Below are 72089 nucleotides of genomic sequence, written 5' to 3' on the forward strand. Positions count from 1 at the left end.
AGCATTTGCTGAATAACTAGATGGACTTTCGTCCCAGTGCTACTCTAATCTTTAGTTCTATGATCCACCTTCTTTGTCTATAAAACAGAGATGATAATAATATGGAATTTTTGACTAACATAAAGTAACATAACAAAAGTATATTAGGATTTTTTTTTCAAGCAACTACCCACAGATTGGGAGAGGAGATGTTGAAATGGCAGAAAAGACTTGGTGACATGGTCTTCCTTGTCCAGTGACAAAGGATATAAATAGAACTTGATCTGGATTGCTGAAGACCCCCTGAACTCTACTGTGAATGTCCTATAAATGCTGATGTTTTGAAGGGAAATGCCCTCAAACTCTTACAAATATATTGATGTTACACTGCCCTGGTCTGTCCCTTAGGAGCCCAAGGGCAAGATCCCACCCTTATGAGAATGAGTGGGATTTGAGGAAAATGGAGTAGAGGAAGGGTGGAGACTGAAAGGTAATAAACCAGGGATTTTCTATCTGCCATGTACCGGATGTGCAACAGAAGTGGGGTGGAAGTCAGTATTTGGAAACCAGGTGGGAATGAGAAGGAAAAGAGATATTAATCAAGGTAATTTCTAAGTTTCTGTGCATGTTAGTGTTTGAGTATCACACAAATCTCTAGGAATTTAAGTAAGGGCAAAAATAACAATCAAACAACCACCAACACTCATTTGAAAAATCTGAAAAACAGAGAATGAGTGTTCTCTGATTTAGAAAAAACAACCACCTTAATAATCTTTACAGGTTTGTGTAATAGTTCATGCATTTGATAATCATTTATGAAGAACAACTCTGTGTCAAGAACCGCACTGGAGGCGAGGTTTACAGACCCTGATAAAGTAAGACCACTGACATCATGGTGCTCACAGTGGGGAGAGACAACTATATAAATGAATAAATAGAATACCATGTAACATAAGTCTGTGTGTTTAATAAAGGAGTGGGAAGGAAGAGTGTGATTATACCTGGACAGAAGCTAGAAATGTGGTTATATCTGAATTGTATTCTTTCGACCTGAAACTTCAGCTATTCCAGCATCACTAGAAGCTTGTTTTTATTTTACAGGTCAAAAGAGCAAGGACAAGGAAAAGTATATGGCTGAGAGCTCTGAGAAGCCAGCAGCCGTCAATGCTCATTCCATGGCAGATTCTTTATGAATGTCACAGTGGCCCCTGGTTGTAGTTGTTGTTCAGTTGCTCAGTCGTATCCAACTCTGTGACCCCATGGACTGCAGCACACCAGGCTTCCCTATGTTCACTACCTCCTGGAGGTTGCTCAAACTCATGTCCATTGAGTCAGTGATGCCATCCAATCATATCATCCTCTATCATCCCCTTCTGCTCCTGCCCTCAATCTTTCCCAGCATCAGGGTCTTCCCCAATGAGTCTGCTCTTAGAATCAGGTGGCCAAAGTACTGGAGCTCAGCATCAGTCCTTCCAATGAATATTCAGGGTTGTTTTCCTTTAAGATTGACTGGTTTGATCTCCTTGCTGTTCAAGGGACCCTCAAGAGTCTTCTCCAGCACCACCGTTTGAAAGCATCAATTTTTTGGTGCTCAGTCTTCATTATGGTCTAACTCTTACATCTGTACATGACTACTGGAAGAACTATAGCTTTGACTGTACAGACCTTTGTAGGCAAAGTGATATTTCTGCTTTATAATACTCTGTCTAGGTCTGTCATACCTTTTCTTCCAAGGAGCAAGTGTCTTTTAATTTCATGGCTACAGTCACCATCTGCAATGATTTGGGAGCCCAGGAAAATAAAATCTGCCACTGTTTCCATTTTTTCCTCATCTATTTGCCATGAAGTGATGGGGCCAAATGCCATGATCTTAGTTTTCTGAATGTTGAGTTTTAAGGCAGCGTTTTCACTTTCCTCTTTCACTTTCATCAAGAGGTTCTTTAGTTCTTCACTTTCTTCCATTAGGGAGGTGTCATCTGCATCTCTGAGATTATTGATATTTCTCCCAGCGATCTTGATTCCAGCTTGTGATTCATCCAGCCTGGCATTTTGCATGAAGTACTCTGTATACAAGATAAGTAAAAAAAGTGACAATATACAGCTTTGACCTATACCTTTCCCAATTTTGAACCAGTCCTTTGTTCCATGTCCAGTTCTAACTGTTGCTTCTTGACCTGAATACAGGTTTCTCAGGAAGCAGGTAAGGTGGTCTGGTATTCTCATCTTTTTAAGAATTTTCTACAGTTTGTTGTGATCCACACAGTCAAAGGCTTTAGCAGAAATAGATGTTTTTTTCTGGAATTCTCTTGCTTTTTCTGTGATCCAATGTATTTTGGCAATTTGATTTCTGGTTCCTCTGCTATTTCTAAATCCAGCTTCTACATCTGGAAGTTCTCAGTTCACGTACTATTGAGGCCTATCTTGAAGGATTTTGAGAATCACCTTCCTAGCATGTGAAATGAATGCAATTGTAGGGTAATCTGAACATTCTTTGGTGTTACCCTTCTTAGGGATTGGAATGAAAACTGACTTTTTCCAGTCCTGTGGCCACTGCTGAGTTTTCCAAATTTGCTGGCATAGTGATTGCAGCACTTAAGCAGCATCTTCTTTTAGCATTTGAAATAGGTGGTTGCTGGTGGCATTACACAAATAGAACCTGCTAGCTGGTGTAAAAAATTTTTCAATGTCAGATCAATGAAATAATCACCACCATTAACTTGTTGAATCTTATAATGTTGAATAGTTTAATGATTATGTTGTATATTTCAATATTTTCCAAGTCCTTTGACTTTTTAAATCTATTCTTTTCCTTTACCTTAATCAGAAAGCAGCAGATAAATCTCCCAAATTTATTCATATTCAAACAATATTGTGCTAGGTACTGAGGAATGTCAGAAGGTATGTCACAGTAGGAATACAGGTTAGAAGTAAAGTCTAGATAAAGGGTTAAGGGATTACATAAGAACCTGAAAATAATTCTCCCAGAAATGGATCAAATTCAGGGTTTCAAATATATGTAGAAATACACATGGAAGTAGATATGGAGAGGGGATAAGTTCAGCATGTGCAAAGACGTAAAAACGTAGAAGAGAACATCATTATTTCAAAATAGACAACAAATTTTTCAAAATGGCACATAAAATGTTCCATAATCTGGCTTCAGCTCAGTTCAGTCTCTCAGTCATGTCCAACTCTTTGCTACCCCATGAATCACAGCATGCCAGGCCTCCCTGTCAATCACCAACTCCAGAGTTCACTCAAACTCATGTCCATCGAGTTGGTGATGCCATCCAGCCATCTCATTCTCTGTCGTCCCCTTCTCCTCCTGCCCTCAATCCCTCCCAGCATCAGTGAGTCAACTCTTCTCATGAGGTGGCCAAAGTATTGGAGTTTCAGCTTTAGCATCAGTCCTTCCAATGAACACCCAGGACTGATCTCCTTTATGATGGACTGGTTGGATCTCCTTGCAGTCCAAGGGACTCTCAAGAGTCTTCTCCAACACCACAGTTCAAAAGCATCAATTCTTCGGTGCTCAGCTTTCTTCACAGTCCAACTCTTACATCCATACATGATCACTGGAAAAACCATAGCTTTGACTAGATGGACCTTTGTTGGCAAAGTAATATCTCTGCTTTTGAATATGCTATCTAGGTTGGTCATAACTTTCCTTCCAAGGAGTAAGCATCTTTTAATTTCATGGCTGCAGTCACCATCTGCAATGATTTTGGAGCCCAAAAAAATAAAGTCTGACACTGATTCCACTGTTGTCCCATCTATTTCCCATGATGTGATGGGACCAGATGCCATGATCTTTGTTTTCTGAATGATGAGCTTTAAGCCAACTTTTTCACTCTCCTCTTTCACTTTAATCAAGAGGCTTTTTAGTTCCTCTTCACTTTCTGCCATAAGGGTGGTGTCATCTGCATATCTGAGGTTATTGATATTTCTCCCAGCACTCTTGATTCCAGCTTGCTTCTTCCAGCCTGTGCTTCTTCCAGCCCAGTGTTTCTCATGATGTACTCGGCATATAAGTTAAATAAGCAGGGTGACAGTATACAGCCTTGACGTACTCCATCCTACACTAAATCTTGCTACTTCTTGCCTCTTACAATTGTGTTTATCGTCCATGCCCTTGCTTGTGCAATCTATCATTTATAATGCCTTTCACTCTTCCTCTGGTTAATTTCTTTATGCATGTCATCTCTATTCATCTATGGATTCCTTAGGGACAGGCCCACATCTTATCCATGTTTGTATTCCAGAACATAGTAGATTCTTAGAATAAGGTAGGCATTCTGTAACAGCCTATTGAATTCATCTATTCATTTTAAAAGTTGACACTTTTTTTTGTCATTGGTTGGTGCTTGGTTTATAGTAGTGAACAACAAATGACAAGGTAATCTAAGGAAGAAGTTACAGGACTTGAGTCCTAGGAAAGTAGATGGAGAATAAATTACAAAAGGCCAGGCATGCCATCTTAGAGAGGTTAGAATTAATTCTATAGGCAATTTTCACCAAGAGTTTATACAGAGTAAAGAGATGTCATATTTCTGATATAGAAACATATATTTTGTAGGACATTTAGAAAGAGCAGAGACTGGTGGCTAGTAAGTATTGCTGAGGTAGAAATTTAAGTAGGAATTTGAATAATGTAACAGAGAGAGAAAACGCTGGTTACTGAAGGGGCAGATCTTGTGGAAAATATCTAAGAGTGATATCTAGTACGAACTGAGCTGGTAATAAAAGGAAACCAACTGAAAGACGGTCAAGCAGATGTGCGTGGACTTGAAGTAAAAAGTAGTAAGGGACCACTGTGAAGGGGAGAACGATGAAATGAGAACGGTATTTGAGAAAGGGGAGTGAATAATCCACCCCGTAAAGGAAGGGCTGTGGCAAAGCAGAAGAGCAATGAGATGAGTAGTTTTGGCTGGTAACCAGTGTGGAAGTCATAAAAGCCAAGGAGAACAGGAAACACTGAAATAAGAAATACAAAATAAGTACCAAGAGACTGGATTTTATGAGTAGTGCATGAAAATATTTTCTTAAGACCCGATACCAGACATCTTTCTCTGTTTTCTAGGAAAAGCTCATTTGAATGTGGAATTGAAAATCTGAAAGCAAGGTTCAGCAGGAGCAAAACAAAGATCACTGATGTGCTTCATGAAAGGTAAGTGGAAGGGCCTCCTCTAACCTAGTTGACTGAAATTCTCTTCATAAAGTCATAGAACTACTTAAAATATAACTATTGTCATACAAACCATATACTATGCACAGTAACAAAACCCAGAAAATTCAAAATGCCAGAAACAAACTGAAAATGTCAAGAGCAGGCACTGACAGGCAGCCTTCCAACATTTATTTTATACTTGGCTATAGTGCTCAGGGGGCTTCCCATGTGGCTTTCCCTGTGGCTCAGTGGTAAAAAATCATCTTCCTATTCAGGAGACACAAGAGGTGTGGGTTCAATCCCTGGGTTGGGAAGATCCCCTGGAGAAAAGAATGGCAACCCACTCCAGTATTCTTGCCTGGGAAATCCTATGATCAGAGGAGCCTGGTGGGTACAATCTATGGGGTCTCAAAAGTCAGACACAACTGAATGATTAAACAACAGCAATAGGGCTCAGGAGCCAGTGGCTGGGTTCTGAGGTACAAGCAGTAGCCCTTGAGCTTCAGTGAGCCAGAGGAGCTGGAACTAGGCCCTTATATGAAACCTGCAGCCTTAAGATCTGCCAGTCATTGCGATTGGAAAAGCTCCACATACTAGACTCTGGAAGAGGTAAGAAGGTTTGTTTTTTGTTTGGAGCTTTGCATAGGGGGATAAAACAAAAGCTACTTGTGATAAATTAAAACCACAGACCTGCAACAGACATGAATTTATGATATCTGTATAATTCAGGAACCACAAACTGAGAAACAATCATTTACAAATGTTCCCAGATCTTTAAGAGCCAAAGAACCCTGGCAGAAACAAATGTGTAAGTGCTCTGAAGGGACCCGTTCACAACTTGGGAGATAAGAGACTCCCATAAACCAAACAACCCCATCCAAGAACAGCACCACAGGAGGAAACAAATCACTATGAGTAAGAGTCAGCAACTGTTGCAGAGTTAGGAACTCAAAAGCTTGAAATAGTAGAAGTACCTAAAAAAGAAGATAAAGATATTTAACTTGACTAAGAAGGCAAAATAATAGAAATCAGAAGGAAAATACAAGCAGATTTCACAAGGAACCAAACAGAACGCGTAGTACTGAAGACAGTGTGCTCAGCTGAATCTGCCTCTGCGGCCCATGGACCGTAGCACACCAGGCTGCTCTGTCCATGGTATTTTCCAGGTGAGAATACTAGAGTGGGTCACCACCCTCTACTCCAGAGGATCTTCCCAACTCAGGGACTGAACCCGCATTTCTCTTGTCTCCTGCATTGGCAGGTGGATTCTTTACCACTGGCACCACTTGGGAAGCCCAATGAAAACAACATTGTCATTGAAATGAAAATAAATGTGTCTACGTGAAAGAATATAATCACCTCCTTTTTTAGTCTTCATTTTAAATTATGCTCAGCTGGCATTCTTTCCAAGCTTGCACATTGGTTTTATTTGGTGTATTCAAAATGTGCTGCTACTCAATACAACTTTGCAATATGAACTTCAGTTCTTCCCACTGAACCCAAAATTTAATCTCTCAACAAAATGAACCAAACTTTCATTATTTCTGCAATGAAGGTTAAAATTATCCCCGCCCCATTTCTGTCCTAAATTCCAGCAAAAGAGGATTGACTGTTACATAGAATTTTGTAGGACTCCAAAATTAGAAAAGTGAGGCTTTGGGAAGTGGGTCCCTCTCAATGCCCTGGAAGAGAAGATCAAGTCTTTTTCCTAGGTCCTGTTTTATTTATCGCTGGTACTACTGCCTTCTACATAAGGACAAAGACTCCACCTGCCCACCAGTGTTCAAGCTAATTTAGTTTTGGTTGTGCTGGGTCTTCATTGCTGCATGCCAGCCTTCTCTAGTTGCGGTGAGTGCGGGCTACTCTCTAGTTGTGGTGCATAGGCTTCTCATTGTGGTGGCTGCTCCTGTTGCAGGGCACAGGTCTACTGTGCGCAGGCTTCAGTAGTTGTTGCACATGGGCTCAGTAGTTGTGATGCATGGATTAGTCGCCCTATGGCATGAGGAATCTTCCAGGACCAGGGACCAAACCTGTATCCCCTGCATTGACAGGCAGATTCTTAACCACTGGACCATAGGGAAGTATTCAAATGCTTTTGATTCACGGTGATGAAACAAGAACAGTGCCCTATTTATACTGTATCTACCCTATACTCCATGGGCTTGAGTTTGAACAAACTCTGGGTTTGGAAAGACACGGAAGCCTGGCGTGCTGCAGTCCACAGGACTGCAAAGAGTTTGACACTATTTAGCAACTGAACAGGGAGAAGGCAATGGCACCCCACTCCAGTACTCTTGCTGGGAAAATCCCATGGACGGAGGAGCCTGGTAGGCTGCAGTCCATGGGGTTGCTAAGAGTCGGACAAGACTGCGCGCCTTCACTTTCACTTTTCACTTTCATGCATTGGAGGAGGAAATGGCAACCCACTCCAGTGTTCTTGCCTGGAGAATCCCAGGGACGGCGGGGCCTGGTGGGCTGCCATCTATGGGGTCGCACAGAGTCGGACATGGCTGAAGCGACTTAGCAGCAGCAGCAACTGAACAACAACCCTATAGTCTATCTTTACTTCCATTCCTAATCTCTCCACATTAGAGGGGTTTTAGTGGCTTCATGCCTTGGTGTTCACTTCTCTATGGTGATCTCAGGGGTCAGTTTTAACAGCAAGTTCATCTGTACTAACTGCAATTCGTTAGCGCTTTGGATATGCTCTAAGACTAAAACTGCTGTAGACCTCTCCTTCTATAGGCAATTTTCACTATAATAATTACTTTTAGTGGAAGTAGTTAGATATATCTATGTGTATAACTACCCAGAAGTCCTTACACAGCATAAGTGCATTTGTGTGTATTTTTTCATCCACTTGACTTAAAAAATATCAGCTGGTTATTAATTTATTAAAATAGTGCAAAGGGTAACAATGTCTGTCCTAACACTTACATTTTCACCCCAAAGAACTATTTATTTCACAACTTTATAAAATTCACATTTGGGTCTGTTGGCAAATTAAAATTCTTCATTCTCAAAGAGATGAAATGAGGAGGACACAGTTGAAAAGAAATGTATTTAAGACTGAAGAGAATCAATACAATGAAGAGCTGTGACGTACAGGGGATGAAGGAATCACCATAGACAAAGCTAAGTGTTAGTCATTCAGTAGTGTCCCACTCTTTGCAACCCCATGGACTGTAGCCTGCCACGCTCCTCTGTCCATGTGATTTCCCAGGCAAGAATACTGAAGTGGGTAGCCATTCCCTTCTCTAGGAAATCTTTCCAATCCAGGGATCAAACCCTGGTCTCCTGCCTTGCAGGGACATTCTTTACTATCTCAACCACTATGAAATAGCAACAAGGCAAAAATAACTGGGTGACTAAATGTTGTTAGGCCTGTAACGACTGACTAACCTAAGTGGGTGAGATAAGAGTAAATAATTTTTCTTATACAAACAGAAAATCCCCACAAAACTTTTAATTCTCCCAAGTAGAAAAGATTTTCAAATCAATGGTTCATTCTTGGTAGCCTGACTGGTGTCCAATACTGCAAAGTCAATAGAGGCCAAGAAAGCAACTTTAAATATATAACCTAAAATAGCATGCTGGCCGCATCATCTCTTTTACACATCACCTAGGGAAAGCACTATAGAGCACTATGAAGCTATGTCCTTCCTAACTCATTAGTATCAACATGCTTAACTGTGAGTAAACTGCCTGTTTTGTTTTTTTTTTTTAAGAAAAATACACACTGATAACAGCTTCTGTTATTACTAGCACTGGAGTCTGTACACGAAGAGAAGTAAACATACTAGCTCAGGAGCAAGACCGCGTGGAAACAAACCTCAGCTTCCCGGCTCACTACTTGGAATAAGTTGCTTAACCTGTGACTCAGTTTGCTCATTTGTAAAATGAGAACAGTAACACGGATTTCATAGGGTTGCTAAGATTTTAACAAGCGCCTGAAACGCAACCTGGCACCCGAAATCAATAAATATCAGCTGTTATAAGGTGTTTCCCCTAAAATTCTCTGAAATTGTTAGTTCTGCTATTGCTTATCATTCTACAGCTTTTCAGAAAAACGAGGGGAACTCCTATTCGTCCAGCCTCTACTATCAGCCCCACTCAACTTCTCCCGCGGGCGCTGCACAACTCTGGTGACAGCCTTATCGGCCCTTTGGGACAGGAAACCCGAGCCCGCCAGGGTCCTTCGCCGGCGAGGGGCGGAGCCAGAACGCGATCCACAGTCCTCAGAAGTTCGTTCGGCGCCGCCCCAGCCGCAACAAGGTGCAGCTTCCATTTAGAGGACCCTGGCCCAGCCCAGAGGGATTCTGAGGCAGAACGAGGAGACCGACACGAAGCCATCCTGCTTCCGGTACTTGGAGACCACAGAGGCCTGCCCCACTGAATCCCGCCGGGCCTGAGAGGAGGCGGGGCTTCCCGGGCGCGATGACGGCCAGACCCGGCCTGCGGCAGGGCGGGGCCGGCGAGCGCGAGGCCCCCAGGCTGAGGTGCGGGGCTGCCCGAGGTGTGCCGGATACCGAGCTCAACAATTGCCGCCAGCTTCTTTAGTCCTCAGGTCCGACCCGTCGCTTTTCCTGAGCCGCCCTCTTTTCGACCTTCTTTTCTATCTCTTTGTCCCTTTAACTGCTTGATGGAAGAGAAAAATGGAACTTTTAAGTCAGGCATCTCTGAGGCACCAGCCAATGGAATAGGTAGTGGAGGTGGGGTCCTGTGCTCGCGCCGAAATTCAAAGGCAAAAATAGTTCCGCTTCGGTGCCGCGCGCGGGGCAAATGTAGGAGTAGCTTTGGTGGCTTTCGCCTCTTAGCGCCCGAAGCTGGGCAAGACTGGCGCACTCTCTGCCCTAGTGACTAGGAAGAGCTTCGGCTGCGCCTCAAGCCCAGGCGACCTGACGCAGCGGCGAGGCAGGTGCGTGCGCGCGGCCGGTTGGGCCTAGCCGGGCATTCTTGGCGGGAAATGGGCGTCGGGGGCTAGGGAGCAGAGTAGCAAGGAACTTCAGAGTAAATTTAGTCCTAAAGGGATTCGTAGCAGAATGACTAGTTCCTGTCCAGCCTTGGAGTAGGGCGAGCAAGGGTTGACAGAAAGGCCTGGTGGGGTGAGGGAAGAGCCTGACTAAAAGCAAAAACCTTCAGCTGTTTATCTGGGGTATATCTACTGATGCTTAAACACTTACAGACCACCCGCCCATCCCGCGCCTTCGAGTCAGGCAGCATTCCGGCATACAACGGTGAACGTAGAAGAGCTATGGAAGATTACATTATGATAAGTTGGGTAGAGCAATAAATAAGTACTGATTAGTGTCAGCTGTAAGTCCGTGAAGGAAAAAGCAGAGGGAGGGAATGGGTAGAGGGTATTTTTTTATATACGAGAGTATGTGACTTTTGAGTAAAGACGTGAGTGATATAAAGGAGAGTGAGCCATATCAGTGTCCGGGATAAGTGCATTCTCGGCAAAGGGGATGCGATGGTAAATGATCAGTAATCTGTTAGCTGGAGTATGATAACGGTGGAAGATTATAAGCCTGGTGAAGTACGTGGTTGGCTTCCAGGTTCAATTAACTTCTGCGTATGTGCGTGCTGAGTCACTTTAGTCGTGTCTGACTCTTGGCGACCCCATGGACTGTAGCTCACTAGGGTCCTCTGTCCATGGGATTCTCCAGGAAAGAACCCTGGAGTGGGTTGCCCTGCCCTCCTCCAGGGGATCTTCCCGACCTAGGGATGGAACCCACATCTCCCGTGGCTCCTGCATTGCAAGAGATTTCCTTTATCGCTGAGCCACCGGGAAGCCCAGTTAACTTCTAAATAGAGGCTAATTCTTGTATATTTTTAAGTTAAAGAAAGATACCTTTACATCAGAGGAAATAGCTTAGCAAGTGGCTGTTTTATTTCTATTGCGCTGTCATTCTTATGGTCTAGTCTATATATTATGATTCCAGTTTTACATACCACTTATGCGTTGTTTTTCTGTTTTGTACAGAACTGCTTTGTGGCTTGATTTCTAGCAGACCTGTCCAAGTCAGTAGTGAAAATGCACATTAAGTCAGTCATTCTTGAGGGATTCAAGTCCTATGCTCAGAGGACTGAAGTCAATGGCTTTGACCCTCTGTTCAATGCTATCACTGGTTTAAATGGTAGTGGAAAATCCAACATATTGGACTCCATCTGCTTTTTGCTGGGCATCTCCAACCTGTCTCAGGTAAAGTGTAAACTTTCTGATTTATGTGAATTTAAGTTTGAGGAACCTCAAGGGAATTTTTGCACTTGGAGAGTACCAGTATTACCAATATTCTCTTCATTTGCATTTTTATGTGAATTATCTTCTACCTCACTGCAGTCCTTTAAAGGTAGGTATTATTACTCCATATTTTAGGTGAGAACGTAGAAACTTAGAGTTGCTTAAGGTTAATCCTCTAAAGATGTTTGAAGCAACACTGAAACTCACACATTCTCATTCCAGAGTTTGTATACTTTCCACCTGCACCCACCCTCATTATAATGTCTTTTTAGGATCTACTATTGGAATTGAATGGATAGTGAAATTTTTAGACACTGTCTTGCCATAAATTTTTCAAATGAGCTCTGTTAAGAAATGAGTAGAAAACAGTTTAGCTCAGGATTAAAAAAGTCCTATGGAGAGAGAGGCCCATTTCAGGTCGATGTCCATTTTCTTTGCTTTCCTTGTCTATGAATACCACTACCTGTTCTTGACTTATTAATGGATACTACATGGGTGGTTTTCCAACAGCAAGAAAGCTATTTTTAGTGCTATTTTGTGCAGTACTGAGTTTTGTAACTGATAAACTTTTCCTTTATTTTAGGTTCGGGCTTCTAACTTACAAGATTTAGTTTACAAAAACGGGCAAGCTGGTATTACAAAAGCCTTGGTGTCAATCACCTTTGATAATTCTGACAAAAAGCAGAGTCCTTTAGGATTTGAGGTTCATGATGAAATTACAGTAACAAGGCAGGTGAGTGACTACTAAATATTTGGTTACCTAAAAACTTGTCTCGTGCATTTTGGCAATACGATTACTGGAAAATTGATAAGCAAAACTGATGGATCAAATACTGACTAGATTCCTTAAGAATATCTTGTTTTGCTTAAGCAAATTCCACCATTTACCAAGTGGATTGAAAGGGATGTGAAATCCATCCGTACAAACACTCAGCCACACTTATTTAAACCATAAACCATGCACTTGAGTCTCTCTCTGTGCTGGGACACCTGTAGTTCTTGGGATTTCACTGTTTTCTGAGGTAACCCATTTTATGTTTGGAAATTAGAAAGTTAGTCTTATAAATTGAGCCATACCATAGTGTTTTTTTCAAGTTTTACGCATAAATCCTAGTTATCTTGAGAGCACCAAGAGAACATGTAATTTATTCTTTATTTCAGTATATCTGTGTTCTTCTGTAAATCTGTTTTCTAAGCTAAATTCTCTAGGTCTTTCAATTGATATTTAGTTGTTTCTAGGTCTTCCACTTGTCTCATCACATGGAATGCAAATTTGCTCCAGTTTTATTTATACATGCACACATACACACATACATATTTTAATGGTTGGCACTTCAAATTGCATGTACCAGAACTGGTCTGGCTGGGACAGGATTAAGCAGAATTGTCACTTCTTTCATTTTAAGTACTCTACTTCTATTTTTCTCAATATGATGTTGAAGAGTTCATGATATATTATGAACTCATATCCGATTTACTTAAAATCACTCTTAAGTTGTTCATGTTATTACTTAGCCATATACTGCCATTTCTGCATCTAAGCAGGTTCTTGAAATCAGTGGAGGACCTTAACATTTGTCCCTTAAAATCTTTTTATCTTATTATAATCAGACCGTGTTTTCAGTTTGTCAGTTTTATCTTTAAAAATTCTGTTAATTCTCATTTACTCTTCATCTTAGCATTATGTAGCTTATAGATTTCCATCTCTATGTTAATGAAAACTCTGGTTGAAAAAAAAAAAAAAAGATTGACTAGATTGGGACAAAATCCTGTTCTCTGTCTTTAAACATCTATCGAATAATTACCTTTCAGGATTTTAAGAAAATCTGCTGCTAGTCTACTCAAAATTCCTGTCTTCTTGTGGTCCATATGACTGTTTCTTCACCAGAATTTTGTTATAAAAACTTCCTCGAATTTCTTTAGGATATATTAGGATTGTTGTTCAAATATTAAGAACTGATCTACTATCCTAATACTGTCAGGAAAAGAAGTGAATTCATATTTATTTAATATTTATTAAGTGCTTGATGTGTGCTGGGCATTCTCAAATGCATTGGGAAATACAGATAGAAAGAATGAGAAACAAATCTTGTCTTTAAGGACCTCAGCAAATGGATGAGGCAGTCATACCTCCAAAATGACGATGTACATGCTGTGGTAGACAGAACAAGCTGATATCTAGTATAAGTTGTTCTTATTAAACCCATGCTGCAGTTCCATGATTATTCTTTTTCTTTCAAATATTCATAAGGCTTATCTTTTATTAATCATTTTAGAGTCTTAACAAGAATTGTTACTAAAACTGTGTGTCTTTTGTTTTTGGTATTTGACTCCTTTGGAAATCAAAAAGTGGAGGAAGATGGGTCAGCCTCTGAGTATGGAAAGTTGTAGAAGAGGGTGATCAGGGATAGAAGCTACATTCTATACATCCTTGGAAACATAAAGGTGGAAGGCACCTTAAAGACCTAGTCCACTGCATGGGAGGTTAGGAGGCCCTAGATTAGAAGCCAGTCTCACATTGTTTTTGACCATGTTATACTTTCTTCACTATTTATCCTAGATTCGTTTGATTTATCATTAGTTGGAAAAAAACAAAAGATAATGTATTTGGGAATTTATCATCTTGGCTCAAGATATTTGTGTTCATTTATGTCTTTTAAAATTATTTCCTTTGCAGGTAGTTATTGGTGGCAGAAATAAATATTTAATCAATGGAGTAAATGCAAACAATACCAGAGTATACGATCTCTTCTGTTCTGTTGGCCTTAATGTTAACAACCCTCACTTTCTCATCATGCAGGTATTTTGTTTGTGGACTTTATATCTTTCATAATAGTTTTGGCATCTTTTTTTAACTTACAAGAGAAATACATCTCTTTGGATTTTTCATTTTTTAATTTGCTGTTAGGCTGATGTTTGGGCACCTGTTAATAAATGTGGGTTAGTTATTTGTACTTACGTGTTCTGGTATATTGCATACATTTGAATTTTGAAGAATATCTGGAATTAATTTTCTTTGACTTATCTTGGAGGGCCATTGTTCTAAAAAGTCAAGAGATGTTCAGTAATTATGCCAACATTTATGTACATGCTTACCCATTTTAGAGTTGGAGACTTACACGTCATTCCCTGTCTCAGAAATAACAGTCTTGAGTTGTCTTTGTATTATTTATGTACCATATCACTAGTAAGAAAGTAGCAAAACTCTAGAATTATAAGCTACCCTTGTTCTCAAATCTTAAAAAAGAAACATCTTTTCATGTAGGTGGGAGAAATAACTGCCCAAAGATTGGTGTATTAGGATATAACAGCTTTAGTACAGATAAACATGTATGCCTTTAGGTTATTCTTTCTGAATTTATTGTTATTACAGTAAGTTTGTCATTTTATTTTCAGGGCCGAATTACCAAAGTGATGAATATGAAACCTCCAGAGGTAAGAGCACTCTTTAAGCACCGTAAAAATAGTAATTGTAGATATTGCCTTAATGTTTTAGGTAATCAATTTTTAAACATAATTTTTCCATTATTAAAATTTTGGGGAACATTTATTTAAGAATGATTAGTGGAGAAAATAATTTTGTTTTTTAATATTTGACACCATGCCCTAGTTTTTTTAAGTGATATGATGTAAACTTTCAGAGCCTTAGTTTCCTCATCCATAATCTGAAGTCCATAACCTTTACCTCAAAATCTGTTCTGAGAATTAAATCAGAATCTTTAAAAGAAGCAAAAGGAAAGTCCTAGGACCTTGTTAAGCAGTTGTTTTTTTTTTTTTTAATTGAGATATAATTGATAAAGTAGTTTCAGGTGTACACCAAAAAGATTTGATATATATACAATATTCAGTATATGTGTATATCACAAAATGATCACCACAGTTTAGTCAACATTGATCACTGTATCAATGTGATACATTGATGTGATCATCTTTCAGAATTTTTTTTGAAGATGAGAACTTTTAAATTATACTCTCTACAATTTTCAAATATGCAGTTAAGTATTATCAACTGTAGTCACCATGCCATACATCACATCCCCAGGACCTTTTATTTTATAACTGGCACTTTTAACGTTTGCTCACCACCTATCCCCCACCTCTGTCAGATTAGAAAACTAATCTGTTTTCTGTATCTATGAGTTCAGTTTTGGGTTTTTTTTTTTTTTTTAAGATCCTACTTGTAAGTGAAATTATACTGTATTATCTTTCTGTCAGACTTATTTCACTTAGCATAATGCCCGTGTGTTCTATCCATGCTGTTGCAAATGGCAGGATTTCCTTTTTGTATGTGTAAATAACATTCGATTTAATTTATATATATATATATATATATATATTATATTCTTTATCCATTCATCCATCAGCAGACACTTAGGTTGATTCCATGTTTTTACTGTAACAAATGATGTTGCAGTTAACACGGAAGTGCAGAAAGCTTTTCAAATTAGTGTCTTTGGTTCCGTCAGATAAATGTCCTGAAGTGGAATTATTGGATCATATGGTAGTTCTATTTTGAATTTTTTGAGGAACCTCCATGCTATTTCCCATAATGGATACATCAGTTTACAGTCCCACAGACAGCATACAAGTTTTCCCTTTTCTCCACATATTCACCAGTCTGTTATTTTTTATCTTTTTGATAAAAGCCACTCCAACAGGTGATGTCTCATTGTGGCTTTGATTTGTATTTGCCTGATTTGTATTTGTGGATGGTTTCCTTTCCTATGCAGAAGCTTTTTAGTTTGATGTAGTCCTGCTTGTTTATTTTTGGTTTATTTTGCTTTTGGTATCAAATCCAAAAAAAAAATCATCACTAACACAGATGTCGGGAGCTTACCACTTACTTTTTTTCTAGGAGTTTTACGTGCCCATACAGTATTAAAAGAAATTTTGGTTCTAAAGTAGCTTTTCTCAGCTGGTGTTCCATGTCAGAGTTAAACCCTATGGGAAGAGATTTGAGTGAAATTAATTCATTAGATATAATGGATTGCTTAAGACATTAAGACTTTGTTTTGGAGCCCCCTTGAGAAGAGTTGCTATGAAGGAATAAATGTTTTGTATCAGAACAAAGGCTCTTTTGGTATTTTTATCTATGGAGAAGAACTAAAAAGACGACTGATAATTGATGATATTAGTCTGGTTTAACCACAGGTCACACTTACTTTCTTCAGATAACATCTTAAGGGAAACTTCTCATTCAAAATCTGCCCAATATATGGAAATCAAACTGGTTTTCAGAGAAATAATCCTCTTGAGGTAGGGATTGATAGTGATTAGAAGCTTCTGATAAAGGAATGCTAAAAAATTATCCTTATAAAATAGTAATTAGTGTTTGCCTTTTTCAGTGTACTCACGTGAATTACTTCTCAATGACACTGAGATACTTTCAGTCCTCAGCAGATGAACAAAGAGAGGAACAGGGAAAACTAAATTACTTGCCCAAGTTCTCAAAGTATCTGCCACAGTTGGAATGGAAATGTTAGGCCATGCTTCATCCTTGTAGGAACAAAACAGCTAAAGTCTCACTTGGAACAGGTTTAAGTAGAAATTTATAAATTGAAATATTAGTTAGCTTTTACTTTCTTATATTTGGAGGAAAAGAGAAAGAAGGAATGAAAGGTTGTTGCTGAATGAAAAAAGGCGGCTGGGATTCTTGGCCTCCAGAGGAGAATTCAATCCGGGGCGAGAGACGAGGCTTGATCGCTCAGAGCTTTGTGTGATAAAGTTTTATTAAGGTGTAAAGGAGATAGAGAAAGCTTCTGACATAGGCATCAGAAGGGGGCAGAAAGAGTACCCCACTTCTAGTCTTCAGCTGGATGTTATATAGACACTAGCAGTCTGTTAATGAAAGAAAGGAATGTCTTAAAACTCAGAATGGCACCAAGCCCCTCACCCATAAGATGCATTTTGGGATAATCTTGGCACCAAGTGGTTCATCCTGGGCCATAAAATGATTAACTTGAATCTTGCAGAAGGACAGATTGCCATACAAATAGTTACATTTACATAGGTTAGGGAAATAATATCTGAGTATAACATACTGGTTTGTCAAGTAGGTTCTGAGCCAAGAGGCGGAACCGACTTGGGGTAAGTGTATAGTACATTAGCATAGCTTAAGACAAACATTTCCATAAGAAAAATGCATTGGTTATCTCAAGGTTTGAAACTAGTTAACTTCAGGTGAAACCAGGTGTCATTATGACAACACAGTATTTTAAGAGAAACCTTTTAAATTTGTATAGAGAAGGAAAACAATATCGATAGTTTGTTTCCTCTTGCCAATTAAGAGAGATGACACTTGCAGGCTATTTCCTCCCTTGGGAGACCCCTGGCCTTTCTGCCTATTACCCTCTCAGGAATTACTGGCTTCAGTTTTCAAAGATATGTACTCTAGAAACTCAGTGTAGCATAAAGTTTGATTTTAGAATTGGAGTGAAGGCCAGAAATATTTGTTAAGTCTTAGGGTTATAGGTAATACGTACATTTTTTTTATGTACTTAAATGTTATGGTCCTTAACTATTTTGTTGAGTTGCTTCATGACGTTAAGGCCTTAAGTAATATCCTAATGTAAATTCCAATGAGACTCACTGGCTTTGATTCTTAAAACATTAATGCAATCATCTTTCCAGATTTTGTCCATGATAGAAGAAGCAGCTGGAACCAGGATGTATGAATACAAAAAACAAAATGCTCAGAGGACTATAGAAAAAAAGGAGGCTAAGCTGAGAGAAATTAAGACGGTAATTAAATTTATATAAAATATTTTTAGGAAAGAGAGTACTTTTCTTTTATTAGAGTTTCTCTGTTGTAAAAGAGGGAAATTTTACCACACCTATCTTCTCCCCAGCCTTTGTTCAGTTTTCTTTAGTCTTCTCCCTTTTAAATTTCTTTAATGGTACTTCACATACTCAAAAATAGTTTTTCCTTTATTTTCCAGATACTTGAAGAAGAAATTACTCCAACCATTCAAAAATTAAAAGAGGTGTGTATTGTATATTTGAGGACAGCCAGCTAGGATGTCTCTCAAAATTGGCGATGCATCCATGATGATACACATGGGGGCGACAGCTGTACCACTCCTCAGAAATGTTTCTTGGAGATGAGATAAGGAGTTAGAGTTGATAGTCCATGCTCAACCTTCTGCTTATAGACGACAATGCACTTCATACCTGTTAAGTCATAATGGTTTTAGAGATTGACTGTCATAATCTCAGAAAACAACATGCCAGATTTTCATTCTTTGTTGAAGACAAGTATAAATCTAAATTTTCCTGGATAGTTAGAATTGAGTGGAATAAATATTTCTTAAAGGTATGGCATTCTTAGAAACTCTTGGTAGAATGAGTAACTTCTAGGGTAAGAGGGGCTCTCACTAAAATTACTGCTGTCAAGGCAGTTAGTAGACAATAGGTATTGAAACAGATGACTGTTTTCTCTATAATCTTTGTACTTCTGACATCATATCACTGTTTCAGTGAAAGTATTTTAAATCATGTATTTAGAAATTTCTTAAATGTTCATTAAAATTTGATACTTCTCAAGCTCTCTTCTGAATCTATAGAGTAGCATAGATGTAATTGGAAAAACTGAAAAATTGTGAACTTGAAGGTTCTGCTTTTGTATCTATGATTTAATAGAAAAACACTAGATCACGAGTTTAAACCTAAGTGTCATATTTGATTTTGCCAAATTCTGTATTTGATACTATGAAGAGCTCATTTAATCACCCTGAATTTGTTTCTTCATCTGCAGATTAGGAATTTTCATTGTTAACTTTGTCCTAGTAGGTCCCAGTGGGAATCAAGTTTAGTAATATGTGAGCAAATATTTATAAATAGTTATATGAATGAATGTAGAGTGGGCATCTTGGTAATAGTACCACAAACTACATTTAATAGTGTATCATTCATGGTTTTATAATTTTATAGACTTATTCCCACAAGTCTATGAATCTTATGTCCATATTTCTTTGTTAATCCCAACTGTGTGGTTATATTTGAGAAGAAATAGCCACAGAGAATTCATTAAGATGACATTACTATCTAAAAAGCCACAGTTCTAATGTTGTTTGAAGTTTCCTAAAATTAACAGTCCATAATTACTCAAATTTAAGACAAAATCCATTATGTTTATTGTGTAATGGGAAATTTTTTATGTATTGCTGTATTTAAATTCTTTCCAAATTTATTTAAAAATATTAATGTAGAGTTATACTTTATTGGTGATTTCTCTTTTAGGAAAGATCTTCCTACTTGGAGTACCAAAAGCTCTTGAGAGAAATAGAACATCTGAGTCGTTTATATATAGCTTATCAGTTTTTGCTGGCTGAAGATACTAAAGAACGCTCAGCTGAGGCATTAAAAGAAATGCAGGATAAAATTAAGAAGCTTCAAGAAGAAGTGTCTGAGAATGATAAAAAAATAAAAGCACTTAGTCATGAAATAGAAGAGTTGGAAAAAAGAAAAGATAAGGTCAGACGTGTAAGAATAATAATAAACTGAAAAATATTAAATAATGTAACTATTTTGGGTATACTGGGCATTGTGTTCTGAATTGAAAAAAATTTATTTTACTGTATGATAATGATATAGTTTCAATTCAGTTCAGTTGTGTCCGATTCTTTGAGACCCCATGGACTGCAGCACACCAGGCCTCCCTATCCATCACCAACACCTGGAGTTGACTCAGATTCATGTCCATCGAGTTGGTGATGCCATCTAATCATCTCATACTCTGTCGTCCCCTTCTCCTCCCGCCTTCAGTCTTTCCCAGCATCAGGGTCTTTTCAAATGAGTCCGTTCTTCAAATCAGTTGGCCAAAGTATTGGAGTTTCAGCATCAGTCCTTCCAGTGAATATTCAGGACTGAATTACTTTAGGGTGGACTACTTGGATCTCCTTGCAGTCCAAGGGACTCTCAAGAGTTTATTCAAAAGCATCAATTCTTTGGTGCTCAGCTTTCTTTATAGTCCAACACACATCCATAAATGACTCCTGGAAAAACCATTGCTTTGACTAGATGGACCTTTGTTGGCAAAGTAATGTCTCTGCTTTTGAATATGCTATCTAGGTTGGTCATAACTTTTCTTCCAAGGAGCAAGCATCTTTTAGTTTCATGGCTGCAATCACCATCTGCAGTGATTTTGGAGCCCAAAAGAATAAAGTCTGTCACTGTTTGCATTGTTTCCCCATCTGTTTGCCATGAAGTGATGGGACCAGATGCCATGATCTTAGTTTTCTGAATGTTGGGTTTTATTTTTCACTCTCCTCTTTCACTTTCATCAAGAGGCTCTTTAGTTCTTCTTCACTTTCTGCCATAAAGGATTGTGTCACCTGCATATCTGAGGTTATTGATATTTCTCCTGGCAGTCTTGATTCCAGCTTGTGCTTCATCCACCCCGGAATTTCTCATGATGTACTCTGCATAGACGTTAAATAAGCAGGGTGACAATAAACATGCTTGATGTATTCCGTTTCCTATTTGGAACCAGTCTATTGTTCCATGACCTGTTCCAACTGTTGCTTCTTGACCTACATACAGATTTCTCAAGAGGCAGATCAGGTTGTCTGGTATTCCAAACTCTCAGAATTTTCCACAGTTTGTTGTGATCCACATAGTCAAGGACTATGGCATAGTCATAAAAGCAGAAATAGATGTTTTTCTGGAACTCTCTTGCTTTTTTGATGATCCAGTGGATGTTGGCAATTCGATATTTGGTTCCTTTGCCTTTTCTAAATCCAACTTGAACATTGGGAATTTCACAGTTCACGTACTGTTGAAGGCTGTCTTGGAGAATTTTGAGTATTTGCTAGTGTGTGCTGCTGCTGCTGCTGCTGCTAAGTCGCTTCAGTTGTGTCCGACTCTTCGCGACCCCATGGACTGCAGCCTACCAGGCTCCTCCGTCCATGGGATTTTCCAGGCAAGAGTACTGGAGTGGGGTGCCATTGCCTTCTCCAACTAGCATGTGAGATGAGTGCAATTGTGTGGTAGTTTGAGCATTTTTTGGCATTGCCGTTCTTTGGGATTGGAATGAAAATTGACCTTTCCAGTCCTGTGGCCATTGCTGAGTTTTCCAAATTTGTTGGCATATTGAGTGAAGCACTGTCACAGCATCATCTTTTAGGATTTGAAATAGCTCAACTGGAATTCCATCACTTCCGCTAGCTTTGTTAGTAGTGATGCTTCCTAAGGCCCAGTTGACTTCACATTCCAGATGTCTGACTCTAGGTGAGTGATCACACCATCGTGATTATCTGGATCTTGAATATCTTTTTCGTATAGTTCTTCTGTGTATTCTTGCCATCTCTTCTTAATATCTTCTGCTTCTGTTAGGTCCATACCATTTCTGTCCTTTATTGTGCCTATTTTTGTATGAAAAGTTCCCTTGGTATATCTAGTTTTCTTGAAGAGATCTCTAGTCTTTCCCATTCTTTTGTTTTCCTCTATTTCTTTGCATTGATCACTGAGGAAGGCTTTCTTATCTCTTCTTGCTATTTGGAACTCTGTATTCAAATGAGTATATCTTTCATTTCTCCTTTGCTTTTTGCTTCTCGTCTTTTCACAGCTATTTGTAAGGCCTCCTGAGACAACTTTTGTGCCTTTTTGCTTTTCTTTTCCATGAGGATGGTCTTGATCCCTGCCTCCTGTGCAATGTCACAAACCTCTATCCATAGTTCTTCAGGCACTCTGTCCATCAGATTTAATCCTTTGACTCTCTTTCTCACTTCCACTATATAATCATAAGGGATTTGATTTAGGTCATACCTGAATGGTCTAGTGGTTTTCCTTACTTTCTTCAATTTAGGTCTGAGTTTGACAATCAGGAGTTCATGATCTGAGCCACAGTCAGCTCCTGGTCTTGTTTTTGCTGTCTGTATAGAGCTTCTCCATCTTTGGCTGCAAAGAATATGATCAATCTGCTTCGGTATTAACTGTCTGGTGATGTCCATGTGTAGAGTCCATAGTTTATTAAAAATAAATACATATAAATTATACACTAACAAATTTTTAAGTACATGATTGAATTGGGTGCATTTGATTATAGGAAGTTGGAGGTATACTTCGATCTTTAGAAGATGCTCTTACAGAAGCTCAGCGAGTTAATACTAAATCTCAAAGTGCCTTTGATTTCAAGAAGAAAAATCTGGCGAGTGAAGAGAACAAACGCAAAGAACTGGAGAAAAATATGGTAGAGGTAAGCAAATGAGAAGTGTAATTTAATTCTAGTAATATACATTCCTCCATTCTGTTAATATTTATTACGTGCCTGCTGTGGACCCAGGGTAATTGTTTAGGCTAGGATGTAGCAACTGACAAAATGACAATAATGAACAAAATGCCTTGTGTGTCTTCATTCCAGTGAGGAAAATGATGATAAAATAAGTGAAATATGAAGTATGTTATATAGTGGTAACTGATGAGGAGAAAAAAAGCAGTGGATAGGGTTAGTATTGGGCAGGGAGGTACAATTTGGAATTTTCAATTGGGTAAACATTAAAGGTCTCATTGGGAGGCTTCTATTTCATTAGAGACCTGAAGGTGGTCAGAGAAGGGTGTAGATAGATTGGGAGGCTGTGGGGGGAGATGTTCCAGACAAAAGAGCAGCAGCAGCTCCAAGTGCCTAAGGTATTGGAAAAGCAGAGAGAAGTAAAGCTGGTTGCTACTGAGTAGTAGAGATGGGGTGTAGGATCACGTGTGGTTTTGCAAAATATGTGAAGGACTTTGCTGTTTATTCTGAGTGGCATGGGAAGCTGCTGGAGTTGGTTGAGCCCAAGGGTGACATTTTAATATTTTAGTAGTACTATTCTTGCTGTTTTGAGGATAAATTAAAGGGAAGAAGTAGAGAAACCAGGTAGTAATTGGTAGTGCCAGTGATAGTCCTTGGGTAGATGCAATAGAAGGTAGAATATTAGAGAAGTTGTGGGATTTTATGTGTACTTTAAGGGTAGGCCAACAGATATACCCAGCAGATTTTTTTTAAATTATAGTTCATTGGTTTAAAATGTTGTTTTCTGCTGTACAGCAAAGTGACTCAGTTATACATGTATTTTCTTTTTTTTATTTTCTTTTCCATTATGGTTTATCACAGGATATTGAATGTAGTTCCCTTTGTCATACAGTAAGACCTTATTGTTTATCCATCCTATACATAATAATTTGTACCTGCTAATCCCAAACTCCAAGTCCTTCCCTCCCCTTCCCACCCTTCCCCTTGAAAACAAGTCTGTTCTCTGTGTCTGTGAGTCTTTCTATTTTGTAGATAAGTTCATTTGTATCATATTTTCGATTCCACATATAAGTGATATCATGATGTTTGTCTTTCTCTTTCTGACTGACTTCACTCAGTATGATAACCTCTAGGTCCATTCCTTGGTATCCATTGGTCCAATGGCAGTTTTTCATTCTTTTTAATGTCTGAGTAATATTCCAGTGTGTGGGTATAACATCTTTATCGGTTCATCTGTCGATGGACATTTAGGTTGCTTCCATGTCTTTGCTACTATAAATAGTGCCCAGCAGATTGGTGTTTGAATATGAAAGAGGACTGAAGGATAACTCCAGAGTTCTGTTGTTGACAGTTTGAAATATGGTTACCATTTGTTGAATGGTGAATAATAGGCTTGAGGAGCTAGTTAGACATCTAAGTAGAGATATTGATTTGATAGTTGAAAATACGAACTTTGAATCCAGGTTAGAAATGCAAATCAAAATACATATTTTAGCATGCACCAGGGCTAATGGTCAGACTTCTTTATATATACTCATTTCTTTAGTGATCCCATCTATCCGTGTACCCCTCAGTACCATCTACATGTTGATGCCTTTCAAACCTATAATCAACCTTGACTCCTTCTTTGAAAGACTCATTTGTCCAGCTATTTAATTGACATGTTTATATGGATGACTTTAAAAAATCTAAAACTTAACATATCCAAAATAGAACTCCTAAATTTTCCTCACCTACCCAAACCTAACTGAGCTACTGAATTTTCCTCATGTAAGTAATGATGCTGTTCACTCCAGAACCTGTAGTCCTGAATTTTCTTCTTTCTCCCAACCCTGTGGTATCTAATTCTTCGACAGATTTTGTTGATTTTAAAAGTATATCCAGAATATCCAGATATATGTGTATATCCAGAATACAGCCACCTTTCACTCCTCACGTGGTTCATGCCATCACCTCCCAGGAAGGTACTCAGTAGTATCCTCATTAGCTGCCTTTTTTTACTTACTGTGTTCCAGCCACAGTTCCTCTAATACCCAAGCATATTCCTCAGAGCTTGGCAAGTGTACCATGCCCCTAGTATTTGCACGGTCACACCTTTTGTTTCATTTAGGTTTCTGCTCAAAATGTCATCACAAAAAGGCCTTTTCTCATTATTCTTAAAATAGTAGTTCCATCATTTTTTGCTTTATGTGTTTACTATGTTTTCCACCTTAAAAATGTAGGCTCCTGAGGACCCTGTGTCTTTAATATCTAGAATAATGCCTGGTCCATGGTAAATATCTAAGAAATACCCAGTGCATCATGAATTAAGTGAGCCAAATTTCTGATCACTTTCATGTAAATATGACTAGATTTTTTTTTTCTTTTAGTGCTGGTATCTTATATAGCATTAGATATTTGGTTATTAGAATTTAAGTGAGAGTGTTAGTCTTTCAGTTGTTCCATCTCTTTGTGATCCAAGGGACTGTAGCCTGCTAAGGCTCTGTCCATGGAATTCTCCAGGCAAGAAGACTGGAGTGGGTTACCATTTTCTTCTCCAGAGGATCTTCCTGACCCAGGGATCAAACCGGGGTCTCCTGCATTGCAGGCAGATTCTTTACTTACTGTATGAACCACCAGGGAAGCTGTTCCCATAATAATTTAATACTTAAATTTTATGGCCTTTAATAGTTTATAAAAGCAGTTTCATATACATGCTCTTAATCCTAAAATTTCTTTTATTCTTGGGGTAGAGTGGATATTATTTCAATATTATAGTTTTAGAAAGTGATTTTTAGTTGTTTCAAGTGGTTTGTTTAAATTTGCAATAATATTTTAACTCATTCTCTCTCAGATTTGACTATAACATGGAATGAAGGTATTTCTATTAGGATAAGAGGTACATTTATCCTAAAAACTGAGAAATTTCAAAATGGGAATAAAATATTTAAAATTATGGTTAAATTACCATGTTCACTTCAAATTGGTATGAAATTTGATGACATTAAAGGTATGTATATTTCACTGGTTTTCTAAAATATAATAACTTTCCAATTTCAAACTCTTCCTAAAGGATTCTAAAACTTTAGCAGCAAAGGAAAAAGAGGTTAAAAAAATAACAGATGGACTAAGTGCCCTTCAAGAAGCAAGTAATAAAGATGCTGAAGCTTTGGCCGTTGCACAGCAGCACTTTAATGCTGTTTCCGCTGGTCTGTCCAGTAATGAAGATGGAGCAGAAGCAACTCTTGCTGGTCAGATGATGGCCTGTAAAAATGAAATAAGTAAAACTCAGACAGAAGCCAAACAGGTAAGTACAGACAGTAAGAACTATGTGATTGCAGTTTTTATTTCTTTATTATTATTTGATTTTTTGTGAAGCTCCTTCACACTACGCTTTGGCAGTTGTTAAACAAAATGTTGAAAATATTCAGATAACTATCAACTATTACATTCTGCTGCTGCTTAGCACCTAAAACAATGAAATTCAATATACTGATCTCTACCTATTGACAATATCAGTATAAGATGCCATAAAACATAAAATACCTTTATAGATTAATTGAAATTTTAAGTGCAATAAATGCTCTGTTCTGTTTTCAGCATTGTATGGAATACTTGAGGTTAACGTATTTGTTTTCATCTTTTTGGTATTTTATTGACATTATAAAGTTGAAGTTTTAAGTTTTAATAGGAAAACAAAAACATCTTCATTTATATGCCTGCCACAGTTAAAACTATAGCATTTTAGTGTCATACTTATAGCATATACATTTTTCTGTCAGTTTAGCATCCTTTTTCTGTATACTTTTATTCCTCATCAATACAGTTAAGTGCACAGTTGGACAGCATAAATATTATATAAGTGCAAATATGCATACCTAAGTGAAAAAGAAGGAAGTGATTTCTAGCTTTTTATTTTGCTTTTAATTTGATCAGTTCAGTTCAGTAGCTCATTCGTGTCCGACTCTTTACGACCCCATGAACTGCAGCACTCCAGGCCGCCCTGTCCATCACCAACTCCCGGAGTTCACTCAAACTCACGTCTATCAAGTTGGTGATGCCATCCAGCCATCTCATCCTCTGTTATCCCCTTCTCCTCCTGCCCCCAATCCCTCCCAGCATCAGAGTCTTTTCCAGTGAATCACCTCTTCGCATGAGGTGGCCAAAGTATTGGAGTTTCAGCTTCAGCTACACTCCCTCCAAAGAACACCCAGGACTGATCTCCTTTAGAATGGACTGGTTGGATCTCCTTGCAGTCCAAGGGACTCTCAGTCTTCTCCAACACCACAGTTCAAAAGCATCAATTCTTCGGCACTCAGCTTTCTTTATAGTGCAACTCTCACATCCATACATGACCACTGGAAAAACCATAGCCTTGACTAGACGGACCTTTGTTGGCAAAGTAATGTCTCTGCTTTTGAATATGCTATCTAGGTTGGTCATAACTTTCCTTCCAAGGAGTAAGCGTCTTTTAATTTCATGGCTGCAGTCACCATCTGCAGTAATTTTGGAGCCCCCCAAAATAAAGTCTGACACTGCTTCCACAGTTTCCCCATCTATTTCCCATAAAGTGATGGAACCAGATGCCATGATCTTAGTTTTCTGAATGTTGAGCTTTAAGCCAACTTTTTCACTCTCCACTTTCACTTTCATCAATAGGCTTTTTAGTTCCTCTTCACTTTCTGCCATAAGGGTGGTGTCATCAGCTAATGACAGTTCTTTGATATTAATCTTTGAGCTCATTGATGTTAGTTTTATAAATATTAAAAATATAGACTTAAATTATAAGATATTTAATATTTGAGCATATATACATTTATATTCTGAGTAGTATTTTGAGGAGAATACATTGGGAAATGATTCCCTGTTGATATACTGATCCAAGTAGTCAGTTAAATTTTCAAGGCTGATGTCTCTTAAAACAATCTAAATATGTGGCTGTTTTATCACTAGCGCTATCTGCCTCGTATAGCCTGTTATATGTTTTTCTGTTACAGGCTCAGATGAAGTTGAAACATGCCCAACAAGAATTAAAGACTAAACAAACAGAAATTAAGAAGATGGATAGTGGCTATAGGAAGGATCAAGAAGCATTAGAAGCTGTGAAAAAACTTAAAGAAAAACTTGAAACTGAAATGAAAAGGCTAAATTATGAAGGTTTGCCTTTAAAGACATGATGTTAAATCATTAGGAAGTAGTGATTATTAATAGAAACTTAAAGGAAATAGCAAGTAGGAAATTTTTTTCACCTCATTAATGTTAATGTGAATTAGTATAAAAATTATTTATAAATATAATCAGAAAAATACCAGAGTATAAAACAGTCCTTTGAATTGAAAGGATGAAAATGGTTTTATGTGTTGAAAATATGTCTACTTGACACTTAATATAAATTCAAATGTTAAGTATGCTTTTCTTTAATATTATCAGGAGTTTGCATTTTACTTTTAGAAATGCTTTGGAAATAGAGATTACTAATATTTTCCTTAAAACAGTAGAATATTTGAGTTTTTAAAACTTGGTTTCAATTTACTTACGGCTTACTGTTCAGAAAACAAGGAGGAAAGCCTTCTGGAAAGGCGAAGGCAGCTATCTCGTGATATCAGTAGACTGAAAGAAACAGAAGAAGCTCTCTTGGCCAGATTTCCCAATCTTCGATTTGCCTATAGGTAAGAGTTAAATCTTGAAATTGAACATGGTAGTAACTAGGATATATTTTTGTGTAAAAGTTACCGTAAGCTGCTTTTCCTTAATTGTTTTTTCTTTTTTCCTTAAATCTTTATTGAATGTTTCAGAGTTGTAGACAAGGGAAATTCTTGTGAAATTTAAGGTTACTAATGCCACTAATGTCAAAACCAAAATGAGTGGAATTTAATCTTACCCCAAAAAGTTTCTTTAAGGTTATTTTATCATTAATGTTAAATAGCTGTGTTAACATTTTATAATTTGTTTTATTAATGCTATATGGTTTTTTTCTTGGAATACTTAATATATGTATTACAAAGATTAGAACATTAAAGTTATTTTTGTTACCTTGAAAACATTATGTATACTGAAAGATCTTTTGATTTTAAAACAATAGTCTTTTAAGGGTACAATAGAATACTGTATACATACTTTAAAAAACCAGGGTACGTTACTGTATAAAAGCTTTATTACTAAAGACTATTAGCTGACAATGCAAGTTTGCCACAGAACTTCAATTTGTAAAAAACAAAATGACAACGGAAAACATCAATATTTGTGAAACACAATAAAAGATGTGTCTGTAGCTGGACAGTCATGAGACATTTGAAATCTTTTAATTTTGTTAAAACTACTGATTATTGTGCTTTCAATTTAATGTATTGTCAGAAAGACCTCTTGACTAGTAAAATACAACTTTTTCTATTTTCTTGTCTAAGATTAATTTTTGTCCACTTTTCTGTTTTAGGGATCCAGAGAAGAACTGGAATAGAAATTGTGTGAAAGGACTTGTAGCTTCACTGATCAGTGTAAAAGATAGTTCTGCAACCACTGCTTTAGAATTAGTGGCCGGAGACCGACTCTACAATGTTGTAGTAGACACAGAGGTAAACTGATTTTAATTAAAGAAAACAAATAATTGCTGTTAAAACTATAATAGCTGCTAGCTTGAAAAATCATGTGCTCTTAGAAGAATTGGGTACTTTATTGACGTTTTAAACTTCTTCTAAGACTAAATGTTGGGCTTCCCTGATGGCTCAGCTGGTAAAGAATCTGCCTACAATGTGGGAGACCTGGGTTTGATCCCTGGGTTGGGAAGATTCTCTGGAGAAGGGAACGGCTACTCACTCCAGTATCCTGGCCTGGAGAATTCCATGGACTGTATATAGTCCATGGGGTCACAAAGAGTTGGACATGACTGAGCGACTTCACTTAAGGCTAAATGTTTATCTTTACAGGGTAAAATGATAGAGTTAATGATCTTTTATATTACATTTTATTAACATTATTCCACTCCAGAGTCCAGAATGCACATATCTATCTTAGAATTTTGATTGTTCGGGATAGTAGGCACTGAGCGTATTTATAAATTCCTAAACTTGTACTGTTAACCTTTAAATGTTTTTTGTTGTCATTAATATATTTTTCATTTATAATACACGATGTTTTAGGTTACTGGAAAAAAGCTACTAGAAAAGGGGGAATTGAAGCGTCGATACACTATAATTCCACTCAATAAAATTTCATCCAGATGTATTGCTCCAGAAACTCTGAGGATTGCTCAGAATCTTGTAAGTCTTTTTTGTATGCTTTGTCTGCATCTTACTGGTTTTTTTGTTGTTTTTTTTTTAATTATAGGACATTAACTATCCTCTGAAGTAAATTGGGATTTCAATCATATATCAAACCACAAAATTTTATTGTGTTACCATGCTTTAAAAAGTTAAGATACCAAAGAGAATAAAATCAGCTTTTGTGAAATTAGATGGAAAGAGAATAGAAATGTTGGAAGACTAAAATTCCCTTTGATATTTTAAAGTTGTATTAGAATGTCTTCTTTAAAAGATTTTTATTGGACTATAGTTGGATTAAATGTGTTTTAGGTATACTGCTAAATGATTCAATTATATATACATGTGTATATCCATTATTATTCAGATTTTTTTCCCATATAGATTATTACAGAATATTGAGTAGAGTTCCTTGTGCTATACAGTAGGTCCTTCTTAGTTATTTGTTTTATTTTTGTGTGTTATGTGTGTTAAGTCACTTTAATCATGCCTGACTCTTTGTGACCCTATGGACTGTAGCCTTCTAGGCTTCTCTGGCCCTGGGATTCTCCAGGTAAGAATACTGGAGTGGGTTGCCATGGCCTCCTCCAGGATCTTCCTGACCCAGGGATGGAAGCTTGTCTCTTATGCCTTCTGCATTGGCAGGTTGATTCTTTGCCACTAGGGCCACCTGGGCAGTAGAGTTTCCTGTGCTATGCAGTAGGAGGTCCTTGTTGGTTATCTGTTTTATTTATAGTAGTGTATAAATGTTTACCCCAATCTCCTAATTTATTACTTCCCCTACATTTCCCCTTTGGTAGCCATAAATATGATTTTTGAAATCTGTGAGTCTGTTTTATAAATAAGTTCATTTGTATCAACTGAATTCTCTTAGCATTTGCTTGTCTGTAAAGCTTTTGCTTTCTCTGTTGAATCTGAATGAGATCCTTCTGTGTAGAGTAATCTCTTGGTTGTGGGTTTTTCTCTTTCATCACCAGGGCTTGTGGCTCAACTGGTAAAGAATCACCTGCAACGTGGGAGACCTGGGTTCCATCCCTGGGTTGGGAAGATCCCCTGGAGAAGGGAATAGCTACCCATTCCAGTTTTCTGGCCTGGAGAATTCCATGGACTGTATAGTCCATGGAGTTGCAAAGAGTTGGACATGACTGAGCGACTCACTTTCACATTAAATATTAAACTTTTGATTTCTGATTAATGAGAATTATAGAACTTATAGAGGAATATAGGAATTCTGCAGGTTTTTTTCATGCCACGCACACTAAACCAGCTATAGTGATAACCGTTATGGAACGTAATCTGTCAGTCTTGCAGAGATGCTTCTCTACTAGAGTTCTTCTAGATTACCCATCAACCTGTGAACATACAAAGCAGGTAGCCAGGATATGTAGTCAGCTGCTGGGCTAGATCTAAAGTAGTATGGTTTCTAGTGAATAGATGAGTGCAAGGAAATATATTTAAAAGGCTACTGTGGTTGTATAATATTTGGTAAGAACATGAAACCAGTTTTAACTTTCAGTAGTGATATCAGTATTTGAGCAGGTATTCTAAGTTCATGAGTTGAAAAAACAATTCTATGAAACCTGAAACTGCATGTATAATTAAGATAATAAATGGATATTCAGTAAATTTCTGAAATTGAGAAGCCTTCAATGAAAATTATTTACTGTCAGGAGAAGAAAGATGAGTATAAAGTAAATAGGTGGTAATTTTGGTTAGTACTTCTTTTACTTAGAGTCTAGAAGGAAGTTATTCTCGTCTTAGGTCAAGTTCCAGTGTTAGAAGTAAGTTGGGGTTTTAAGTAACAACAAAAGTACTTTTACTCAGATCCCTTAGCCACACGCACTGAATGGTAACTGCTGTGTCAGAGGACATTGCTGAACATATGTTGCAGAGAGCTGCTTTCATTATGATTTCTGCTACTACTACACTCCATGAAGTATATTCAGTTCAGTCGCTCATTCGTGTCCTACTCTTTGCAACCCCATGAATTGCAGCACGCCAGGCCTCCCTGTCCATCACCAACTCCCGGAGTTCACTCAAACTCATGTCCATTGAGTCAGTGAAGCCATATTAGGTTGTTTTAAAAATGTAGGCTGAGGTAGATGTTATAAACAAAGGGTGAGAAAAGACAGTTGGATCAAAATAAAAGATTGAGAGATTTTTTAAATTACTTGTTTACTCTCAATTACTGTTTTCGTTTCTGTAACTGGAAGGTAGTTGCTCTAGCATGTTTTATTTGAATGGAAAAGTATTCACTTTGGGACAACCAAGTTGATAGTTGAAGGAAAACATGTAATTGTGTAACTGTGTTGATCTAGAAATTGTACTTTAAGAAAGTGTGTTCACAAATAATCCACTTTGAATTTAGAAACTTGATAGTGGCTTCTACTTGATTGAAACTCATGACTGGTATTTTTAGCTAAATGTTTTACTTAGATTTTTCAGTGTTTAAACTTGAATTTTTTTTCCTAAAAGTGAGTTTTCTATAGCATTTTAGAAAATTCAAAAGGCGTTGTAGTGCTGGGTATATATATTAAGTTACTGTTAGTATTTATACTAACAGTTGTGGGCATTATTAGTATTTTATAAAATAGTATTTGAAAGGAAAGGAGTAATATGTATTATGACATATGTTTTCCCACAGGTTGGCCCTAATAATGTTCATGTGGCTCTTTCCCTGGTTGAATACAAACCAGAACTTCAGAAAGCAATGGAATTTGTCTTTGGAATGACATTTGTTTGTGACAATATGGATAATGCAAAAAAAGTAGCTTTTGATAAAAGGATAATGACTAGAACTGTAACTCTAGGAGGCGATGTGTTTGATCCTCATGGGACGTTGAGTGGAGGTAGGATTTATATCATTTTGTCCTCCTACTCCCTTGTTCTAAATAGGATGGGGACTTTTTTTTTAATAGGAAATATTGGGGTTGGAATAATTCAGTGTTTTATTCCTAATCAAAGGATTGACTTTTCATTTGTGACAGTTACTTATTATTAATTGAGAAATTATACACTGTCATCATCCAGATGGAGCTCTAGTCTAGTAACCAGTACTATAGCTTTTCTTGCTCATCTTAAGTCTATTCTTGTTCTCTCTTTTTTGCCTTGTTAAGATATTCTAGTCACTGGGAAACGAAGTAGTTTTATTCAGTGCAATTGTAGCTTGACCACCAGTTTTCCTTTAGGAAACATGTTAACTTATGATATGTGTATATGCTACTGCTCCTGTCAAAAGTAAAGCAAAACTTTAAATCTGCCCTTGAGATGGTGCCTTAAGAAAGGAATTCTTAAGTAGTGACCATGTATTTCCTGTCCTAATATTTGTGATACTGTTTCCATATCCATGTCGAGTGACCATGTAATAAATAACAAATACTGAACAGTACTTACTGTGTACTAGGCAGTGTTGTAAGCCTGTACTGTCCAATACAGTAGCTACTAGCCACATGTGACTTACCATTTAAATAAGGTAATTAAAATTAAATAGAATAATTTATTTAATTGCACTAGGCATATTTCAAGGGCTCAGTAACCACAGTATTTAGTGGGTAATTGGATAGTGCACATATGGAACATTTCTATCATTCTATAAAGCCCTCTCCTAAGGACTTTAATTAGTTCATTTAATCTTTATAGCAACCTTGAGGTAGACATTACTATCTTTTCTATATGTTTGTAGAAACTAAAGTATAAAACAGTTAAGAATTTGCTGATAAGTGGCAGAGCCAGGGGTCAGAGTTTAAACAGATAGCCTGATTTCACAGTTTGTGCTTTTAACCAAATCAAGAGACTTGGATGCCTCTTGAGTTAGGAAGTATCTTAATTTCTTTCTAGTCCAAGAAAACAGTAGCCAATGTAATGAGCTTCATGATCAAGTTCCCCAGTGTACATAATGACTAGTATCTACAGTTGGAAGATAGAAACCAAATATTTTAAAATATCTAGATTAGAAGGAACATTTTAGATTTCACTGAATTATATGTTCCTGAAATTCCTCCTTAAGTGATGGCAGATATGTAACCCCATGTCATATAAGCAAAGTGTTCATAATAGCATTATTGATTGACTTCACTTTCTTCCATCAAACCTGGAGTTTTCTTAACAGCTTAACACTTCAGCCTGTTACTGCCAGACAGTTATAAAGCATGTAAGGTAAAACCAGTTTACTATGCTATGTCGAGTTTAGACCACATTACAATATGGTAATAAATAGCTCCCAAATCTTAGTGGCTTACAGATTTATTCTATAATTATGCTACATCATGTTACTTGTCTCTGCTCCATGTTATTCTCATTATGGGACTTAGGCTGACTGAAAAATAAATCTTTTTTTTTGAACATACTTTACACATGGGAAAGGGAAAACAAGTGGTAAATTACGTGCTGCCTCTTAAAGCTTACTTTCAGAAGAGGCAGATTTCCCACTTCATCTGCTAGAGCAAAGCACATGGCTAAGCCTGATTTTAGTAGATCAGAAAATGGTCCTGAGAGGAATCCACCCAGTGAGTAAAGAAAGTGAAGTCGCTCAGTCGTGTCCGACTCTTTGCGACCCCATGGACTGTAGCCTATCAGGCTCCTCCATCCATGGGATTTTCCAGGCAAGAGTGCTGGAGTGGATTGCCATTTCCTTCTCCAGGGGATCTTCCTGACCCAGAAATCGAATCCGGGTCTCCTACATTGCAGGCAGACGCTTTACCGTCTGAGCCACCAGGGAAGCTTACCAGTGAGCAAAGGCAATGATTATTTTGAATAAATAATCCATCACATACAGAGTATTTGTTATCACATATGTATGCCCTAAGATTCAAATGATAAAATGGATTTTGTACCTTCATAAACCACTAAAGATTGGCTGTTGAATTATTTCAAGTGTAAATCTCTTAGAAAACTGTATTGTTTCCTAAATATGTGGCAACTCAGTGTTGAAGGCCTGTTTTAATTTGCCTATGTCAGGTGCTCGATCCCAGGCAGCTTCCATTTTAATGAAGTTTCAAGAACTCAAAGATGTTCAAGATGAGCTCAGAACCAAGGATAATGAGCTACGGGCTCTAGAAGAGGAATTAGCCAATCTTAAAAACACTGCTGAAAAGTAAGACTTTGGTTGGATTAAGCTGTTATTAAAATTTTTTTTTGGTCAAAAATCTGCATTTGCATGGTAGAAGATTAAAAAAACTAATATTTAAAGAAATACTTAACAACTTAAATAATAACCTTAGTATTGAATAAGTTGTGAATTGATAACAGTTTTTTTTTTTTTAAATATAAGTGATGTCTTTGTTTTACGAAATTATGGAAAGTTAATTAAAAGGAAGAAAGAAAAATCAGCCAAATATTCCTATTTTTCTACTGAGATATATACTCTGTTAACATTCTTTGGGGATTAGTGGGGAAACACACAGATACTCTGAAGGTTGATGCCAGAGGACACTTGAGTCCTTGATTTGAAATGATGTCATATGCGGTAGCACTGATTGGGTGTCTACACTAAGTTTTGCAGCCTTATGGCTGTCCTATACATGTTGAAGCTAGTTAGGTTGCCTGTGTCTTAAACAAGTTTATGTCAAAAGTCACTGCTAAAATTAAAGTGTTTACTTCCAGTGTTTTTTCTTTGTGGGTGTGGATATAGGTGTGTGTGTAAACTGTTCAACATTACTTCTGTTTGTGTATGATACATATTTATGTATGATGAAATATATGTATGCCACATTTTTTTTTTCATAATTGGGTTCATGCTATTCAATGTAACCCTTTTTGTCTCCTAACATTATTTACTATTGCATGCCTCATGTGCCAAGTACTCTTCAAAGAACTGGGAATATAGCAGTGAATCAAATAGATAAATCTCTTCCTTTATCTTACCTCCATATGTGGAGTTGGGGCAATAGACAATATAAAAAGTTAAATTGGTAAAAGGTATGTTAGATAATGCTAAGTTCTAAGAATAAAAATGTAAAATAGGAAAGAAGTGTTGAAAGTTTATATGGGGTGGGCAGGGAAAGCCTTACTGAGAAGATGACTTGAATAAACACCTGAACGATGTTGAGTGGACTCACTATGTGGTTATCTAGAAGAGTCCTTACGTGCTTTAAAAACTTCAGGAGTATAAATGCCACAAACTTAACAAAGTACAGTATTTGAGAGTTTAATTGTAATTTTTTTTTAATTCCTCTGAAGATGGCAAGTGGCAGATGAGATAAATTTAAACAATTTATTTAGAATTCACAATACTGAATAAAGGTAAGAGAAAATAAAAGATAAAAACTTAAATTTTTTTTGAGGGGTAAACTTTTGGCATTTATCTTCTGAAATTATCAAAGCTTAGAATAGTACCAAGACTTTTTTGGGACACAGTATATATGTGGAAAAGATTATTTACACTAAGTCACAGTGGCCATTCCACGATGTAAATTGTATCAAAATGCCCACTTTCAAACATTATATACATGTAAAGCCTGCCTTTTACCTTCATTGACATATGACATTAATCATAAAATGAAAGAACTTTCTCTGAGAAAGAGACAAAAAGATGTTTCTGAAATGTGGAAGCTCTGTCAAGGGAATGAATTACAGACTCAGTTGTAGTCACATTTGGCTTGGAACTGTTAAGTTTGTTGAGCAGTACTAGGTCGTTTATTCTGCAGAGTTGTTTTGTAAACTAATTGTGGCCCTGAGGTCCAGGAAGAAAAGTAGATTTTGAAAAATGAAAGTGGAAGGGTCACCTAAAGCCATTCTTTCATAGACCATATCAGGAAAATATGTTGCCTTTTTAAAAAAATTTCTTTACATTTTTAAATGAGTTGAAAAATGACTGAGTTAAAATCCTGTCTTTTTAATTGCTGTCAAGCAGTCTCAGACAAGAATACTCAAGGGAGTATTTATAAGTTGCTTGTTTTTTGCCCTCAAACCTTGTGATTTTCTAGTTACAAGCAACTTTTGAATTTACTATAATTTAAAATTTCACTGCAGCTGAATTAGCAAAATACCTTCCAAAGCCTTAATTTGAAGCTGCCAGAACTGGGGGACAATTACAGGATCTGCAAAAAAAAGTGTTTGGTGAATGTTTAAGTTTAGTACTGTGTCATTTTAAACCACCAGTCTCCTTACAAAATGGAGGGAATGATGTTATTTTTTAAAACATTTTAAACTGGGGATTGAGCTAACCAAATTTTTGAAATTTTATATAATTGTTATATATTCTATTTTTGTGATGGGGGCTATTATGGAGTTTTTCTTTTAGATAAGGATCAGTGAGAAGGATTATTTTTAAGATAACTTATTTATTCAGAGATTATTAATATTTTCTAAAATTAAGAATATTTCTGTGGATAGTTAACTATTGGTCTTGGTCATTTAGAGTATTTACCTTCAGTAACCAAGTCAAACTTGAGTTTACATTGATGCTTCAGAAGTGTGAAAGTCATCAAAATGAGTCTTGTAACCAGTGGCATCTTACATTATGTTGTATGAGTTTGTTTTAGGTAAGAGCTTGTTTAAATGCATGTCTCAAACATCAGAAAAATTATCATTTATTATAAACTTCTCTTCCTTAAGGTATCGCCACCTAAAACAGCAGTGGGAGATGAAAGCTGAGGAGGTAGATTTATTACAAACCAAGCTTCAGCAAAGCTCGTATCACAAGCAACAGGAAGAATTAGATGCTCTTAAAAAAATCATTGGTAAGATTTTGTTCTAATCTGTTTCAACTGATAACCATACTTTAGGTATTTGAAGCTCTCATGTTTATTGTATATTTTAATTATATGTAATAATTTTCTGTTAATTTGTGCTTTTTTATTGGGTTGCTCATAGCTTGTTTTTATTGTTCTCATGTACCACATTATAAATACCTTGTTATATGCTTGTCTTTTGGTTTTGTTTATGTTTATAGTATTTTTGTTATATGTGTATAACTATCTCTGTCCCTAATTTTAGGAACCTATCTTAACACCTTTAATCAGAATTTAATTGTATGTGGTAGTTTTAAATTTCTCTTATTCCTTAGGACTATTCACAGACCTATTTTACCCCACTAATATTTTTATTCTTTTTTTTCTCTTCTTTTATAAAATTTAAAATGTATTCATTTCATTCACCTTTCCCACCCACTGCCTCTAGCAACCACCAATCTTTGTATCTGTGACCTAAGATATTTAAGATTCAACATATAAGTGAGATCATATGGTATTTATCTTTCTTTGACTTATTTCACTTCATGTAATGCCTTCAAGGTCCATCCATGTTATTGCAAATGGTAGGATTTCCTTCTTTTTTTATGGTTGAATAGTATGCCGTGGTGTGTTTATGCCACAGTTTCTTTACCTATTCATCCCTTAGTGGACTCAGGTTGTTTCCATGTCTTGGGTGTTGTAAATAATGAAGCAGTGAACACCACCTGTCTTTTGATAGCCAGTATAACAGTTGAGGTGATCGCTGTTTGTGGTTTTGATTTGAATTTCCCTTATGATTAATGTTGAGTATCTTTTCATTTACCTCTCGGCCGTTTGTACATCTTCTGTGGAAAATGTGTATTCAGGTCCTCTATTTTTTGATTTGATTGGTTTTCTTTCCTGTTGAATCATATGAGTTCTTAATAAGGTTTAGATATTAACCCCTTATCAGATAGATGATTTACAAATGCTTTCTCCTGTTCACTAGGTTGCCTTTTGGTTTGTTGATTTGTTTTGGTGTGCAGAAGCTTTTTGGTTTGATGTGGTCCCCCTTGTTCACTTTTGCTTTTGTTGCCTTTGCTTTTGGTGTCAAATTCAAAAAATTATCAAAACCTATGTTATGGAGCTTACTACCTGTTTTCTTCTAGGAGTTTCATGATTTCAGGTTTTACCTTCAAGTCTTTAATCCATTTTGACTTAATTTTTTTATGTGGTGTTAGAAAGTGGTCTGGTTTCATTCTTTTCTGACTGTCCAGCTTCCTTGCAACATTTACTGAAGAGACTGTCTTTTCCGCATAATATATTCTTGACTCCTTTGTCATAAATTAATTGATCATGTATGCATGGGCTTTGTTTTGGGGTTCTTTTATTCAGTAGTTCCATTGATCCTTGTGTCTGTTTTCAGTAGAGTGCCACTAACTCTACTGCTTTAATTACTCTAGCTTTGTAATATAGTTTGAAATCAGGGAGTATGGTGCCTCCAGTTTTGTTGTTCTTTTTCAAGATTGCTTTGACTGTTCAGGGTCTTTTGTGGTTCCATACAAATTTTCCGATTTTTCTTTCTATTCCTATGAAATATGACATTGAAATTTTGATAGGATCTGACTTGAATCTGTAGCTTGCATTGGGTAATATGGACATTTTAACTATCCTTCCAATCTGTGAACAGAGAATATTTTTCCATTTGTTTCTGTCTTCAGTTTCTTTCATCAGTGTTTCATAGTTTTCAGTGTACATATCTTTCACCTCCTTGGTTAAATTTATTCTTAGGTATTTTCTTTTTGATACAATTGTGAATGGGATTGTTTTCTGTATAGAAACAACAGATTTTTGTAATTGATTTTGTATTCTGCAGCTTTGTTGACTTTGCTTATTATTTCTAACATCTTTTGATGGAGTCTTTACAGTTTTCTATTTATGATAGGGTTTTCTGTTTATGCCATCTACAAATAGTGAGAGTTTTACTTCTTTCTTTCCTGTTTGGATGCCCTTCTTTTCCTTGCCCTGTTGCTGTAGCACTTCCAACAGTGTGTTGAATAAAAGTGGTGTGGGCATCCTTATCTTTTTTTGGTCTTAGAGGAAATGCTTTCAGCTTTTTACCATTGAGTATGATGTTAGCTGGAGAAGGCAATGGCAACCCACTCCAGTACTCTTGCCTGGAAAATCCCATGGACGGAGAAGCCTGGTGGGCTGCAGTCCATGGGGTTGCTAAGAGTTGGACACGACTGAGCAACTTCACTTTCACTTTTCACCTTCATGCATTGGAGAAGGAAATGGCAACCCACTCCAGTGTTCTTGCCTGGAGAATCCCAGGGACAGGGGAGTCTGGTGGGTTGCCATCTGTGGGGTCGCACAGAGTTAGACAGGACTGAAGAAACTTAGCAGCAGCAGCAGCTGCAGCATGATGTTAGCTGTGAGCTTGTTATGTGTATAGCCTTATTCTCTCTATACTCACTTTATTGTGTTTTTATCATAAATGTTGGATTTTCTCAAGTGCTTTTTCTGCTGTTTAGATGACCATGACTTTTATCCTGAATTTGTTAATATAGTGTGTCATATTCACTAATTGGCAGATGTTAAACCATCATTGTATCCCTGGAGTAAATCCCACCTAGTCATGGTGTATTATTGAATTCGGTTTGCTGATGTTTTGTTGAGGATTTTTGCATTTATGTTCATCAGGGATGATAGCCTGTGATTTTTTTTGCTTGTGGTGTCCTTGTCTGATTTTAATATCAGGATGATGATGGCTTCACAAAATGCATTTGGAAGAATTTTCTTTTTGTTTGCTTTTTGGAAGAATTTGAAAAGGAAAGATTGGTATTAATTCTTTAAATGTTTGGTTTAATTCAACTGGACTTTTGTTTGTTGGGAGGTTTTTGATTCCTTATTAAGTTTCCATATTACTAATTACTAATCATGATTTAATCTTGATAGGTTGTCTTTTTCTAGGGATTTATTTCTTATGGGTTGTCTGATTTGTTGGTGTGAAATTTTTCATAGTTAACCTTTTATGATTCCTTATATTTCTGTGGTATCAGTTGTAGTATCTTTTATTTCTGATTTTGAGTCTTTTTTTCCCCTTAGGTCTAGCTGGAAGGTTGTTGGTTTTAAAGAACCAGATTTTAATTTCATGGATTTTTTTTTTTTTCTATTTCTTTTTGGCCTCAATTTCATTTATTTCCACACTGATCTTTATTATTTTCTTCCTTCTACTAACTTTGGGTTTTGTTTTTTCTTCTTTTTGATGCAGTTCTAAATGGGACTGTTTAGTATATAGAAACACAACAGATTTTTGGTGTAAAGTTGTTTGAGATTTTTCTTGTTTCTTTAGGTAGGCATTTGTTGCTATGAACTTCACTCCTAGAACTGATTTTGCTACATCTAATGTACATTTGGTTTGTTGTATTTCTGTTTATCTTTGTGTTGGGTATTTTTTTTTTATTTCTCTTTTGATTTCTAGAATGATATTCTACAATGAAAACTAGTATAGGAAATTGCATAATCATGGCTTTCAAGGTTATGTTTGTACTTAGTCCTAACACTTAACAGTGTATGTTGATTGTGACCATAACATGCTCATTCTATCTTACTTTATTTTTTAATTTATAAATTCAGAGGTCATATGTTTCCTATGCTTTGTCCTATGTATATTCTCACAATATTTCTCTACTTTAGTAAGAGTTTCCTTGAATAAAAATAAGTGAGCAAGGAACACTAAGTTAAGCTTTTTTATGGGGTTAATTAAAAGTGTTCTTATAACTAAAATAAAAGTACCATAGTTCTGTGCTCAGTTCTGGTTTTAGAAGCTTATGGTATATAAAATGGTCTGTGATCTTTTTATAAGTTAAATTGTAGGTAAAGTTTATGTTATTCAATTTCATGTGATTGGAAATAATTTCTTTACAGAATTTAGATAATTCAAGTATGGCTCTAAGATATGACCTGTGTTTTCAACATACTATTTCTAGAATAAGGTTAGAACAGTTAATTTTTTTTTTTAACTCTTGCCTCCAACTTTCTATACCTTTTCTTCTCTTAAAAGTTGAATTTGTAAGCCCTTACCTATAACTGTTACTAGTTGGAAGATCTCATTTAGTTGTATTTGCCTGCTTTATGATGCAGAGGAAAGTGAGGAGACCTTAAAAAACACCAAAGAAATTCAGAAAAAAGCTGAAGAAAAATATGAGGTGTTGGAGAATAAAATGAAAAATGCTGAAGCTGAAAGAGAGAGAGAACTGAAGGATGCACAGAAAAAACTAGATTGTGCCAAAACTAAAGCAGATGCTTCTAGCAAAAAAATGAAAGAAAAACAACAGGTAATTTTTTTTTAATAGAATTAATCTTTTAACATCAGCATAGAACTGAAGGGTGGTAGAGCACCATTGGTTGATTTGTCCTTCATCGATATTTGTCGTAAATCGAAAAGTGAGAGATAAGATTGCTTGATAAAGGCTTGATTTTGATAATGTTTCATTCAGGAGTAGACCAAAGCTTGTATCATGTAAGCCAAGCTGTGTCATATCAGAGACTCACTGTTGACATTTCTGTTTGGTGATCATCTGTTTGAACAGACACTGTGAAAGAATAATGATGACAAAGCATGTTAAATTTGCAGTGTTATTCAATTGTAGACTATTATGGATAGTTTCAAGGCTGGAATTTGAACCTGTGTTTTACTGTTTACAAAGAAGGCTACATGCCCAGTCGCTATTCCATACAATTTCACTTAAATCTAACTTTCTTTCACAGTTCTTTTTAAACCCACCTTATGATTCTACTATTAAATATTTAGCTTTACACAAAGCATTTTGTAAAGAACTAAAGGCTATAATGGGAAAGAAGAGAAACTAATTTTTTTTGTCATTAAATAATTGTTTTAAAAAAGGATTTTACCTCCTAATTTATCTGCTATATAGAATTCTGTATTATTTTTCCCTATAGGAATAAAAGGATGAAATAGTTTACGCAAAGTTCTTTGAACCCATAAAAATTGTATGTACATTTTTTAATATAGAAAAATAAATTTCTTTTCCCCTTTCTTCTTTGGAAGCAGCTTACATGTTTTCAGTAGTTGAGTAAGCCATGGTCCTTACTTGCTGAAGTGAAGTCGCTCAGTCGTGTCCGACTCTTTGCGACTCCATGGACTGTAGCCTACCAGGCTCCTCCATCCATGGGATTTTCCAGGCAAGAATACTGGAGTGGATTGCCATTTCCTTCTCCAGGGGAACTTCCCGACCCAGAAATTGAACCCAGGTCTCCTGTATTGTAGGCAGATGCTTTACTGTCTGAGCCACAGTAGTTGGTATGTTGAATGCCCAGATGCTCTGTTTTTTTATAGGAAGTTGAAGCTATCACCCTGGAGCTGGAGGAGCTCAGGAGAGAGCATGCATCCTATGAACAACAGCTTGAAGCTGTAAAGGAAGCTATCATATCCTACGAGGGTCAGATTGCAGTGATGGCCTCTGAGGTGGCTAAAAATGAGGTAAGAGTGATTTAACCACATTAGAGAAATACAAATGTAAATCTCCTTCTGAAATGGTAGCTTAAAGATGTTTGACTTCAAAGGTCTCAGTCTCTTCACCCTTGTCATGATGAGAGGGAAAATGATGATCACCGATCAGAAAGAGTCCTGAAATAATATCACTAATTGTTTTAGTCCACTAGGTCTACTAGAAAATGAAAACACCCAGTAATTTGACCTGGCAGAGTTTAAATAAAAATTATTAACTATAACAGGAATTTGGGATGATGTACAATTGATTGCTAAGGGCTAGAGAAAACTCTAAAGAATATATGAACAGCAGCTACAAGGAGCAGTCACTACCTATAAGCTGAAGCAGTGCACCCCCAGAAGGAATAAATCTGGAAAAGAGCCCCATTCTACCTGCAAGGCTGAGAACTACATGTAGTTGGAGAACACATGATTGTGGCCCTCTGGTGGTGGGGTTTGATGTAGTAGGGAAACCATGCGGAGGAAAGTGCTGCACAGGACATCTGGGAAAACAGCTTTTGGGGACGCCAGGGGGACTGGCCACAGGGAGGTGCCCAGCCTGGGGACAGGCTGAAAAGACTGCTGCTGGTTATGCCATGTAAGTGACAACTTTGCCTTTGAGAAAAGCACATCAGAAGCAAGAAGTAAAGCCCCTTCCTTCTCCAGTGTCCCTACAGCATCCTTTACTGATGAGGCTTCATACTGTTAAACTCGGCAAGGAAGAGTTGTTCCCATCTCAGAAGTAGGCAGTAAAGGGTGGATTTGGGGTGTGAGGGTTTCATGTTGTGAAGATATTTCTATTTCCTACAAATATTAGAAATGCTCCCTCATGAATACTGGATACCTTCTTGACCCATTTTTTGATTTTGACCTCGAATTCTGTTTCATTATTTCTACTCCTAGTTTTTAAAACTCAGATATAATTGGCATAACATTTATATTAGTTTCAGGTGTACAATGTAATGGTTCACATTTTAATATATTGTGAAATGATCACCCCAATAACTCTGGTAACCATATATGATTACAGATTTTTTTCTTGCGATGAGAACTTTTTAAGATGTGCTGTCTTAGCAACTTTGAAATATATAGTCGTAGTACCTACTGTCACTATGCCCTACAAAGTCTAACCACCTTTGGTTTTTGATACAACTTTTTTTTTTTGTAAGTTTTCTGTTCTGTATATACTTTTTGTAGGTCATGTTAACTAAAATGTAACAGCTTCTAACGGGAGTTCCATCCATTTAGCTACAATATAGTAAAGTGTGTTTTTGCCTTTTGTCCTCTACTTTTACATTTCCTGTTACATTTTTTCCTTGACATGATTGTTTTAATTGTTGTAGTGTGCATTGTTTTAGAAAGTAGTTCTTTTTTCTCTTCATTCTATTTGTGGTTAAACTCAAGGGTTTTTTTTAATTTTTAACACATTATCAAATCAATAGCAGAACAATTTTTTAACTATATTTTTGAAGATCAGGGTTCAAAATGCTTTTCAGCTTTGTGTTTTGTATTGCTGATTACCTTTTCTACAGTTTCTTTTTTGCCTTCTTACTTGCCTTATCATTCCTCCATATCTTTTACCATCTTTCATGGACATCATCTTGTGGAATTTTTTTTTAAAAAATAGATGTCATATTTTTAAAGAGAAATGTGGAAGTAAAATAAGCCCCTTCTTCCTTGATTTAAATAATGATAAAATCAAAGCATATACATATTTCGATAAAGAGAATATCTATTTCTCTATGGAAAACTATAAAATGTATCTCTAAGTTTGTAAACGTTGTTCTTTTAGTCTCTATATTTTAAATTGTTTCTATTTGCCCTCTTAGGGAGCCAAGAAGATAAATTGCCTTCAAATTAATTGTGTTCAAACAAAACTAAAAACTTTGGCTCAATCTGAAGTGATAGATATCCTTGTTTTTCTCTTAACCATTGTAGATTGAAATAATTATACCTGTGACACAGCATCTTCAATCTTTAGGTGTGAGAGAATCTTCTTCATAAACATGTTTTTGTCATGCGTTTTTGTTTTGGATTTTTTAGATGAATGCTGTGGTTTAACTTCCTCCTGCAAAGGACCTTTTATGACACAAACATAAAGAAATTACTTATGTCATGTTCAATAACTTAACCATAATGTCAGGTATTGTTTATTGCTCAAAGTTATCTTGTTTTCTAATGAGTATGCCTTAAAGAATTCCTAAATTTTTACTGATGCTGGTCATCACTTCAAGATACCTGTTCTTCCTCAGAGTCTTTTAGCAAGTTGTTCTACTCTTTGTTTTCCCCTACCTAAATCTGAGTTGAGCTAGGTTCTTTTTTTCAGATGTTTATGTGAGTTTGTGACCATATCTTTACCAGAAAGACCTTCAAGATCTAGCAAAGAACTTTGAGGGGGAAGAGGTGAGAGTTGGTAGACTAAATCCCAGCTGTAATTTTCACTTGAGAGGGAAACCGATGGTAGTAAAAGAGTGAGAAGTTTTTCTTTGTGCCACAGATCTGTTTCTTCAAAAAGGTTTCTCTTCCTCTTCCATATCTCTGTTTTAACCCCTGTGCTAGAACCAAACACTGTGACCTTTTGTTGCACTGTCAGAGGCCTTATGGCTTACTTCTATAGAAGGGAAAGGAACCAATGCCAGCTTACCTTACTTCCACCCCCTTTCTTTGCCTTCATAATAAATGGCATTTGGGGTGTCTGTCATATTATTTTGTAACCACTACCAGAATCCCACTCTTTTGAGAGAGACCTTACAGGGCAAATCCCAGTAACCCCTCCTCCACCTGCTGCTGCTGCTGCTAAGTCGCTTCAGTCATGTCCGACTCTGCACCTAAGGTGATCCCAATTATACTGTGTCACAGGGACTTTGTTGCTTCCAGCATGAACAATGCATCTCATCCCTTTTTTTCCTAGTGGTAATACAAGTTTTATTTGTAAATGTGTTAGTCATGTTCATGGAGATATAAAGTGTAGAAGGTTAGATGACACATTGCCATCTTGTCTAGAAGTCTGTTGGATGATCTTTCAGTAAACGAAAAAATGTCTCCGTCTTACCTTGCTGTATGTTGTCTTGTAATTCTTCATTTCAGGAGTTAGTAAATAAAGCTCAAGAAGAGGTAAGCAAGCAAAAAGAAGTGATAACAGCCCAAGACAACATAATTAAAGCTAAATATGCAGAAATAGCACAACACAAGGAGCAAAACAATGAATCTCAGCTTAAAATTAAGGAACTGGACCATAACATCAGCAAACATAAGCGGGAAGCTGAAGATGCTGCTGCAAAGGCATGTTTGTATTGTTCATTTTTATTCTTAATCACATTTTTGCCTCTGGGTTTTTGAAATGTTCTGGTAAAATGCTCAGTGAAGAACTTACTGTAAATGGCAGAACTACTGTGTAACAATTTTGAGGCATACAACTATGACTGCTTCTCAGCAGTCACCAAATGGCAAAAATGTTTTATTTTTATATTTAATTTCAGGGGCTTTATTCTCATCTCCAATATGTTTGAGTGGTCTCCCATGGAAATGACTTTTTTTAATCCCCAGTTGTTCATAGAACTAATTGCTAATGTATTAATAGTAGTAATATATATTCTTTACCTAATTGTAAATTGAATTTAGGGAACTCACAGAGAAATATACACAAGGAACTTCTGAAAGTAAGGACTTAGTTGGTTTAGGATATCCTTATGAGGATGAGTATAGTCAGTGTTTGAAGTCTCATTTGAAATCTGACATTTTGCCTAGTAGTGTCTTGGAAGTTATCCCACAGTTTTTTGGTCATTCTTAATTAAAATTTCTTTCATGTATCTCAGTAACCTAAGTACTTTAAAGAAAATACATAGTTCTGCAGGAATTCGTTGCTTAGTTAAGGAGGCTTCATTTATGTGGTTTTAATAATTCACTCATCTTGTTTTCTTACTGGTCTATAACAGTTTGGAGCCTTTTAAATCTTCTTTAGCATCATAAAAGTACAAGAGATTTAATTTCAAAAAGATGAGAACATACAAAACAGTCTTCCACCCTTTTCTGCAAGAGCCATGAGTGCCTGTTCAGGTTCATTACTTTGTTTAAAAAGCCTTTTTTTAATGACCACATGATAATATCCTAATATTTTATTAGTATTGATTTCCCATTTGCCTAGTAGCCTAGTATTAGTGAATTCACTGAACTATTACCAATGCTAATATTACTGTTAATAGGTTTTTTTTAAACACAATTGAAAATACTAGTATTGGTGGTTGCTAGGGGATTCTATTTACAGTTAAGTGAAGAGGGTAGAAAGAGTGACTTGCAAGCAGAACTGCTAAAAAGTCAAGTATTCTTTAAAATACATAGTTTATCAAATATTTATTGTATACTTATACCAGGCACTAAAGGTGCAAGAATGAGCAACATGCCACAGAATGTGTTCATGGAGCTCACAGATGGGCAGGAAAAAAAGATAGACTAGAAATGACCATATTACTTTGGAGTCTGGTGGTGTGATTGTACTCATGGAATTAATAAGGATGATTGACAAGGATTAGCTTTCAGCAGTCAATACCAATCTTAAACAGTTAGAGTAGAAGAAAGTCTTCCTTAAGCACTATAATTAAAAATCCTTAATGGTTATATTATATGAGTATTTGACTGTGCCTCGTCAAAGAGGGTAGCGAGGGGATGGAGTCAATATTTAAGATAATGTTTTACTTAGGTTATAATTTCAAGAATTATTAGGTACCAGTCACAATTAGGCTTTCATGATTTTACAGTATCTATGACTTAAATATTCATATAAGACTAAACTTTCACAAGTTGTTTTTTTGAAGTAATACATTGAATTTGGTAAAATCTGGAGCCTCATCTCATTATAATGGCAATGTTTACACACACACACACACACACACACACACACTTCTTAACTATTTCTCTTGAGTTCACATTTATTTTGATGCTTAAGTAATATCTTTTTCTGTTTCTATTTTTTTTAGCCTATCCTCTAGATAAAAATATTCATACTTATAGGTTCACAGTCAACAATGAGTCTCATTTTTTTTCAAATGAGTCATTGTGAGATTTTTCTCAAAAATGTTTGTAAAAATTAGTAAATATTTAAGAAACTAATTTTTAAATATAGGTTTGTGAGCAGTGATATCATTCTGTTATCATCTTGTGGCTAGGTATCCAAAATGTTGAAAGACTATGACTGGATTACTGTAGAAAAACACCTCTTTGGGCAACCCAATAGCACCTATGATTTCAAAGCTAACAATCCAAAAGAAGCTGGTGAGAGACTTCAGAAGTTGCAAGAAATGAAGGAGAAACTAGGAAGAAATGTCAACATGAGAGCCATGAATGTACTGACTGAAGCTGAAGAACGTGTAAGTCACTTTGCTATGACTATGGCCACTTTAAAACATGAGTAGCCTTGATGGTTTTTATGACCCCTGGTGTGTGTGTGCTCAGTCTGCGGCCCATGGACTGTAGCCCGCTAGGCTCCTCTGTCCTTGGGATTCTCCAGGCAAGAATACTGGAGTGGGTTGCCATTCCTGTCTCCAGCAGATATGACCCCTGAGACAATTATTAGAGTCAGCCTAATAATTTAGACTTAAATTTTAGATTTAAAATCTTTGTTTTATGCTTTCGAAACTTTGTTTTGTGTTTTCCTTTTCTTCTTTTTTAGTTATTTCTTTTCTTATTTCATTCTTTTTGTTTCATCAGTTACATGTTCTGTTGTGCTTAAATGACTTTTCCACTGGCCTTTCCTTTTGCTGTGAATGTCTTCAGCCCCTTTCTTATTTTTGGTTTAAATAAAAACACTTTCGATCTTGTTAACTCCTCACATTTTTATCATTTCTTTCACTTGTCTTTTTGAAAGGCTTTGAAGAAGACTACAGGATTTCCCCACTATCCAAAAAGTAGGGCATTCCTTTGAAACCCTTCCTATGCCGAAATGGTATAAAGCAAAGAAGCAATTACCATAGGGCCCATCTTGCTAACAGATGCACAGAGCAAACTGAGATAAAGCACAGATGCTCACAGATACAGTTCAGAGCTCTCGGAGGAGGCTTGCTGCTGAGATGCTCAGTGTTGTTCCCAGGAGGAGCCTGATGGTGCCACTCTCACTGCTTAGGGTGTGTGCTGCTTCTGTAAGAAACGGCTCACTGCAGAACACATGCTGAACATTATTTGTGCTTTTTACCTTTTCTTGCAAAAGTAGTGATATAAAATGAACTTTGGAAAAGTGAGGGAATACCTGTCTGTTCTAACCAGTGTCTTCCTTTGATTACAGTGTATTGCAAGAACCATTACATAAGTAAACGACTAAAATTGTTATATACATTAACACTGTTTTACTAATCTGTAAATCCGGCAGCATCTTCTCTGTTTTAATGCTCTCAGTTACTTGATGGTGTTATCCATCTCCCTAACCTTTTACAGTCTGCATGTCACTAGAAAAACCCAAAGGGGAAAGCAGTTCTATTCTTTATGGCCCCACAGGAAATAGCAATCTGAGTAATTTTATATTTTGCCCTGTATCTTCTTTAATTCTGTAAAACTGAATTTGCATAACAGTTAATGAGAGTGCTGTAAAAGTGAGTACCTATGAGCTCCATCACTTTTAACAAATTTTTTGGTAATGGGTTTCTTAAAGCTCTTACTGACATTAGTATCTACAAAGAATCTATATTATGTTAGATACTAAACAGATTAATAATGCACATACTGTAATCTTTCTGTTAAATATTCCTGCTGGTTTTCGTTTCTCCATTAAATCTTTGCAATATATGGCACCTTCGTGGAAGGGAAATATTTTGTCTGAATTTGAGCTGCTTAACATCGTGAAATTTGTTTCCTTATACTTGTTTGCTTTTATTATATAATAATAACTTGAGCTAGTTTTTTGTTGTTTTTTTTTCCTAATTTTACCAACTCCCATCTCCATATCAGAGAGGAAGGGCCTGTATTGTTGATCAGTGGTTCACCTTTTGTTTTTTTGTTATTGTATTTTGGGTCACCCCATGTAAGAAAATATATGGAATTATGCAAGGAACAGGATAAAAGTGTGACCAAGCTCCTAAAACCTTTTCTCTGCAAAGGAGAGGGGCAGCAAGGAAACTAGCAAGACTGGCTGGAGTTTTTCAGGGAGAATATGAAGCCACCTTGAAATGCGAGGCTGTGAGGAGAAATAAGTTAAAAGGGTTTTTAGAAAGTTCTGCTGCTCCTCATGATTTGATTATCCCTCTGTAGTCTCCCTCAAATTTTTTTTTCAATAAATTTCTTCATTAACCAGAGAAGGCCACTCTGAGAATGAGATGTTGGAGTGGAAACTTGAAGCGCCAGTTAATGTCTGAAGTAGAGGAAGAACAGTGCAGGGGCCACAGGGCTATGGTGAGCTTATGTTCAGGAAACTGCAAATAAGACCATATGGCTGGAGCCTGGGGAGGAGTGTGTCACCAAAAGTTCAGAGATAAACAGGAGCCAAATTATTAGGACTTTATACATCGTGGTGAAGAGTTAAAAAGATTAAAACCTTTATGTGCTAACTTACTAACCTTGCATGCAAGGCTACTTTTGAGTTTACATGACAAATACTCCTTTTTTTGCCTTGGCTACTGGGTAGATAAGGGACTATAAGTGGAGTTAAAATGTTTCAAGAGTTTGTGCTATAAATTCTCAGCTGTAGTAATTGAATTTTACATATAGATGTGTTTACTTTCCTCAGTGGCTTACGTTGTAACTCAGTGTAGTGTATCTTTTTGGTAAGAAGGAGTTGTATGTATTGCATATAAAAATAGTAAAATCTCTTTATTCTTGACTGAATCCTAAAATACAAATTTTTTGGTTTTCTCAATGAAGTCTGCTTTTTATCTTACTAGTATAATGACTTGATGAAGAAGAAGAGAATTGTGGAAAACGACAAATCCAAAATCCTGGCAACTATAGAAGACCTTGACCAGAAGAAAAACCAAGCCATAAATATTGCTTGGCAAAAGGTATTTGAACCCCAAAATATTATCGTTTATTCTGTATGAGGCAAAGATGGAAGATGACATCATGTTAATAGCGTTGTACTCTAAGATAAATTTGAAGCAACAGCTTTGTGTTTGAATGAGGCACATGCTCATACCTTAAAACCTTGTAGACTTTTTAAAGCATTTTGTCCTTTTGGACTTAACTGCTGCTACTGCCATTATGGTCTCATCGTCTGCTTGTTTGGTTCTTATACTACATGAAGTTAACTTTGTAGATTTCTCTCCATCACTTGCTAATTCTGGGTTACCTTTAAAGGGGACAGTATTTGCCCTCTTTCTCATGAGATCATAGGTTCTAATATTGGACAGTATTCTAAGGTTTCTTCCAAATATCTGCCATACCCTTACTCATCCTCTGCTTAAAACTGGAAGCATTGTTTCACATTGCAAAAGTGCGAATTGTTGGAATGCTTCTCCAAAGGACCCCTTCAGTTGTAACCTCTGTCAAATATTAGTGCTAAGAATATTTCTATAGCAAGATTGTATTCCACTCACAAGTTATTGTGTTTCAGAATTCATAAGTATTATACATTCTTAGGTTTTTTAGCACATCATTTTTATAATGTTAGATTTATAATTATAAAATTATTTTTATGTAAGTATAATAATTTATTAACAGACCATTTGCTCTTGTTTTACATGAATTATCTTAAAATAATTCCATAATTTTGATGATTATTATCTCTATTTTATAAATGAAGAAACTAAAGCTTAGAAAGTTGAAATTAGCCTAAGATCATAATAGTCAAAAGGTAGGAAAACTGGAATTCTCTTTTCCTAAATTAGAATTTAAGTTAAAATTACCTTTTGTTGCTCTTTAGGAATTAGAACTGGTTAATTGGGAAGTCAGTATTTCCAGGATTCATATTCAACAAAATCCCAAATAACCATTTTGGTTCTGTTCTATGACAACTTCAGCAGATTTCAAGGTTCCTTACTGTTATTTCTACTTCTTTGGCTGCATAGATTTGTCTCCGTTAGCATAATCCTTAGCTTCTTCTGTAAAGTTTTCCTACCATAACAAAAGACTGCTAGTTAAAAGCTTTCATAGATACTGTGTTGTTTGGCACTTTAGTAAGCCTGGGCCTCTAGGATAAACTGGGCACTTTACCACTTTTTCTCTTTTTAATTTTGCAGGAACTTTATTTTTGATAATGGCAGAATCTTTTTCATTTGGATTATTTTTCCTGCTCTACAACTTATTTTCAGTGTTCCATCTCCCTGTAGTATTTCTGTCATTTAAAAAATGCTTGTACAACATTTGGATTTAACACTAGATCTGAGATTCTGTCTCTTGGTTTCGCCATGATTCCTGGATTTAATTCGAGTACAAATTTATATTTTAAACTGATTTTTCTTCAGTCTCCAAAGTTCTCCCGAACCAAGTAAATTTACTGAGTGCTTATTATATATGTCAGACACTATTCTTATATTAATTTTCCTATTTAATTCTCAACAGTAACCTAATGAGATAGGTATTATTATCAGCATTCCATACTTCCTTATGGCTTTAAGTGTACTTCCTTCACAACACCAGAGTATTTTAGAAACTGGTTTTATTTTTGTTTCCTTCTTAACCTGATTGGATTTTCAATATTCAACTTATTTCCTGTCTATGATAGGGCTGTATTCTTCTCTACCTGTTACCCGATAAGATTCTTTTTTCCCTTTTGAATAATCCACATGGGATCCCATGGTCATCTTTTGGATTTATTAGCATTCCACTGTCTTAATTTGAGCTGTCTTTCTCCTGTCTGGTCAAAAAATTTCAGGTGTTTATAGACACTATGTTATCTTCCATCTTTCCCCCATAAAAAGTGGACCTCTCCCCATTGTAATGAACCTTGTGTAGCTCTGGAAGTCTATCCTAGATAAAACTAGAATCTACTTTCTCTGTGTAGGCTATTAGCATGTATGCAGTTGTTCTTAAAATATGTGTTCCTTAGCAAATTTTTATTTAGGAGACTGTTTAAGTCTAGGAGATTTCCTTATTACTACGGATATTCATAAAATATATACTTGCATTTGAATTTTATACTTGAATAGAGAACTTGGCTGTCATATATCTTTGTTGGGGGGGGTGTGCATGCATGTATACACTCAATTTTGTCTGGTGAACCTCTAAGATTATTAGTCATGTCTGAAGACAGATGGCTGAATTCTCAAATGTGTATGCACAGAAATTACTCAGTTACAGCCTAGAATATTGGTCCTAAATCTCTGTGTAATCTCCTGCTGCAACTTTATGGGGATAGGCCAAATAGCTTCTTCAGCTTTTTTCTTTTGGGGCTCAGTCCTGTTCCTGTCCCTTGAAGATCTGTGAAAAGTATAGAAAAGAACCATTGAACACCTTTAACAGATCTGTTTTGATTTCTTGCCTCTTTTTCTCCTAGACTTCACTCTGATCTTAAGCTTTTAAAGTTAGCTAATAATGACAGGCTTGTCTTACCATATCAGTCAACAGAAAACAAATTATACCAAAAAAAGTTTTTGTTTTTCTCCACCAGCTGAAAATTCAATCTCCTATATTATCCAATTGTGTGTCTCTGAGGATTCCTGCAACCATGGCCGCCTGTTGTATCAAACGTCATCTTAGTGTTAGAGGTACAGCCTGTAGTTTCCCCTCAAAGTTTGAGCAAGCTCAGTAAATGATTTCTGTGAAGAGACACATAAATTTATCACAGCCTTATACTCTTGTCGCAACCACTGGGCTCTAATGTTGCGATGTTGTATTGCTAGCAGCTATAGACAATACATGAATGAATGGGCATGACCAGATTTGTCATATGGACCATAATTTGCCAACCTCAAAACAAGAGTAACAGATAACAAAATTTCACCTGCTTGTTTACAAATACACATGTCATTTGATTTTTCTTGGAAAACCTTCTATGATATAAATCATTTTTTTCATCCAGGTGAACAAGGACTTTGGATCTATTTTTTCTACTCTTTTGCCTGGTGCTAATGCTATGCTTGCACCACCAGAAGGGCAGACTGTGTTGGATGGTCTGGAGTTTAAGGTTGCCTTAGGAAATACTTGGAAAGAAAACCTAACTGAACTTAGTGGTGGTCAGAGGTGAGTGAGTGTTCCCTTTGAAATAATTCCTCTTATTTTATTATAATCCATCAACTCTCTGCCTCCCAATTTTATTTCAGATTTGCTTTTCTATATTTGCATGTGAAATTTAAGGAGCCTAATCTGTGAGACTATGAATTCTGATTAGAACACTTGACTAAAATGATAGGCAACAAAGTAGAAATAAGGATTAGCATCTAGGAAACTAGACCAAATACATGAGAAACAATTATTTTCAGATACTGGAAAATGAATGATCCAGGAGTATGATCCTGAGAGGAAAGAAACAAAATGCTGAGTCCAGTGTTTACCCTAGCTTTCTCCCTAGGAGTAATTCTTGACTGCAGATGCAGGGAGGGAAACACACACAAAGACCATTAGTCTTACTAAATGAAGGAAACATTAGAATTTGGGGAGGTCCCAGGGAAATACATCACGGCATTACGTTTGCACCGTCCCTAAAGTGAAGGCTATTCTAGACACACCTTAGCAAAGGTTAATTGCAGGCCCAACACTATTTAAAGACAGACCACAAAGTTGAGACTGTAAACAACATAATCACAGTGTTCAGCATCTAATAAACACTACTAGGCAGAAATCAAGAAAATGTGATTTATAACTTAGAGGAGAAACAGCCCCAGAAGTGACAGATGATAAAACTAGCAGACAGGAAGTTAAAGAGAGTTACATTAAGTATTTCTAAAGATTACAAGGTGAGAGAAATGGAAACTATTAAAGAAGATGCCAGTGAAACTTCTAGAGATTTTTTAAAAAACAAACCTGAAAGGAAAAGTTCTCTGCCTGAGATTGATAACAAATTCAGCCTTAAAAGGAACATGAGTGAATTTGAAAACATAGCAATAAACTATTAAAGTTAAACTTAGAAAGAGCTTCAGTGACCTGTGGGGCGATATTGAGTACTCGGACATACATATTATTGGAATTTCAAAGAGAGGAAGAGGTAAAACAAGATACTTGAAGAAATAACAGCCCAGATTTTCCAGATTTGATGAGTTCTGTAAATCCACATACTTGATTTCTGTGAACCCCAGGTAGTATAAGGGATGGCCAGATGTTAAAGAATCTGCCTGTAATGCAGGAGAGCTGGGTTGATCACTGGGTCAGGAAAATCCCTTGGAAAAGGAATGGCTACCCACTGCAGTATTCTTGCTTGGAGAATTCCATGGACAGAGGAGCCTGGCGGGTTGCAGTCCATGGGGGTGGCAAAGAATCAGATACCACTGAGCAACTAACACTTAACACTTTGCTTTCACACGTAGGATAAATGTATGTACTCGCTTCCTACACATACAATAACACAGCAAAGCATGTTATACATAGTTGCTGAAAACCAGCATTAGGAGAAAAAAAAATCCTAAAAGCAGCCAGAGGTAAAAAGGCACATTAAATGCCAAGAAACAAAGATAAGAATGACTTTAGACTTCTTGTCAAAAACTATGCAAGCCAGAAGTCTGGAACAACATCTATAAAGTGCTAAAAGAAAAACGTGATAACCTAGAATTCTGTATATAGAAACATTTTCATATTGAAGGCAGTATATGTTTTCAGAAAAACAAAAGGTGGAAGCATTTAATTCCAGTAGAGCTCTATAAATTAAAGGAAGTTCTCTGGTGAAAGAAAAATAGTACCAAATGGAAACTTGGGTCTACATGACAATTAAGAGTACTGGAAATAATATGTTCTGGACTTCAGGAAAGTTTCTTCAGCCTTACACAGTGATTCAGACAGCATACTGAGAGAAACTTTAAAAGATCATTTGGCCTCACTCCTTACCTGCAGAGAGCCAAATGATTAAAAGCCCCTGAGAGAAAATTATGAATATTCATATAATTGAAGATGTGTATTAATTTTGTATTTTCCCCCTGCAGGATTTACAGTCCATACTACTTGATTGTTTTCATGTGCTCTTTGCTGTCATGGAACTCTCCTCCTTTGGATGTAGAAAATACTAAGATCTGTTCATTTTTATTATGAGATCTTTTGTCATTTTTGTGAATAGAATAGCAGTCCACTCTATTTTTCACTATTGATAAAATTCCTAAATGTTCTAAGAGTCAAAAAAGACAGCTTCTGCTTCCTGGTCAATCATAATTGAATTCCACAGTATAGATCCCAACATCTTTAATTGTTTTTGCTAAAGTCCTCGAAAAACTTTTTGAGGAAAATAGAGAATATTTGCTTATTTTCTTACTGGAACCTAAAAATTATTTCCATAATTAAGACAATATAAACTTATTTTCAGATATACCACAGTCTAGCATAGTAGTTTAACTCTTGGTGAGCCCTTTTTTTTTCTTCCTAAATGAATAAGTTGAAAGCTCAGTGCCTTAAATATTCGGCACAGAGAAAGCCATTGAAAAGTAGTTTTAGGTCGCTTTAATGACCGTAGCTACCCTGTTCAGCTTGCTTTTTATTGTACTGTTTCATTCCTTTCCTTTGCTAGAAAATTTTGTTTCACCTTCCTAGACCCCTCTTCTTCTACACAAATTTTTCCCCCACTTACATGTTTCTTAATAAATACCCTATTGGAATACAGTAAGCATTAGACTGTTTACTCTAGTGCTGCATGCTAGAAGATATTTGAAGTTATAGAGTTAAGTGTGTTATAGCTGTTACTGTAATTTTAATTCTATTTTTAAATAATTATAAATGTCTTACAGTAAATAAAGATTTTTTTAATGAAATGTTTAAGAAAAAAATATTATGAGAAGTATTATATTTCTTCATACCAGATTAGAACAAAATCCGTTACAATTAAAAGGGATATAAAAGAACTGAAAAAGAGTTTTGGGGAAGGAAAGGAAAAACTATTAACACTAATATGATGTCTCTTAAGATTAGATGCTAAATTTAACATTCTAGTTATCTGACAAGAAAGAAGAACATATAACTTCTATTCAAAATAACACTCATTGAAGTGAGGGAAGAATGGAAAGCTAAACTATTTTAATACAGCAAAAGTTTTCAAGTTTGAAACTTAAGATTCTTTTTTCTATAACTATCTTCCAGCTAAATCAGCACTCTTCATAATAATAGGGTAGCAGATTTGCTTCAGCGCTTTGGCAAAAAGTGGTAAAATCAAGTTTTGATGGTATTTCTTTTGGCCTTCTTTTTTCAGGTCTTTAGTGGCTCTGTCATTAATCCTGTCCATGCTCCTTTTCAAACCTGCCCCAATCTACATCCTGGATGAGGTCGATGCAGCCCTGGATCTTTCTCATACTCAGAATATTGGACATATGCTACGTACTCATTTCACACATTCTCAGGTAAGAACCAAAAAGAGCCTCAGAATAGTTCTAGGATTTGTTTTTCTAAAACTATTCTTTAGTAATGGTCAGTATATATAAGGAATTTAGGATTGAAGAATACCAAGGTGTTGTATATCTCTTTAAATATATAATTCTATTCATATGGTTCCAGAAGGAAAGAGGCTTTCATCTCTTATTAAAGAAAGAGCCTGGAATTACAATAGCAGGTTATAGCATGAAGAGGAATCTATTTTTTTTTTTTTGTCACTTGAAATTATTTAGGTTAATTATTTTCTCTAGCTAGCTGAGAGAAGATGCACAATCAAAACAAGACTGTTTCAAAGATGTACCTGGAAAATATATCAGAAATGTGTCATGTGTTGCTTGATGGATACTCTTCATTCCTCCTAAAATGCAGAGAAAAACCCTTGAAGCTAAAAACAGTTTTTTATTGAACTGTTGCTGTAGTAACTAGGGCTACCATATAGATAAAGCATTGAACAGCTCTGGGGGGCTTCTGTTACAGTCATCATAGATTGTGTATTTATTATGGCAGGTTTTTAGCAGATAACAGTGGCATTTAGAGCTAGCCAGTTGATAGCCGATAAGACAGTTGATACTAACTGGAGAAGATAGCAACAAGCAGTCAACCAGCAGGAAATAGTAACTTGGGTAATGAAGCACTCACAGTAAAATTAAGCGACTCCTAAAACTGCATATGGAAAGAATTCATTTAGGTGCCTAATAATAACTATTTATTATGTGCATTTGCTTGGAGCCCAGCATTTAAAGAGATAGCAAAATCAAATTTTTTCCAAATGATTCTTAACCGCAGTACAAAAACAGCGAACGAACTTCAAGGATGCTACAAATTTTTCTGTTTTCCTTTTTCCCTTAAGTTCATTGTGGTATCCCTAAAAGAAGGTATGTTCAACAACGCAAACGTCCTTTTCAAAACCAAGTTTGTGGATGGTGTTTCTACAGTAGCCAGATTTACTCAGTGTCAAAACGGAAAAGTTCCAAAGGAAAACGAATCCAAGTCAAAAAGACCCAAATGATCACACATGAAGTTAAAAGTAAAGATTCACTCCTTCACCTTGACCTGTTTTTTAAATATACACTTTATAAGAACTTGGGATTCATGTTGTTTGTATAAAAATGTAATATTGTTACCTAACCCATTTTCTCTTCCTTATATAATCACTTATAACTGAGCATAAATTCCTCTTTTCTGAATCAGTGTTAACTATGGTCCAATTACTGTAATTGTGATTTCATGTATGTCACCAAGTGTTTTTTCTTACACAAGTCTTTTCTATACTAGGGAGCCTGAGATACATAGTTGGTGGTAAATTTTGTATGTAAGAGCAAAATTACCAAGAAGCAGATGAAATTAAATTACAGAATAAATATAGCTGATAATCAGCTTTTAATAGCTAATTCCTAAGGTAATATTAGTGTTTTCTGTTGCTAATAATGTCGTTCAGGTAAGGAAGAATCAAGTAGCAAGTAGCTGGACCAACAGAGGGAACACAAAGAAAGCTGTTAGGCATGCCCTGAGCTATTTGTGTTTAGTTCCTTGAGGACAGTGCCAGGTCTCTGATTTAGACTCAAATAGAAAGCAGATCTTAAGAAGATTCCTGTTATTTTAATGATGTTTGAATACCATATTATGCTTAGTAATTGGTCTGTGCAGTCTTCTTTTTTTTTTTTGATCTTTATGAGTATTTTAATAAGAGCTTAGGACAAAGGTATCCTCTGCCTGCTGCTCTCTGCTGCAGGTTTATCTGAAGTCTCCTAATATGGTCAGAGATTTTGTTAGCCTTTTCATAATTCAATCAATAACAGTCTGTTGGTGAGTGAGAATATAGGAGCCAGCAGACTAAACCAAATTAATCTTTTTCTTTTAGTCATATACATATGTAAATAGATTCATCTGTTTTACCAAAAGGACTTAAAATTTCATGACTATTTCTTAGTGTCCTGTTTTCCAATTCAAAACCATGAATTTCCTTTTAAGATTTCAAAAGATGGCGCTAACAATCAGCATAAGAATACTATTGATAAGATTCTTCATATCTCTTAGTTTATCTCTAGAACTATGTATTCCAAACTCCAAATCTTGAAAGTTCTGACGTGATTTAACCTGACCTCAGGTATGTTATTTTGGCCCCACATTTCTTCTTACTACTTGAGTTTTTCTTCCTTTTTGGTATCCTTTTCCTAGTATATGCTCATACTTCCTGGCCTTGGGTTTAATATTTCTCATCCTTCATCCTCATACATAGCTGAGGATGTCAGGTAACACCCAGGTAACTGATACTGTGGGGCACATTGGAAAGATTGAATATGGAATTAGTTCTGTCCTCTGTTGGAGGAGGAGACAAAGCTATAAATGCTGAGTTACAGGAAGGTCCAGTATTGTATACAGTAGACGTAAGTATGGTGGTGGTGATGGTTTAGTCACTAAGTTGTGTCCAACTCTTGTGACCCCACAAACTGTAGCCCGTCAATTTCATGAGATTTCTTTCCAAATGTATTGCAAATTGTTTGCCAGAAAGAATTAATTCACACTGTTAATATAGTATACCTGTTGACTTCAACCTGGTCGGCAGTGGCTATTAATTATAATGATTCTAATTTACTAGTTACAAAATGGTGTTTAATTTCTATATTAATTATAATTTTGTAAGTAATTAGTAGGATTGACTATTCTACCATATGTGCTAATTTTATTTCCTCTGCCAACAAATTTTCTATTTGTTTGCTTTTCCAGTTTTTATCTATGTGTATAGTCTTGCTTTGTGATGGAAATCCTCTAATATATTAAACTTTTGTGAGTAATGTTGTCATTATTCTTTCATTAGAGGGAACACATTAAGGGGAATGGGAACATTTGTTTCACAGTAATATAAGTAACTAGTATTTGAGCTTTTTCTATACATCAGACACTATTCATTCATGTTTTCACACTTAATTCTCATAATAGTCCAGTGAGGGAAATACTGTTATCATTAGCAGTATATAGAGGAAACTCAATTGAGCCGTGAGGTTAAGAAACTTGCCCACTGTGTTAATACAGTTAGTGACTAGCAGAGCCAAAATACAGATCTTACTGTTAGTCTCTATTTATACACTACCTCTCTGATAGCTTGAATATCTGCATTTGTTATACATAGTAGATTTACGAGATGTCTGGATGACTAATATATACCATGTGAAACTTAGGGGAAAACCTCAAACGTTTGAAGAAAGGATTCCTTGCATTTTTGTTATTGGAGTTTCAGGTATGCTAACAGCAAATTTCAAAGCAACGATGATAGAATCCCTCTTCTACAATATATGGTGGAGTAATTTAACCGGCCAGCCCTCCCACAGTCATGTCATTTGCAAATTAAGGAAGTTGCCTCTTTTTTAATCTGTTACCTGTTTTATTCTCCTGCCTTATTTCACTGGCTTGAACTTTCAGCTCCATGTTGCGTGTAAGAGTGATGTGAGCTGGCATATTTGCCTTTTTCTCAGAATTAGGAAATAGAGGGTAAAAAAATCAATAATTTATAAGAGAAAAATAAGAGAAAAATTGATGAAAACAACATTTGTTTCTCAAAAGAGCAACAGAATCAGTAGATCTCTAATTAGAGCAACCAAATAAACCAGAGAAACTACCAATCACTAATACCAGGAATGAAAGAAGAGTTGCCACTATGGATCTTAAATAAGGGTACAAATTATGAACATTTTTATGTCAGTAAATTTGACAACTTAGGACAAAATGGGAAAATTAGGAAAATAAAAATCACGAACTGCCACAAGAAGAGACAAAATCTGAAGAGCCTCAAATACTATGAGTACAGTTGAAGTTATTGTCTTCCCACAAAGAAAACTCTAGTCCCATATAGTTTCTCTTACAAATGTTTCCATTCAAGGAAGAAATACCACCAGTCATCATTACACAAAATTTTTCAGAAAATGGAGAGGGAAGAAATATTTCCAACTTATTTCATGAGGTCAGCCTTGTTCTGATATTAGAACTAGACCAAGACATTACAAAACAAGAAAATTACAGGACAATGGTCCTCATGAACAAAAATCCTGAAAATATTAGCAAACAGTCTAACATCTATAAAAAATAAGTCATTTTCAGACTTTTTCAACAGATGGAGCTGACATATATGGAAAACAAGCACTCACCCTTTACAACATACATGAAAAATAACTAAAAATGAGTCATGGACCTAAAAGTAATATTCACAACACTTCTAGAAAACAATTTTAATGGTCACAGATTAAGCAAAGATTTCCTAAGACAAAAAACAAGCCATTAAAAAAACATTAAATTGAAAATCTCTTCAAAAGACAGGAAAACAAAAACCACAGATTAGAGAAATCATTTGCAGTGTACTGTGCTCAGTCGCTCAGTGTGTTCGACTCTGCAACCCCGCGGACTGTAGCCCGCCAGGCTCCTCTGTCCGTGGGGATTCTCCAGGCAAGAATACTGGAATGAGTTGCTGTGCCCTCCTCCAAGGGATCTTTTCAACCCAGGGATCAAACTTGTGTTTCCTGCATGGCAGGCAGATTCTTTACCAGCTGAGCTACCCGGGAAGCCCTTGTAATGTACAGTTAACAGAATCACATGCAAAATGAAGAAAGAACTTGTTATTCACATGTCCAGTATTTGCATGAATGGTGCAAAATGGTAGGTGAAACTGCTGTCACTTTAGTTTAAATCAAGGCCACGTGGTATAAGTAGTACCAACTGCATTCACTACCATGCATTTGAATTTTTTTACATGGCATTTTGAGTGTATTTAATGAAGCTGTAAGAGTTATTTTATATATCAACTTCCTGAGTACATGTCTAATAATCTCAATGATTAAATGTGAATTATGTATAAAGCACTTATGTTGCATACCAAAACATGATGGTTATTTTGCAGAAATTATTTCATTTTTGTGAAGAAACTTTTTTCATGGAATTCCATTTTTACTTGAAAAGATAAGACAAACTGTTTATTAAGTCTATGGCATTTGTTAGACATTTCTCAAAATGAACAAAGTGAGCCTGTCACAAGAACCTAACATACATGTTGCAAATAATTGTAGCTTTGAAATGAAAATTAGAATATTGGCTACCGTGTATTCCTCATTGTGAGCCTGATATCAGTTCAATTACTAAGACTTTTCTGATAACACTGGTGGCAAAGTTAACATGGGGTTTTTAAGAATATTGCACTATGAAATGTATTAGCATTTTGAAGATTTGTGTAACTCAATGAATGGTATTTTTCAGTGACCAATATGTCCACGTTAAAAAATCATGGATGGGTAAAATAGCCATTCTAATTATAGGAAAGACTGGTGATCTTAATATTACAAGGTAGAACTTTTGGTTTCAGATTCCACATTGCAACTGCCTTAAGAAGCTGTCACTTTTTGTTGTTGGTATCAAGAAAGAATATCCACATTATCTAATATTCCTCCCGTTCCCAACTCCATGTTTATTCTCAACTCTAGACAGGAAACTTGAATAATTTGTTCAAAGTCATACAACTAGAAAGGCGTGGAGGCAGAATTTAGACTCACACTGTGTGGCCGAAGAGCCATATTCCTAGCCATTATGCTATAACAAACTGTGAGTTGGGTATACTTACTGCTTTGTACCTGGAGCTGAGAAAACATATTTTGCATTGGCAGGATTCTTATACTTGTCATGCATGGGTCAGAGCAAGGAGTGATATATTTAAATCCATCTTAGAGAACAGATTGCCGATTAGGTCTAAGGATCTAGTGAAATATTACGGTTACTAATCCCTAAAGCTATGATAGAATGGTAGGCAGAAGCTGTCCCTTTTCTTGTTAATCAGTTAAGGATCAGAGTTTTCTTCAGTGGCCTGAGAAAACACACAATTCTTTACAACTTTTATTATGCAGGTTATATAGGATGAGCTCTGTTTGTTGATGGTCATTAATTAAGCATCTAAAGTTCTATTAAACTTCAAGATTCACTCTTGTTCCATTCTGCATATTGGTCCTAGTGCACATTGCTACCCTATGTAAACATTTTGGCATTCTAAGCTCTCTAACGGAGAAGGCAATGGCACCCCACTCCAGTACTCTTGCCTGGAAAATCCCATGGATGGAGGAGCCTGGTGGGCTGCAGTCCACGGGGTCACTAAGAGTCAGACACGACTGAGCGACTTCACTTTCACTTTTCACTTTCATGCATTGGAGAAGGAAATGGCAACCCACTCCAGTGTTCTTGCCTGGAGAATCCCAGGAACGGGGGAGCCTGGTGGGCTGCCGTCTATGGGGTCGCGCAGAGTTGGACACGACTGAAGTGACTTAGCAGCAGCAAGCTCTCTAATCTCCCACTTAGAGGAGTTACAGCCTATCTTAAGCTAACTGCCTTTATGAAGGATCTCTACTCCACCCAGTCTGCAACAGTTGCCACTCCTGAACACCGCCCTCTTCATGTTTTGCTCATGCTCGTCTATGTGGAATAGTCACTACACCATCCTACCAACAGTGTACCCATTCCTCAAGATTCTGCTCAAAAGTCACCACCTTTCTTTTCTATTCCCATTCCCCTCAAATGGCATCCAAAAAAAAAAAAAAAAAAATCCAAAAGTGTAGTAATTGAACACAAGTCTTAGTTCTAGTAGATTATGAACAGCTGAGTGCATCTCTTTGGAGCTCATAACCTATTAATGTATTGATTGAAAAGATTATTTGCTAAATAAATGAATATCAGTCACTTCAGTCACTCAGTTGTTTCTGACTCTTTGCGACCCTATGAATTGCAGCACGCCAGGCCTCCCTGTCCATTACCAACTCCTGGAGTTCACTCAAACTCACGTCCATTGAGTCGGTGATGCCATCCAGCCATCTCATCCTCTGTCATCCCCTTCTCCTGCCCCCAATACCTCCCAGCATCAGAGTCTTTTCCAATGAGTCAACACTTCGCATGAGGTGGCCAAAGTATTGGAGTTCCAGCTTTAGCATCATTCCTTCCAAAGAACACCCAGGACTGATCTCCTTTAGAATGGACTGGTTGGATCTCCTTTCAGTCCAAGGGACTCTCAAGGGTCTTTTCCAACACCACAGTTCAAAAGCATCAATTCTCCAGCGCTCAGCTTTCTTCACAGTCCAACTCACATCCATACATGACTACTGGCAAAACCATAGCCTTGATGAGATGGACCTTTGTTGGCAAAATAATGTCTCTGCTTTTGAATATGCTATCTAGGTTGGTCATAACTTTCCTTCCAAATAAATGAGTATAAGGAATCATAAAAGTTAAAGATGGACCAGACCATGGTATTAATCATTACCACACTGTATGGATTATCAAACTAACTAGAATGAGATAGATTAACTCATATTCACTCTGAAAAGTTACTGTTAGATTTTGTCATGTAACCATGCAGGATTTTGTCATGTTACATGTAACCATGCAGGATTTTGTCATGTAACAATGAAGCCTCACAGCAAAATTTTATAAGTGAAAATTTCATGCTAGAGATTTTTCCTCCAAAGGAAAGAATTGATAATGTCAGTCCTTTTATTATCTATTACTTGCTATTCTGTTTCTGTAGGTGTGAAAAGTATATAAATTGTTTAAACCATTGTATTCCAAAGTTGAAAGGTTTTTATTTCATACCAACTTTAATCAAAAAGAATTTCAAATCTGTTAGTAACAGGTATAAAAGTTTGCTTTATTGCTAATTACTTAGTGTTAAAAATTCAAGGCAGATGTTAATTTGAAGAAAAAAGTCTAAAAGAGACTTTTATCCTTAGATTGCTTCCAGCTCAGCCTAAGGAGGCAGCTGTTAAGTACATCCTGATTACCTGTGCTTTTGGGGACTAGAAACAGCATGAGTAATTTATAAATAATTCCAGTGCATTAGCCATATCTTCCACTCCCTCTCTCAAGTAATTTCCACTAGGGCTAAATGGACCAAAAATGCACTCTGCTGCCAATCGATGGGCCATGCTCTTTCCTGGTGGGTTGCTATTGAAAAGGTTAGAAGGTGAAATGTAGATTCAGAATAAAGAGAGAAAAGGGAGGAGGAAAACAAGCATATATTGACTGCACATGGTTTCATCTCTTACGTATTTTAACAACAAAGTTCCTGTGATCAGTCTCAGGTGATAAAAACAGGCACAAAGAGAGAAGTTAATTTACCTCAATTACGGTGCCACAAAATCAGAATTTGAGAATGCCTTTACTTCCAAGGTTCATGATCTTTCAACTACACAACTGTTTCTAAAATATTATTTTAAAATATAAAATTATTTAAAAGAAAAACCTTTCCACACAAGACTTAAATATGAACATAACTTTGAGATGAACCCCTTTTGCCTTCCATTTTCATAAAACAGTAAAATAACAAAAAATACAAAATAAGCACAAACAACCACAAAACCAAGTTTAGCTCAATAACATCTAATTATGCAGGTAAAGGTGAAATAGTTACTGCTTAGGGTGAGACTGATGTTATCTGAAGAGCAGCATGTTAACATAAATCTTGTAATGAATCATATTCTCACACTTTCCTCACTCTTCACCACTATAAAACCTAGCAGAGAATGCTATAGTGTCATTTTCTCATCACCTACTAGGTGTCCATATTAAGAATACTTCCTTAATTTCATATCCTATTAAAATACCTCCAGTTCATGCTAAAGAGAATTACAGAAGTATTGGGTTGGACAAAAAGTTCGTTCAGGTTTTTCCCTAACGTGTTACAGGAAAATCCATTAAGGAAAAATTCAAATGAACTTTCTGGGCAACCCAATATAAATGAGATCACCATGCAATGCTTAATTAAGATGGAAATTGCTGAGATGAGCCCCAAATATGTCCTTATTTTTAAACTTACCAAAATAAAAGCACAAACATTTAACCAAGAAAGCATTACAGACCTGAGAATGTATCCCTAGAGATCTTCCAGTTGCAGTTTGAAAAAGACTGCAATCTAGTATATTGAAGACATACCTGCATAATTTGTACAGATGATCATTATTCTCTGACAAAGGCAAGGATCTTCTCACAGTAGCATTTTTTACTATCCACACCAGTGTTCCACTATATGTAGGATAAAGCTTCTCCACTCTGAATGGTAACAGTTTCAGAACACCCTTCCTGCCCGTTATTTTGAGATGAAGGAAATTGAGCCAGAATAACTTTGCTATTTGGGGTCTAATTTTTAATTTCTCAAAATCCTATAAAAATGTCAAATATAACCTATTTATTATGCCTTTTTCATAATGTGAAATTAATAATACCAAACTGTTAGGATAGAAAAATTAGAACATGGTACATGCTTAACCTTTTTTAAAATATACAAGGTACAGAAGAAAAAAAAAAACGTGTTAAACTGTATTCCCATTAGCATGTGGAGACAACATACGGAAACAACGTAGGTGTCTTGATGGATGAATGGATAAAGAAACCATCATACACACATACACTGAAATATTATTCAGCCATAAAAAGAAGGAAATCTTGCCATTTGCAATAATATGGATGGACTTTGAGGACCTTACACTAAGTGAAATAAGTCAAAGAGAGAGAGACAAATACCATATGATCTCACTTATACGTAGAATCTAAAACAAAACAGAAAATCTCCGCTCAAAGAGAACAAATTGGTGCTTTCCAGAGGTAAATGGGTGAAGAGGGTTGACAAGTGCAAACTTCAGTTACAAAATCAATCACGAGGATGTAATATACAGCATGGTGATTACAGTGAATCCCATATCAATATATTTGAAATTTGATAAGAGATCTTAAAAGTTACATAAGAAAATTGTGTAACTGTATGATGATGTTATACTAGGCTTACTGTGGTGGTCATTTTACAATATGTACAAATACGTTGTACAACTGAAACTGATGTTTTATGTTGTATAAGATGAAACTGTTTTGCCTCATTTTTAAAAAACTGAAGCTGGAAAGGTGGTCTAGGATTGGAATGAGGAAAGTCTGACTTTCAGCTGTCCTCAACAAATTGATTTGAATGGATTGAAGGGGAAAATGATGCTAGAAAATCTAATAAGATATCAAGAGAATAAAACTGAAACTTCCTCCTAAAATATATAAGGAAAATAGACAAAAACTATTCAAATGTGTTGCGACCCCATTTAGAAATTAGAAAATTTAGCACAAATCTAACAAGAGCAATGACCAGAGATATAATTAAAACGTTCCTGCATTTTAGGCAAAATTGTTGGAAAAGGAACCACACCTAATGCCGTCTAGGCTTTCTGATTTGCTTTTTATTACAAAGTCACCATCTATAGCTAGTTTATAGTTTGATAAATACAAACTCAAATTCATGGTGTGAAAACTGTCAATTCACTACCTTTTTAACTCCAGGCACATTAATGAAAACGCACTGTAACTTTTGGTCCCTTCTGCTGTCTAAACCACAGACATGATGACAAGCTTAACTCAGTAACCTGGGACAGAAATAAGGTTTGGCTTACATTAGGTGCTTAGGCCTTAGAGTCAGGGTAACAGAGCATCAAAATCAACAAGTCACTTTTTCTTTTCTCCCTGCCTCAGGCACTCTCCACTTTTTCCCTCCTGTCCCTACCTGCTCAAGTCTTCCTGACAAACCGAATTCTTCCATTTTTGCCTGGCCTTCTTTTAGTGTTTAATGGCATGCTTTTGCAGGTCTTTGCCAGAATTTCTACAGGACAGTTTTTCCCCCAATACTGTTTTTTCCCCCAAAGCCGTGTTCCCACTTCCCTCCCAGGTTCAGTCTCAGTGTCTAGAACTACAGCCCACACTATGCCTTTCATCAAGCTTTGCATCATCTGCATCTGCTTCCTTTGCATCATCTGCATCCTTCTGGGAAGGAAATCTGTACCTTTAGAATATTTTTAAGTACAAATAAACAAGCAATTGACTCATACATGCTTTCTTTCTCTAAAAGAACATCAAAAGTTTTTGAGAATAATGCCAACTAATCTAGTAATTGCAGAATCCCTTACATCATTGATGCTCTCCAACATGTCACAGGGAAAATTATCAAATAATCCAGATAAAAAGGCTTGTTGCACATTAAGTTTATAAATGTAGCAACTGCCACAATGGAAGAATTTCTCAGCACTGATTCTTCCAGGGTGATAACAAATTAACGGATTGGTGCAGGTTGTGACAGATTCCACTAAAATTGCCATTAACAGTCATGTTTTTAACATTTTCTTTCCTGAGAACACACGCTCAGAGATTTTCAGTTCTAGTTTTTAGCTTCTCACCCAAATTATCATTCTTAATACAAATTGCTGTTTGCACCTGAAAATACTCAATTACATCTGGTATTTTCTTATAGCAAGTATGTATTATTTAATGTTACAAGGTTTCAAAATGAGCTTATTAAAACCCACACCTTCTTTTTGGTCGATATGACTCAGAAAACAATGAATCAGCAGCAATTATTTGGAGAGAATGTGGCATCATTTCATAGATCACTTTTGTTAGAAAATATGGCAGGAGAAGTTATCTATTGAATATAATGTTTATCCACTGGATCATAGAAAAAACAAGGGAATTTAAAAAAAAATCTACTTCTGCTTTATTGTCTACTCTAAAGCCTAAGACTGTGTGTGGATCACAACAAACTGGAAAATTCCTCAAGAGATGGAAATACCAGACCAACTTCCCTGTCTCCTGAGAAACCTGTATGCTGGTCAAGAAGTAAACAGAACCAGACATGGAACAACGCAGTGTTTCCAAATTGGGAAAGGAGTACAACAAGGCTATATATTGTCACCCTGGTTATTTAAATTATATGTGGAGTGCTGTGCTTAGTCACTCAGTCATGTCTGACTCATTGAGACTCTATGGACTGTAGCCCACTAGGCTCCTCTGTCCATGGGGATTCTCCAGGCAGGAATAATGGAGTGGGTTACCATGTCCTCCTCCAGGGATCTTCCCAACCTAGGACTGAACCTAGGTCTCTCACATTGCAGGCAGATTCTTTACCATCTGAGCCACCAGGGGAGCCCTGGTGGGCTCTACATGTAGAGTACATCATGCAAAATGCTGAACTAGATGAAACAAGCTAGAATCAAAACAGGCAGAAGAAATATCAAAAACCTCAAATATGCAGATGGCATCACCCTTAAGGCAGGAAGTAAAGAGGAACTGAAGAGTCTCTTGATGAAGGTGAAAGAGGACAGTGAAAAAACTGGCTTAAAATTCAGCATTCAAAAAACTAAGATCATAGCTTCCAGTCCCATCACTTCATGGTAAATAGGTGGGTAAAAAGTGGAAACAATGACAGGCTTTATATTTCTTGGCTTTAAAATCACTGCAGACAGTGACAACAGCCATGAAATTAAAAGACATTTTCTCCTTGGAAGAAAAGCAATGACACACCTAGACAGCATATTAAAAAGCAGAGACATCACTTTGTTGACAAAGGTCCATCTAGTTAAAGCTATGGTTTCTCCAATAGTCATGTACAGATGTGAGAGTTAGACCATAAAGAAGGTTGAGCCCCGAAGAATTGATGCTTTCGAACTGTGGTGCTAAAGAAGACTCTTGAGAATCCCTTGGACAGCAAAGAGATCAAACCAGCCAATCCTAACAGAAACAAACCCTGAATATTCACTGGAAGGACTGATGCTGAAGCTCCAATATATTGGCCACCTGATGTGAAAAACTGACTCACTGGAAAAGACCCTAGTGCTGGAAAATATTGAGGATGAGATGAGGCTGAGAGGATGAGATGGTTGGATGGCATCATTGACTCGATGGACATGAGTTTGAGCAAACTCCAGGAGATAATGAAGGACAGGGAAGCCTGCCATGCTTCATTCCATGGGGTCACAAAGAATCGGTCATGACTTAGTGACTGAAAAACAACAACTTCTGCTATCTGCCATTTTCTAAGAAAGCAAAAATGCCCCAAACCACCTGTATCTTTTCTATTGTACATGCATATGAAACAGAATTAGAAAGCACTAACAGTAGTGTTCAGATCATGAACTCCTTATTACCAAATTCACACTGAAACTGAAGAAAGTAGGGAAAACCACTAGACCATTCAGGTATGACCTAAATCAAATCCCTTACGATTATACAGTGGAAGTGAGAAATAGATTTAAGGGACTAGATCTGATAGACAGAGTGCCTAATGAACTATGGACTGAGGTTCATGACACTGTACAGGAGACAGGGATCAAGACCATCCCCATGGAAAAGAAATGCAAAAAAGCAAAATGGCTGTCTGGGGAGGCCTTACAGCTGTGAAAAGAAGAGAAGTGAAAAGCAAAGGAGCAAAGGAAAGATATAAGCATCTGAATCTAGAGTTCCAAAGAATAGCAAGGAGAGATAAGAAAGCCTTCCTCAGTGATCAATGCAAAGAAATAGAGGAAAACAATAGAATGGGAAAGACTAGAGATCTCTTCAAGAAAATTAGAGATACCAAGGGAACATTTCATGCAAAGATGGGCTCAAAAAAGGACAGAAATGGTATGGACCTAACAGAAGCAGAAGATATTAATAAGAGGTGGCAAGAATACACAGAAGAACTGTACAAAAAACATCTTCACGACCCAGATAATCACGATGGTGTGATCACTGACCTAGAGCCAGACATCCTGGAATGTGAAGTCAAGTGGGCCTTAGAAAGCATCACTACGAACAAAGCTAGTGGAGGTGATGGAATTCCAGTTGAGCTATTTCAAATCTTAAAAGATGACGCTGTGAAAGTGCTGCACTCAATATGCCAGCAAATTTGGAAAACTCAGCAGTGGCCACAGGACTGGAAAAGGTCAGTTTTCATTCCAATCTTGAAGAAAGGCAATGCCAAAGAATGTTCAAACTACCACACAATTGCACTCATCTCACATGCTAGTAAAGTAATGCTCAAAATTCTCCAAGCCAGGCTTCAGCAGTACATGAACCGTGAACTTCCTGATGTTCACGCTGGTTTTAGAAAAGGCAGAAGAACCAGAGATCAAATTGCCAACATCTGCCGGATCATGGAAAAAGCAAGAGAGTTCCAGAAAAACATCTGTTTCTGCTTTATTGACTTATGCCAAAGCCTTTGACTGTGTGGATCACAATAAACTGTGGAAAATTCTGAAAGAGATAGGAATACTAGACCACCTGACCTGCCTCTTGAGAAACTTGTATGCAGGTCAGAAAGCAACAGTTAGAACTGGACATGGAACAACAGACTGGTTCCAAACAGTAAAAGGAGGACGTCAAGGCTGTATATTGTCATCCTGCTTATTTAACTTGTATCCAGAGTACATCATGAGAAACGCTGGACTGGAAGAAACACAAGCTGGAATCAAGACTGCTGGGAGAAATATCAATAACCTCAGATGACACCTAATGCAGATGACACCACCCTTATGGCAGAAAGTGAAGAGGAACTCAAAAGCCTCTTGATGAAAGTGAAAGTGGAGAGTGAAAAAGTTGGCTTAAAGCTCAACATTCAGAAAACAAAGATCATGGCATCCGGTCCCATCACTTCATGGCAAATAGATGGGGAAACAGTGGAAACAGTGTCAGACTTTATTTTTTGGGGAGGCTCTAAAATCACCACAGATGGTGACTGCAGCCATGAAATTAAAAGACACTTACTCCTTGGAAGGAAAGTTATGAGCAACCTAGATAGTATATGCAAAACTAGAGACATTACTTTGCCAACAAAGATCTGTCTAGTCAAGGCTATGGTTT

General features: G+C 36.5%; 1 protein-coding gene across 1 annotated transcript; it reads left to right on the plus strand.

The window, feature by feature from the left end:
• The first annotated feature begins 9863 nt into the window (after positions 1 to 9863).
• SMC2 (structural maintenance of chromosomes 2) lies at positions 9864 to 60226 on the plus strand. The gene is made up of 25 exons (XM_070795216.1): positions 9864 to 10064; positions 11133 to 11351; positions 11974 to 12123; positions 14068 to 14190; positions 14787 to 14825; positions 18021 to 18131; positions 18329 to 18373; positions 19629 to 19862; positions 22435 to 22584; positions 25670 to 25903; positions 27594 to 27753; positions 28148 to 28265; positions 29030 to 29168; positions 29733 to 29852; positions 32497 to 32701; positions 34809 to 34944; positions 37407 to 37531; positions 41648 to 41841; positions 42864 to 43007; positions 46104 to 46298; positions 48179 to 48379; positions 50879 to 50995; positions 53953 to 54113; positions 57253 to 57400; positions 58282 to 60226. The coding sequence occupies exons 2-25, from the start codon at positions 11184 to 11186 to the stop codon at positions 58438 to 58440; spliced, it is 3576 nt and encodes a 1191-aa protein (XP_070651317.1). The 5' UTR covers positions 9864 to 10064; positions 11133 to 11183; the 3' UTR covers positions 58441 to 60226.
• Positions 60227 to 72089: the final 11863 nt, after the last annotated feature.

The sequence above is a fragment of the Bos indicus genome, chromosome 8, assembly GCF_029378745.1.
Source record: "Bos indicus isolate NIAB-ARS_2022 breed Sahiwal x Tharparkar chromosome 8, NIAB-ARS_B.indTharparkar_mat_pri_1.0, whole genome shotgun sequence".
Classification (NCBI taxonomy): domain Eukaryota; kingdom Metazoa; phylum Chordata; class Mammalia; order Artiodactyla; family Bovidae; genus Bos; species Bos indicus.

What these genes read in the sequence shown, in the direction of transcription:
- SMC2 (XM_070795216.1), top strand. Translation starts at nt 11,184, where the DNA reads ATGCACATTAAGTCAGTCATTCTTGAGGGATTCAAGTCCTATGCTCAG. An exon ending in CTGAAGATGCTGCTGCAAAG is followed by an intron (nt 46,299 to 48,178) that starts GCATGTTTGTAT and finishes TCTTGTGGCTAG; the next exon opens with GTATCCAAAATGTTGAAAGA. An exon ending in TAAATATTGCTTGGCAAAAG is followed by an intron (nt 50,996 to 53,952) that starts GTATTTGAACCC and finishes TTTTTCATCCAG; the next exon opens with GTGAACAAGGACTTTGGATC.